The 67,684-nt window shown below is 30.7% G+C and overlaps 1 protein-coding gene across 1 annotated transcript; it reads left to right on the top strand.

The window, feature by feature from the left end:
- Positions 1-15,648: 15,648 nt before the first annotated feature.
- Positions 15,649-17,304, top strand: LOC132721460 (uncharacterized). The gene has a single exon (XM_060705767.1). The coding sequence runs from the start codon at positions 15,649-15,651 to the stop codon at positions 17,302-17,304; it is 1,656 nt and encodes a 551-aa protein (XP_060561750.1).
- Positions 17,305-67,684: the final 50,380 nt, after the last annotated feature.

Here is a 67,684-nt window from a genome sequence, read left to right as displayed (position 1 = left end):
TGCATTTTGATATTTCTATTTTGATTCGTCCGTACAAGTTCTATTAGTAAGGTAGGTCATGTTGACTCCAAAACTGAAACACAAGAAACAGTTAAAAGCCAGTTTGATCTAACCATAATATAGCAATTCTAGAACAAACAAGAAATTGGTGTGCCCTGACAGAGTAAACAGGATGATTAAATGTGTATTTGTTCCGGTTGTCTGTCAATAATTTCCTACATATCTTCTTTATTGTAATTTATACCAGATGATGTTAATAATATCCGTAAAGCAGAAATACATATAGAGCATTATCATGACATGGTTGAAACAAAAATCAAACATAACTTTTAGGATTGATGACTTTCGTTGTAAAAACGTAATTCTTACTGGAATACAATAAAAAGAATTCTATGAGCGCTACAGTTTCTGTCCAGGACAAGATGTGTGGTTTTGTCAAACATGTGTGATAATATTAAAGGTATCAAATTCGTTCCAACAAAAAAAGAAAATATAGAAAATTAGTTATAAAAAGGAAATAAAACGTATCTAGACTATTGTTAGTAAATAATTAAGTAATCATACAGCATTCGAAGTTAGTACCTACGCACCAAATTTAAATGTTCTGAAATAATTATTTATTTACTAGCCTCTTTTGATTTGCAAATATATTTTCCTTTTTTTAAAATGAAATCAAATTTTCTCAAAAGGTTCTATTCTCTATCTTTTTAATCTTGAATGCGTAGATATGACAAGCATATTTAAGTGAAAACGACACCGTGCTTAATTTCATATTGATTGTGTGTCGTTCTATTGTAATCTTGTTGAATTATACTTAATCGACCTTGTGTTTTTGTAAAACATTTCGCAAATACAGCACATATAATTATATATAACATTTGATTTTAAGGTTTGTTTCAGATTTGTTAATTCCATATTGTTTCACTTTCAATATAACTATCTTAAAAAAAATCTGACAATATCATGATAAAGAAACTTCTTTTACGATTTCATGATATACTTAAAATAAAATCTGTTAAATTATATTGGATTCCAAGTCATGTAGGTATACGAGGAAATGAAAAAGTAGATGCTTTAGCTAAACAATCATTAAATTTTCAAAAAACTGAGTAATTCTTACCTGTTTGTGATTTTAGAACGGCTATAAATAAACTCGTTTCATCTGAATGGAAAGCAAATTGGGACGATGCCGTCTTTAATAAACTTCATGATATAAACCCATCTCTTGATGCGTCACCATCTCTGTCTTTGTCAAACCGCCATGATAAAACAGTTCTTCTTCGATGCCGAATTGGACACACTAAAGTTACCCACTCTTATCTCCTCTAGAATGACAATGCCCCTTTCTGCGTAGCTTGCAATGAAAATTTTACTGTCAAGCATTTTCTTCTGGAATGTCATGATTTTTCACAGGCCCGTAATAGATTTTATAATGTAAATTCACTCAAAGAACTCTTTAATACAATTCCATCAAAAAACATCATCGATTATTTGAAAGAGATGAACTTGTATTCAATGATCTAATTGGCTCTTTTTTGTTGTCATTTGCAGAGTTTTACATAATATTTTAAGCCTATTATAGCATTCGGCACGATATGGCCATTTATGTGTTGACGTGCCGTAAAATGCAAACAAACAAACATCTTAAAGTTTATCACTGAGTATGATTCAAATTATTGCAGAAGGAAGCAGTCTTATCGGTGGCTAACAATTACATATTATCTACTGGATTGATCATGCTTTAGCTCAACAACACAAAAAGACTACATAACATCTTAGCTTCATTAAGCCTTAATTTCCTTTTTCAAATTGATCAAGTGCTTGTTTTTGTGTACTTTAAGGAAAGATGAACTATGCATGAATAATGTAATAGTTAGCTTAGGCATATAATTATAATATTAATAATTAACTGCCTACATAATGGCCTTGTTATTGGGCTATAGACTGTCATATTAGCCTGAGGTCATTATGAAAACACTTAATTATTGATAATTTCATTAATTAACTACACATAATCTAAGTAAGTTAAGTACTTAGTGAACAAGAATAACATACATGTAATGATAAATGTGAAATTCCGTTGTTGTGAGGTATTGCAAATGAGATTTTTGATCCGAATCGGAAACCTTCTTTGCAGATATTCAAAATGGCGACTTTTTTCGATGAAAAAGCAGATTCATAATTGCAGAGCTGGGGAGCCAATCAAAATTCTTAAATTTCATAATAGTCGAGTTTTCTCATAAAGGCCGTACGGTTTGCATAATGACCTTGTTTTATGTTCATAATGCCGTGGTGATCTTCATAGTAGCCTTACATTTGAAGGGAAAATGTGCCTTATATTGAAAAAGTAATAAAGCATGATAAAACTCCGTTTATTAACTTAACGTATGTCAATGACATGCAAAACGTTTTGTCATTGGACATTAGAAAATCGTTGTACTATCAAACCATATTCTTTGCCCCTTAACAGAAACACATATATTTGTAACTTGTATACAAATATCAGATAAGTAGTATTCATCTTTGTCTAATGTGGACAGTGACTGACTACTATAAGAGAATATGAAAAGAAAGATCAACAAAGGAGAGCAACATTTGCTAAATAACGCCCTGACATACCCTTGATTTATTTCTTTTTACTAAATGTTTTAATTTGTTCACACTAGCATGAGAAGAAGAATGTGTAGTTTTTAGACATAATCTATCTTTAAAATTAATAAACTAAAGTTAAAATTTGAAAATTGACAACCATAAAAAAATTGGAGCACGAAAGTAAGGCTTTGAAATGTTAAGTCTTCTAACTTAATTATTGAATGACAAAATTAATATGTTTTTTTTTAATCTGAATAAGATTTGAATAAAAAAGTAAGGTCTTTATACATATTTGATAAAAGAAGAATTGTCAGAGCATTGCCCTACACATATTTACATATTCGGCATAAAGCTAAGAGCATTACATTAAGAAAATGCGTAAGATTCAAATATACATTTGCAAGGCAGACTAATAAATAATTGGGTTTCACTGATGGAGAAAAGAAGATGCTTAATAGGCGTTTTTGTTTCGGCTGTCTATCACAAATCATTCACATCCTGCTTATTGCGGATTAGTCTGGCTGCAATAATTTATATTAGTATAGTAGAACATATATAAATCTATACTAAGGATTTTTCAATGCATTAGATGCAACGTTAGAAGCTTATGATAAATTTATTTCTTGCAGTAAATGCATGTTATGTAAGCACACTTAAGTCTTTTACTATGCAATTGGTTATAAAACAGAATGTTAAAAGAACAGTTAAAACGACAAAAACTGAAACTGCGACAAGCTCGTTTCGATTAAGCCTGTTCTAGTCCGCGTGCCTTGGACCAGGTTTAATTGGAATCTTGCATTAAACATACTGCATTTAGAAACATCAATAGAGTTACTTATACTTTGGTGATATTGGAATCTTAAATCTGACAGATTCTTGAATTCTTCAATTGAAGGAAAGCCAATGTGTATTTATTATTTGAAAGTATATAACAGTAAAACGTAAGCTATGTACAGCTTTTGAGCGAACATTTGCCACATTGGTCAATCCATAGAAAAAACAGTTTCTGATTGTTGCCTCAGGACATTGGTTCTTTTACTTCTTTTCAAAAGACTACAGCCGCGAGATCGGATTCTTGGCAGGGAATTATGTTTTTCAAGATGCATTTGCATCGTTGAACAACGCGTTTGAATACTGGCCACTTTTTCATGGCCTGGTTTAATTGAGATATATACACTTCCTGATTAACGGATACAATAAGGCACACAAAGACGCGCTTTAAAACTAGATTTGTAAGGCTTAGAAATTTTCTTTCAAATGGAAGAGAGTTTCTCATGTTAGAAATAAAATAATTATTTTTACCGTTAACTATGAAAATATAAGATATAACAAAGAAGACGGTTGATGAAAACCATCGGTTCAGTTGAAGAATGTTAAGAAGAGCAAATGCTGTTGTTTCATTTAATAAAAAAAATGGACCATCTGTTTGATTTTGAACCTGTTTGATCATAATTTGCTTACATGGCTTGCATTTTAACATTATCTGATCCCTTTAAAAAAATGTTGTTTTACGATGTTTCTTCCAATTTTAAAGAGTGGTGCTGTATTAGAGCATCTGATGCTTCAATAAAACAATACCTTATAAAGATCATCTTAAGGTAGACCATGGGTAATGGGCACTATAAGGAACTGTAAAATTGACAACATAGGACAGTTATATACCTTAAATGTCACCTGTATGCAAAATTTGAATGAAATTTACCGTGTGGTTTATGAGTTATGGATATATTTCTGAACTAAAACTTTGCTATTAGATGGGGTTTTTTTTTCCAGAAATTAGGAAACTTTAAATAATCTACAATATCATCATTATGAAAAATGTTTTCCTATTGCTCTTTGTTAAGAAACAAATAATGACATTCAGGTAACAAATTACACAAGCAAAATGATTGTTTCTAAACAAAATGTTTTTCATATGTATAAAAATGTTGCCCTACCCCATCCACTTTAAACACTTATTTGACCATTTCCCTTTATAAAAGCCTTATTCAAAATATCCCTAAAATTTACCAAAATAAGGGACTGTTTTCAAAGTTTGCCTAAATTTTCTTAAATGCATATTGGTTGATCACGCGAAATATAAAATACTTTTACTATGTAGTTTTTATTTTATTAAACTTTGAAAATATCTGGTATCATATTTGCTATAAAATTTGGCATTATTCAGCAAATAAATACCTAAATTAATTATATAATTCAAATGAAACACTTTTTTCTTCCATAAGGGATCTGAGAGATACATAAAAAATGTGAAAAAGGAAAAAAAGAAAGAAAAAAAGTTGCCCCTTCTGGGGTTTGAACCCACGCCCTTCAATTTCATTGTAGTTGACAAGTGATTTTAGTCTTTTTTTATGAATACTCTTCAAAGTGGAGGTAATGCATTACCCATGGTCTACCTTAAGGTGAAAGTAACTTTAACATCAAACCAATGTAATGAAAATAACTGATATAACTAAATAGTTGTGTAAGATATAAACAGCAAATATACAGTGCAAAAAAAATCATAATTATACTATTGTCATATGATACAATTAATTTCTAGTGAAACAGTAAATAATATAGATATAATTGAAAAAAAAATTTTACAGCCAAATTATTTGTTTATACTGACCAAAAACGCGTAGCATCAAATTTAGTGAAAAAGTTTTTTAATTTATGATGAAACGGTGATTGCCTTACGATTATGATAAGGAAATCAAAACAGAAAAATAAGAAACAGATGGCAATACAATGAAAAATCTTTGTTGTTAATCTATAAATAAATTGTTTGTTTATTGTTATTGTTTTCTTTGATTAAAATGCTTTTTGATGTATTTCCATTTAAGTTCTCGCAATTCTAAGCGATAATATTCATCTTTTTTAGTATATCATAATCTGAGGTTGTTGATATATCAATAAGAATTAAGAATGATATAATCTGCAAATCTTGTAACCGTGGTAAACATATTTCAGATATGAGATGAAATAATAGTCAGATAATCTGACACAACTAACTTTACAAAATAAGTGATTTCAATCATCGATAGGTCCCTACTCTGACCATTTAATTGAATAACAATACATTTCATCACAAACATTGATATATACTCTTGTGTTATAAATGCGTGTGTGGAAATTCTAATAGTATCCACTAATCTGATGATTTTAATTAAACAGGTCAGGGATCTATGCATTATCAGCAGAAATGGACGTAATTCTTATTTAATTAACACAGAAAAACACAACGACAGGACACCAGAATAATTCTCAACATTTGTTTATGATAATATATTAAGGTTTAAACAAAAATTCTTTCGATTGATTTTCCATGTTTAATTCACCACAGAGTTATCTGTAATTGTGAACAGTTGATCATACAATATATCATTATTAATTTCTTGTCTGTATCAGCTGATAAAGTTACATATTCTTATGAAAAGGGAGTAGATGTGACTGTTATGTACATTTGTAAGCACTTCCATATTGTTATATCACACACATATTCTTTGTAAGAAATAAGTATAAAATTGACCGACTTTATCACTAGAAACCAGACATAAGACAAGGACGATAAGACATTTACTCCGTGCTGATGCATTCAATTTTTATTTGTCATAATGTATCCGGTTGCGTGATAATGGTGCATTTCATATCGTCCTTATAGTCTTTCAATATGTTACTGATACATATTATCCTCGGAAAACAGACATATGCTATGTGATATATGAGAATTATAGCAGCAGAGTTATTTCAAGGAATACATTACTCCTTGTATGTAATTATCAGACATTTAAGTACAATACTACCTACGTTTTACTTGATACGTTTAAATTATGTGCTCTTAAACAAATCTTGGCTTATGTGTATGTCTATAGTGCATATAACGCTCCAAGGCTTACTTATATGCTTGGCAAACTTTTGTGACCAAGAAGGGAACATCCAACAAAAATACGCATACTTTACACTCTTACACTCATACATATAAAAGAAAGACAAAATAACATATTAACATAAAAAAGAGACAACTCATAAAAGTAAGCAAAGAGAAACAGATGTCAAGAACAAAAAAATACAAAAATATCAGAACAAAATCAAAAAGATATAACAACATCAACATAAAAGAAACATAAAAAACACTGAGAAAAATATTCCAAATTTTTTTTAGGATAATGAAGAAAAATCCGATCTTTGCAAAAAGCATGACAAGGAAAATTATTCCTAACTTACTCTAGCTCAAAATTTATTTCATGTGCATGATATTTAAAAGTATCAACCTTTATGTTATAGAAAAACAAAAACAATTCTCAACAGCTATATTCAAAGGGATAAATGAGAAATATCTTAAAAAAAAAGAATTACAACTTTGAAAACATTTGCGTCTGCTTGTAATTCATATGCTTAAAACATGATATTTACGTAAACGCATACCTCAAGATTGATGCTAATTTTCATAAAACTTTTGAAAATGAATTCAAAATTAAAATATTATTAAATGATCGCAGAAATTAATTTACACATAATTGTAATCGACACTCTTAATCCACATAAATTTTAAAAACGAATATGTCTAAAAAAGGGAAATTTTTTTTTGGGTTTTAGTCCCCGTGATAGAAATATGATAATGGGGAGTGGGTTTTGTTTTCTGAGTAAACGGCCCTAAATTTTTTTGACAATTTTTACTGTTTAGTATAACATTTTTTCTGTTTGCAAAGGGGACTCTTTTTTCATGTTTAAATGTTGAATTTCCCGCTTTTAAACCAGTGCTAGGGGGGTGGGCGGGGGAGTTTTCCAAATTTTACAGTTTCAACCCTGAACAAAACTAATAAACCCGAGCCTGCCCACATTTTCAAAAAGGGGGCCCGTTTTGGGCTTTTTTTAGCGAAATTGTAAATTTTTTCTGTTTACAAAAAATTTTTTTCTTCCAAAAACGAAAAGGAAAGTGAAAATATTGCTTTTTTAAATTTTTTTTTTTTTTTAAAGAAAAAAAAAAAGGGTTAGGAAGGGAAAGGGGGAAGGGCGTTTAATGAAAAATCGTTTAATTTTTTGTAAGATATTTTAAGGAAAGACAAGGGGCGAATTCACAGGTTTTTCCTTGGGGGGAAATTTTCGTTAAATGAAAAAAAAAAAAAAAAAGGAGTATGTTATTGTAATTTAAAACAGTGGGAAAAAAATTAAAAATTTTTCGCCGGAAGGGTTTTTTAGTTTAAACAATGTTTAACTATTTAAAATTAAAACCCTTTTTGTTTTTTGGGGGAAAAAAAAGTTTTTTTTTAAGGGAAACATTTTTGAAATTATTTTTGGGGTAAAGGGTTTGGGGTTTTAACCTATATAAAATCAATTTGAAAAAAAACGAAAATTTTAGCAAACGAAACCGCAAAATTATTAAAAAATTGTGAAAAAATTTTTTTAAAATGGGTTTTTGACAAAATTAATTTCAGAAGGATTTGCCGGGGGGCATGGTTTAAAAATTTAAATAAAAAATAAGATTTGATAATTTTTTAAAAAATTTAATTAAAGAAAACCAAAAAACTTAAGAAAAAAAATGTTTTCTTTTTTTTAAATTAAAATTTAAGGGGGATTTGCAAAATTCCCTTTAAAAAACCCAAAATCTTAATTTAATTAAACAAAATTTTTGCTTTTACCTCATTTTAAACTTCCCCTTAAAATAAAATTTTTTGCCAAAAAGCATTGAAAAATTTTAAAAATTCCGGGAAAGGGAGGCTTTTTTGAATTTTTATACTTTTCTTTAATAGTTCTGTTAGAGATTGTCTAGAACCAATATATTTAAAAATGAAATTACAAGCAAATAAAAAACTGCTGTGCATGCATTTTTAATATCAGATGAAGCAACAGCGAATACAACAAAAATGCATATGTTAATTAATTTGTTGAATTTTTCTGAATGTGTATAAATGATTCTCATCTAATATTATATTTTATTTTTAATGTAACTATATCTTCTTGTGTTTCTGGAGTAGAAAAAAAGATTGACTTTGTCAAAAAAGAAAGATTGATGTGATTAAAGGAAGTTGTATCATTTCTGTATTCAGTGATACCAAATATGGTTAAAGGAGAACAATGTTGCTACTGACATATTGCCTACTATATAAGAAGTCAGTTTAATTGTTACTAGTATAAGCTTAAACTATGATTTAAGAAAAAGAACTGCCAATACTGAAAGTGCTCACGTGCTATATAAGATAACCAAATGTGATCCTAACACAAGTGAAGTGTGAGATACACGTATGCATGCAGCGACAATGATGTACAAGAATTGTTTTGATTCTATATTGAATTACCGATAGCTAAAAGTAAACAATATTGTACATAGATTCTAAATGCAATTCACATATTTATATGAACCCTTAGAAGATTAAATTATATATCGTTTTGTATTAAATCATTTCAAAGAGACAGTTCTGAGAAAGATCATTGGAAGGGGACATAACATAACTTATATAAAAAAGTAACAGCATCATTTTATCTCTAAGGAAACGTACGACTTTAGTTGAATAATAGGTCAAGACAATACTTGACGTTTTAATCCTTATACACTTATTCTTTTACCAGACACATTGAATTATGAAATATTGGTAATTGAATATACTTCGACCGTGTTTCGAAATCTTTTTTTTTTCCCCTTTCTTTTTCTTTTCCTTTTTTCGTATTCTCCATTAAACAAGTATGTTTGAAACGTTTGATTTAACAAGTTTGAAACACGTTTCATGTGGCAACTATTACTCTGTATTTTTTATGCTCCCCGAAAAAATTTCGGGGGAGCATATAGTCGTCGGGTTGTCCGTCCGTCCGTCCATCCGTCCAGTCCGTACGTACGTCCCGAATTCGTGTCCGGCCCATAACTTTGTTATTTGAAGTCAGATTTTAAAATTATTTCACAGAAATGATCACCATATTGAGACGACGTGACGCGCGCAACATTTGGGTCGCTACCTTGAAGGTCAAGGTCACAGCATGACCTTGCAGCAAAATCGTGTCCGGTCCATAACTTCATTATTTGAAGTTGGATTTTAAAAATATTTCACAGAAATGATCACCATATTGAGACGACGTGTCGCGCGCAACATTTGGGTCGCTACCTTGAAGGTCAAGGTCACAGCATGACCTTGCAGCAAAATCGTGTCCGGTCCATAACTTCATTATTTGAAGTCGGATTTTAAAAATATTTCACAGAAATGATCACCATATTGAGACGACGTGTCGCGCGCAACATTTGGGTCGCTACCTTGAAGGTCAAGGTCACAGCATGACCTTGCAGCAAAATTGTGTCCGGTCTATAACTTTGTTATTTGAAGTTGGATTTTAAAAATATTTCACAGAAATGATCACCATATTGAGGCGACATGTCGCGCGCAACATTTGGGTCGCTACCTTGAAGGTCAAGGTCACAGCATGACCTTGCAGCAAAATCGTGTCCGGTCCATAACTTTGTTATTTGAAGTCGGATTTAAAAAATATTCCACAGAAATGATCACCATATTGAGACGATGTGTCGCGTGCAACATGTGGGTCGCTTCCTTGAAGGTCAAGGTCACAGCATGACCTTGCAGCAAAATCGTGTCCGGCCCATAACTTCCTTATTTGAAGTCAGATTTTTAAACTATTTCACAGAAATGATGACCATATTAAAATGGCGTGTCATGCGCAACATTTGGCTCGCTACCTTGAAGGTCAAGGTCACAGCATGACCTTGAAGCAAAATTGTGTCCGGCACATAACTTCATTACTTGAAGTCGGATTTTACAACTATTTCACAGAAATGATCACCACAATGAGACATTGTGTCGCGCGCAACATTAGGGTCGCTACCTTGAAGGTCAAGGTCACGGTATGACCTTGCAGCAAAATCGTGTCCGGCCCATAACTTTGTTACTGGAAGTCGGATTTAACAACTATTTCACAGAAATGATCACCATATTGAATCGACGTGTCGCATGCAACATTTAGGTCACTACGTTGAAGGTCAAGGTGACAGCATGACCTTGCAGCAAAATAATGTCAGGCGCATAACTTTGTTATTTGAAATCGGATTTTACAACTATTTCACAAAAATGATCACCATATTTAGACAATGTGTCGTGCACAATATTTGGGTTGTTTTTACCCTTTGAACTTTGTCTGTGACATAACTCTGACACAACAGAGGTATACCTTCCTGTGTCCAAAACCTATTCGGGGAGCATCACCCGGTTCAACCGGCTCTTGTTTTTCAACTCTATCCTGTACTTTTGTCACATTTATTTGTTAGTGTAGCAATCTTACATTACCTTATATTTCATGTTTAATCATTGAAGAAATAAATAAACGTTGCTACCTTGTCTTACAATGAATTTTGTTTAGTAAGCTGTCAATGTTGTGAAAGAATATTCGTATGTTATTAAAAGTAAAAAAAACATAAACGAAACTGAGCATATCACTTCTTATTGTAATAATATGTTTTAAAAAATATATATTAAATAGATAGGATGATACTGCGCCTTTTAATAGCGACATGATGCTCATCTAATGATATATAGTTAGCGAACGACAAAATAAGTTGTTGTTTTTGTTGTTTTTGTTTTGTTGTTGTTTTTTGTTGTTATTTTCTGCCTTCGGTTTAAAATTAACTTCGCATGAACAGTAAATATATATCGTAGCACAGTGACATTTTTTTTAAATAAGATTTAGAATTTATTTGTAACGTTCAATTTATATAAAAAGAGTTGAGGCAGTCTTTGCAATATTTAAGGCAAATTTAAATTTCATTCTTAACATTAAGTATAAACTTTTGACTATACTAATAAGTTGTTTATTTTTTCTTCTGGTAGGGGATATCATGGCAATATAATTGTATTCCTTACAGTACTGTATGTTATCATCATGTATTGGGGAGAAAAAATACAATTTCATTCGAAAAATGAAATTCATATTGAGGCAATAACATGCTTAATCATCAAAATAAACAACATTAAAAGATCGTTTTATTTATTTTTATTGCCGTGACAATTTGAAGAAATTCAAATTGTAGGATAGATCTTTATCAGTGAAAATAAGTGCTAAAGCTGTAGTAATACAAATGAAAATAAACCACTTGTTAGTCCTTAGAAACTTCTTAAAAGGAAATTTACAACAATTTGATGAATAAGCAGCCATTGATGATGGAAGTGATATTAAACATTATCTAATAACGAATGCATATTTTTATACCAAAGCAATAACTGCAGAACTGAATAAAAAAAACATAAAAGGCCACTGCGATGTATCTTCTTCTGAGCAAGGAGAACAATGTACTGTGTCATTACTTAATTTGTTTACTAAACAAATACGCCCTACACTGAGTCTTCCACATATTAAAGGCGGATAAACGCTATAATAACCCATTTTGTTCGTGTTTGCATTTTGCAAATAAAACATAATAAAGATCATTATCAGTTACATATAACATAAGTCTTTTAGACGTCTTTCTAAAAATAATGCTGGTTAAATTCCGTTTAAATTCGTTCGTTTTCAACATGTGGACATGACCTTTGGGAAACACATTATGGTATTTCTGAAAACTGCGGAATTTGCATATTTCCTTAGTTAAAGAAATGTGTGTTAGCAAAATTAATTTTATGTTCAGTTAACTGTTTTGCATGTTAGCCGATGATAGCTCTTAAGTATCATAATTGTGGAACCTGTAATTAACTGACTTGGTGTAGACCCAATATTGTTGAATTTGTCTGTGTAAGTTGAATTGAAACTAGTTTTCAGCAAACTTAATCATTTTGAGGTTGCTTACCTACATAAATGACATTGTCTAAACGTGTTGGATTTATACCATTGTAACATGCTTCAGAATATTGTAATTTAATATGCACTGTATATTTCTGGGCAAAGGTCTGAATACCGTTTAAAGCTTTTCCGTTATGACACAACTTCACTCAGAAAGTATATACATATATCATAAATTTCCCATTTTAATTCATGTTTCACCAAACGACAATTGACAATAGACAGATATCCTTTGCATTCACCTGTTTCAACACGTACCTTTGTCAATTCTTGAAGACTATCAAATTGGAAAACAGAACAAGCCCTCAAATGAAAATGAAACATGACAAACTAGGAGATAGGAGACGGATACAAAATAGTTATTTGCTTTTTCCATTTCACAGTTTATTATTTTCCATTTATATCTAACATTATGTATAGACCGGATACTGATTCACCCAGAAATATTGTTAAGCTCTTTTTTCACTCAGTCTGATATATTTAGACTCAGCAATCTTTATTGTTATCATAAAACATTTTTATTGAGGATATATCGGACAATTAAGTTCCTTTCTCACAATACCGTCTTACAATATGTTTCCGCCATGTCTGAGTGGAAAACTCATTTGCACTGCATTATGAGAATAAAATTAAAATGAAGTTTATGAGCTGATACTCCCACGATATTTTAAAAGGAAGGCATTGAATCTATTGACAGATATCTGTTTGGATGCATATAGAATTACTGTGAAATTTGTTTGGATATATTGTAATGTCTCGTGTTTGTAGCGTCTTAATGTTAATGGGTTCTATGGTGTGTTTATTTGATATAAATTAATGGCAGTTAACATTTTGTTAACTTCTGTACAATATAACAGCACAGTAGCATTCTATTTATTTATTTTTGTCAATATTATAAAAGTGACATTATGCTCACTTTTTCATTATCAAGACGAGCTTAATTATTTTCTTAAGATTGATTATAATAATTATAATGGTAATTGACCAGACATTTAAAATTAAAAATTGCACTGATAAAAATACAGAACAAAACAAAAGAATAACAATAGATGACTGTCCCCTTCTGTTTTTAATCAATTGAACGTTACAGATACATGATGACGGATATCTATAGAATAGTTCATGAGAAATTTGATTTTATGTGAAATATAATACTCAATTAAAAACAATTATGGCAAAAGATTCATTATCTTTTTAATTCATTTTACTGTACATTCACCATATGTATTAAGTTAGGCATCATGTCTCTTCGATACCTGTTCAATTCTTTAGTAAACGGTCCTGAAAAAGTAAACACTCATTTTACAAAGTGGAAAGGTATAAAACCTACTACTATCATACTATCTGGTCATATTTCAAAAATTAAAATGATACTTTTTATATAGACTGTCGTTTTCTCCAGATATTTCATTTTATATGCAGACGATATTAAGGCTGATGTGCAAAGTAATTAACGGTCATGAACATTTTCAATAAAAAAGGATCTGCAATATTTCATTTGAATTCGTCTTGTATAACGATCATTAGGTTTCTAATTTCTCTATAAAATTATTCAACATTTGATTCCTGTTAAACTTAAATAGAAGAATTTCATTACTAATTGTCTATTTCAACGGAACAAATTTAATTTCTTAACATGTAGAAAGTATCAAGAGTAGTTCATTAGATAATGTGTTTATCGTGTCAGTTCTTTGAAGAATGTTGTTTTTAGGAAGGAATTATTTTAACAATTTATAAAATATTTAAAGAGCAACAATTGCTGTTTTGGAGCCGCTGTAGAATAATTAAGCAAGTTATAAGTTCATTATAGCTACATTTTAAAAATCTTATACGTCAAAAAGATTTCGTCCAATACATTATACATTAGATAAAATATGCAGTTTTTCTCTTCCAGCTTACATTAGATAAATCAAATTATAATAATGAAATTTTAAACTAAACCTTGTGTTTGTTTCTTATCTTTATAATTCAACCAAGCATTTCAAAAATTATCTAATATATCTTCATTTTATGGTTTAGCTATCATTATAACTTTGCGTATTTATTTAACATAAGACAGTAGTGCCCCTTTGTAGAGTGGCGTGTTCCGACATCGGCGAAGGAAAATAATTCTTTTCATCTATTCAGGCCTAAAAGCGTTTGTATTATTAGACCCTACAGCCCCCAGAAGAAACATAGGAACGAGGGAAACCAGTAATTCATCGCAAGAGTCCATATCTTTGGAGAACTTCCACGTGAACTTTTGAACAGCGGTACCCCACCCACCGCCATTACAATGACCGTCTGCGCACGAAGTCAGCGCAGGGCGGATGTTTGCACCTGTAAAAATATTCACATGTTTTCTTGTGCTGTAATTCTAACAATCTTGACGATTTTTGGTTGTTACGGTGTGAAAGAACATCCCTCACCACAAACTTTAAATGATGAAACAATATTTGCAAAACTTTTTACAGACGGTGATGATTTTCCGTCAAGCGTAGCCATAAATTTTGCTATAAATAAAAAGTCACACAAACTTTCCTGTTACAATTTAAAGGCTAATATATTCATGTATCTTATTATTATACAATGTGGAGACATAGAAATTCAACCCGGTCCGGGAAACTACCCATGCGGTGTGTGTCACAAAAGAGTCACCTGGAATGCAAAAGCCGTTCAGTGTGAAGACTGTGAAGTCTGGTTTCACAGTGCTTGCTTAAACATTGGCCCAAAAACATACCGTGACTAAGGTAGAGACAGTGTAGTATGGCTATGTAACACATGTGGACTACCAAATGTTGCTACATTCACATTTATAGATTTAGACTCTTATCATTCAACAAACCCATTTGATGAATTATCAAACTTAAGCATTGAATGTACTGGAATTGGTGAAAATGCATATACATCTCCTTCATAAAGAAATACAAACTCTAGAAATAAATCTACAAATTTAAATCTTACTGATATATTTAAGAATGGTAGTGTTTCATCTCATGAAAACAGTATTATGTCAGACCCAGAATCAAGTTTACAATCATCTCAGTGCATTTCTACTGATAAATCTACGACATCTTCTAGTGGTAGTTCATTATTGGTACGCAGGGGCGACACCCTATCATTTTGTGTCATAAACTTTCAAAGTATTAGGAATAAAAAAACTGATTTACATAACCTTATAGTTAGTATTGAGCCCGATATTATCCTCGGAAATGAAACTCATTTAGATCCAGCCGTTCTCGATGCTGAAATTCTACCTTACAATATACCACCTGAACACTCTTATAGAATTTTTCGAAAAGACCGCAAAGAACTTATTGAAAAGTCATGGTTTTAGTTAAACCGGGTTTAGACTGTGAAGACTGTCCAGATTTAGATAGTAACTGTGAAATTAAATGGGTGAAAGTCACAACTTCAAAACAATGTAATATACTAGTCGGTGCATTTTATCGTGAACCCAAGTCTCAAATCGAAACACTGAACGAACTTGATATCTCGCTTGGAAAAATAGGAAATAGTGAAAAATATCGGAACTGTAAAATTTTCCTTGGTGGGGATTTTAATTTAGGAGATATTGACTGGGAGTATGGTAATCCTACGTCGGGTGCTAAAGATAAAGCACATTGTGAAAAATTATGCTCAATATTAAATTTGCACTTTATAGAACAGGTAAACTTGCTACCTACGAGAATGAATAGAACTCTAGATCTTTTTATAACATCACACCCAACTTTGATTGAAAAATGTTCCACAGGACCTCCACTCGGTTTAAGTGATCATGATTGCCTGTTTGTTACATCAAAATTACGTGCAGTTACCAACAAGAAACAAGATCGAACTGTTTATAATTATAAAAAGGCAGATTGGCAAAAACTTAAAGATCTGACAAATGAATTTAAATCTGACTATCTAGCTAAATACCAGAATAACAGTGTAGATACAAACTGGGTCAACTTTAAAGATACACTTTTCAGAAACATGGACAAATGTATTCCAACTAAAAAACTGAAAAATAAACAAGATATACCATGGTTGCATAAAGATACAAAAAGAATGCTTCGTAAAAAAAAGCGTCTGTACAAACGCGCGAGGAAAACTAAATCGAGTGAAGATTATGAGGAATTCAAACTTTTCCGAGTGAAAGCAAGGAATAAACTGCATAGTGACTATCATAAATATTTGAACAACCTATTAGACCCGGAACAAGATTCAACATCAAAGAAATTTTGGAAATATATAAAAGCCCGGAAACAAGATTCAGTCAGTATAGGTACATTGAAATCCCAGGGTGTTATAGCAGATAGTGCAGAATCGAAAGCCAACCTTTTAAACAGTCAATTTAGTTCGGTATTCACAAATGAAAACTTAAAAAACATTCCAGATAAGGGACAGTCCCCATACATACCTATGAATGATATTATCATCAGCGAAAATGGAGTAAAGAAATGTATTGAACGACTAAATGAGCAAAAAGCAAGTGGTCCGGACAAAATTCCCATTAAAGTGTTAAAAACATTAGCATTTGAACTGGCGCCCATTATGACTAGTATTTTTCAGCAATCATTGTTAACTGGTGAAATTCCTCTGGACTGGAAACAAGCTAATGTAGTTCCTATCTTCAAGAAAGGTGATAGATCAAAACCTGAAAACTACCGCCCAGTCTCTTTGACAGTCGTTGTATCAACAATTCTTGAACATATAGTTGTGTCACAAATTATGAATCATCTTGATTCTCAAAGTATTCTACATGAAAATCAGCACGGATTCCGCTCGAAAAGATCTTGTGAATCTCAACTATTAATGACAAATGATGACATTGCAAAATCACTTAATTCCGGTACACAAGTGGATATGGCAATCTTAGACTTTTCATTTGATAAAGTTTCTCATAGACGTTTATCACACAAACTAGAGTATTATGTATTTCCGGTAATACTAGGCGTTGGATTGATTCCTTTTTATCTAATAGAACACAACAAGTAGTAGTGGACAACGCATCATCTGATATAGCCTCAGTAACATCTGGTGTACCGCAAGGAACAGTCCTCGGACCAACACTCTTTTTAATCTACATAAATGACATCGCAGATAATATTACATCAGGTATACGTTTATTCGCTGACGATTGTGTGTTATACCGGCCAATAAGTAACCAAAGTGACAACATAGCTCTCCAGGAAGATCTTAGTAAACTTGAAAATTGGTCGGACATTTGGCAAATGGAATTTAATGTTAAAAAATGCACCATTATGCAATTTTCATCTTCTCCACACAGAAAGAAATATGACTACAAAATGAAAGGCGAAAGCTTGGAAATAGTCAACCGGCATCCATACTTAGGGGTTGAATTCAGTGATAATTTGAAATTCAACGACCATATTAACAACATCACAAAAAAGGCAGCAAGTACACTTGGTTTTCTAAAGAGGAACTTAAGATACTGTCCTCCCAAAGTAAAAGAAAAGGCTTACATTAGCTTGGTCAGACCTAAACTGGAATACGCTTCTCCAATATGGAATCCTTTACAAAAGACTTAAGTTAAGCAGATAGAACAGATACAAAGAAACGCAGCAAGATGGGTATTGAATAGACCGTATAACCCACACAATCCTTCTAGTGTAACTGAACTAATAAATAAATTACAATGGCCCAGTCTTCAACAACGTAGAGTTTGGGCAGATGTGACTCTCATGTATAAAGTAGTTAACTACTTAATAGCTGTACCAGTATCGTACCACCCCACTATTGCCACAGTTCGTTCAACCCGAAGAAGTCACAGTATGAAATTCATCCCAATCCAATCTAGAATCAACGTTTATCAACACTCATTTTTCCCAAGAACTGTTAATACCTGGAATATTATACCGGATTCTTGTGTTACTTCTAAGAGCCTGGAGGCGTTTAAATCTTCCATCCAGCTCGTTCCAGTCGAACCATCATATGTTTAAATGGTCAACATCTTGAAAAGTGTAAATACATGTTGGTCAACTGACTTTTTAAGGGTGTAGTGTGGAACATCAGTTTGTCAATGGGACAGTTGTGATACAATTGTGTAAAATAGTTTTAAAAATTTATGTCGGAACACGCCACTCTACACCGATGTACAGTCTTCACCTCCTCGACGTCGATGTCTACTTCGTGGATTTTGTCGAGAAACCCCGTTGAAGTTGAAGTTGAAGTATCATTTTGATTCGAAAGGATAAGTCACTTGGCTTAATAAATACATTTAATTTAGATATTAATTTAAATTTATCTTCCGCTGTATTATGCTTGATGGTAAGGAAAAGATGGCCAATTTATTAGAACGCAGTTCACTTAATCAAAAGTATTGTTCGTAAATGTCATAATACAAAAGTTTTTTTTACACGTATTGAATGTTCCATGCAACGCAATGTGAAAAAACATCGAATGTTTCAAAATTCAAAATTTTGAATGATGGTACTTTTTCAATATTGCCGTTTTGGACGATCTTTAGAGAATCTTACTTTCTCTATAATATTAGGATATCTTATGGTCCAAACACTGGAAGTTTATAACATTTTATAATAGGTGAAGTACAGTAATTAATGTCATACGTACATTTATATATTCATTTCTCAAATAAATTCTTTGATGATGATGAGAATACATGTTTGGTTCTCAAAGTACGCTTTGCTGCAAACTATATATAAGTTTTTTTTTACGTTTCATTCTAACAGTGATTGGTATTGGAAATAAAAATGGTCTCAAATTATTTATATATTATTCAAATATATAAACATTTATATCAGTATAGCCATGTTACGTTTCTCAATATATTCAAGCAACGATTCAGGGCGTTTTTAGGGGTTCCTATTTTATCCTTTTATAGCACTACCTTAAGAAATCGTCTGCCAATATTTTTGAATTTTTTGGATGAAACAAAAAGTGATCAAATGTGTCGCCTTTATCTAGGCCATAACTTGACCAAAAAGCATTTAACTCGTCACGCATTTTATTTTTTAGAAAACAAAAACAACCAGTTTTTCATGGCAATATTCAGATTCAGAATTTCACTGAGTTGGACAGTTCCTTAATTCGTGATAAGTTTTGCAGTATTATGCTAGTAGTAAGATAATAAAGTTTTACATTTACGACTATCATTGACTTTTTGACTCATAATAATAACATTTTGTTTCTTTTAAACAGGTATTTTAATCCCTAAGTCTTATCTAACAGACTGCGTGATTTTTGTTTGTTCGGATTTAACAAAATGCAATAATGACGTGAGGTAAGAACATGTAATGAGTTTAAAGCTAAAATAGTTTGTATATAGTACATTCATTTTTATAGTATATTTCTAAATGACACTTAATGATTGATGTTTTTATTTCAGAGGTTTTTTTTGTTTTTAGCGGGAGGATAAACTGTGATTACCACTCGTGCATTTCATTATTTTCTTTATAAACTTCAACAGATGAAGAAAATATTTATATCTATATACTTTAAACTATGTGGTATATATGTTAGGAAAATAAAACAGATCTAAGTATCTAAACAAATGCATTACTGTATGGAGTTAAACAAATATAACGCAAGTTGCAGAATTGCAGCCCAGACAAACAGACAGAAAAATCATATCCAAAACATTATCTCAATGTTTACAATCAGCACATAGAGAAGGGGATTCATATTTCAATACATATTCGTCATTTTCTTAAAACAAAAAGAAGCGCAAAATGTAACCACTGCCTTGATTTAAAATAGTTTTGCTTATGAAAGTTTTCTCCAACAAAATGATAAATAATTTAATGGTAAAAATAGTAGACATATATAAAAATTCTTAAGCTTATTACTGATGCTCTGCAGAAAAAAAAACATACATAAGTACAAATTACAAATATGTTAAATAATTTCTTTTCCACAAATATGACGCTGTGATTAAGCCTTAACCTGCTGAAACAAAAAAATAAGACTTTGCCACCAATAGAAAGCCGGTCAAGCATACAAGACCCTATACTATTGTAAGTTTGATATTGAAATCCAAAGTTCCAAATAGGCATTTCCAAATTTAATTCAGTTAAAATCCATGCAAGAAATGCAATAGATGTTTTTACTATTGCACTGTCTTAAGATATTGGTAAAATTTGAAAATATAGTAGAAGTGTTTATGAAAACGGCACACCTATAGACTGACATCAAAAATTGTTGCAGGCTGATTTAATTGATCTTCTTCGTGGACGGTGTATGAAAGTGCAAGCTTCCATTGCTCCGGCTTAAACAGAATTCAGCAATTTACATGAATCGATGAAAGTTTAAATCATACTCATGTGCGGTTTTGATTGATTATTTATTTATTATCTCTTATTTAATTTTAGAGTGTTTGACTTGATACTGGTCTTTTTAACCACTGCAACAGTACTTCGTAGATAAAGAAATATCAACCAGAAAAAGGTATCAACAACAACAATTAAAAACAACACATAGAGGATATTTGTTTAGTTCCGTGTAAGATAGGAATATATTTCACCGAGTGAGCACCAAAAGGTTTATTTCACGAGTGGCGCAGCCACGAGTGAAATATGAACTTTTGGTGTTCACAAGGTGAAATATATTTCGATCTTACACTAAACTAAACAAATTTTCTTTTTATTATATGCAAAGAAACGTTTTAAAAATACATTAAACCTAAAACTGAATGAAAAGCGCGCCAAATAATAATACAACGTGACGTCATTTACGACGTCACGTCATTAAGTTGGTACCCAGTACTGTGCACGCTGGTATTTCACTAAAACAACGTAAGGGGCTTAAATTCAAAACAGTGAAATTATCAAAGTGGTAATTTCACTGTTTCAAACAGTGAAATTACCAGTTTTAAATCACTGATATATTTCTATAAACCACCGAAAAGCATGTAATAAAAGTTAAAAATCCTCAATCGCCTGGTAATGTTATTAAGCAAATCATGTAATAATTTTGATTTTATGACATTTTCTTTCTATTTTTTTAACGCTGCATTTCTCTAAAATGGTTTCATTTAATGTTCATATTTTACGGATAGTGTTTGACATTAATCACACAAATCATTAAGGTTGTAAAAGCTAAAATTATAGTAACGATGGAACCGAAATATCATCAATGCTTCTTTTGGGGTGTTTGATTATTGTCAATAGTAGTGCAAATTTCATTTTTCAAACATTTTCTGAAGTAACTATAGCAAGGAAAGAGTAAAAAAAAATATGTCCTTAATGTCGACGATGCTCCTAACTAAGAATCATGTAAGTGTTTCACATTGCTAAAAATAAAACAAAATCGGAAGCTTTATTTATTATTCTTGGAATACAAACAGTATTTAAACCTGAATACCCTGCTAATTATATTTAATTTATACTAGGTATATATACCATATATAGGATATATACTCGGGTATGTCAGCAAATATAGAACGTCATTACTGTCAAAACTAACCAACTAATAAAGGTATCTAGGATTCAAATTACCAAATATGCCATATAAACATAAATAGTTCATGCTTGCTATATAGCCAGGATTTATATGTTGAAAACACTTTCACAACACTCGATGTATACATGCTTTCGCAATTGTATTTTTTAATATTTGCCCTTATTATCTCAATAAAATGAAATATGTCCACTCTCTTTGAAACAAAGACAAATGTTACTGATGAGAGTTTATCTTATGTTTAAACGATTAAACCAATCATTGAAAGATGATAACGCCAAAATGAATTCCGTTATATAAACGTATCTGGTCTTTCTCATATCAGAGATGGCATGATTGCCAGTTTGTTTTTGTTTTAGCAACAGTAAATATGCATTAGTTTTGCAATCATTTACAATACATTTACAATGCTTATAAATCAAATCATGTTATCAGCATGTCGACAATACAAATCGTTATGGAAATAAATCGCGGTATATCTTATTGCGATATATCTTAACAGTTTAAAACCTAAACAATGTGCTCATAAATGCTGTTTTTTCTACGGATGATGTTCAAATGAATATAAATATTTAAAATAATATCTGATTCACAGAAAGGTCGGAGAGAAGACGATAAGCTTTTAAAACTCGTAAATGTAAAATGTAAAATGTAAAAACGATGATCAGAAATATTTTTACAGACCGTTTGATCAATTGTCTTTCGGTATCTTGCAAAAGTTTGACCCGTTTGCGTGATCTTATGTCAGATACATCGCTACTTAAGTATAAGCAATAGACAGAAATTGCACTTTCAAGTGCATTAGGAAAAAACAGATGTATTTATCAAAGCGTTATTTTCATAATCACTTACCTCTGAAAGATATATCACTATGCATTGCTTATCAAATTTTTCTGATATTGCGTTAAAGAATTTTTCTTTGATCATGTATCTTATTTTTATGAACAAACAACTTTAAATTAGATAAGCAAGGAACTATAGTTTTTCACCCATAAAGTTCTTTCTGGAACAGTAAACAAGTATCAAAATTGTAAAATACCTGTAAAATGGAGTATCCTGTATAATAAATAAGTAAATGATTCCATGCTGATAAGACCTGGAAATTATTTGAAATTTAATATAATTATATATATATTATTTTGAAGTGAATAAAAAATAGAAGTATCAGACACAGCATAAGAAACCATCAAATTAATTGTAGATTGTATACATTTCATTCCATTTCCTCGTTATTGTTTGTTATTTTCAAAACAACTGATTATTAGACAACGATAGCTATGTCACTTCAAGATTAATTTGATAGAATTACCAGTACTTTGGATCAGTTCTTTTGTACAGTTGAAAGTTTTTAAACACACAAATCGAAGAGTGGTTGCATATCAAAAGGGGGCCAAATTTTTGGTTTTCATTTTTTTTGATTAAAACCCCAAAATATTTTTTTTTTTTGGGGGGGGAAATACCATTATCGGTGTCTTACATACAGGCATAGCATTTTTATATAAACTATAGATTTCTACCTTGAGATCTTAGTTAACATTATGCTAGAGCTGCAACAAACACTTTATATAATTTCGCTAATAACATGAAAAGAATGACTTTAAACATATGTCAGATTTTAATTCATTCCTTTGATACTCTTAGAAAGGCTTCATTTCGGACAATTTATTTTCATATCATATCCGAACTTAAATGATAAAATATAAAATTAAGCCTAAATGAGTTTCATTATTTAAAATATCAAATGATGTGTAATGTATATAATTTCCTCATGTTTTCTGTGAATATTTTATAAAATCTAAGGTAGCACAAACACACATTGCACGTTACTATCGGACATTTTTTCTCGCTTCTTAGAGCTAACAAAATATTAACATAGTATCTAATAATGCTTATTATACATCGCACGGTCGTTCTGATGGTCGTCTTGTAATCTACATTGATCCTTTTTGATTTACATTACTTGTGTCTTTCTAGTCGGCTCCTTGCAATTAGACAAAGTTGGTAGATACTTCATTGAATGCCGATCTTCTTTGATAATCTTTTTTTATATTTTAAGCATCATGTTTACAAGTAAGACATTAATATCAAAACAATTGAGTTAATTAACTACAATCCAATGCTTCTATTCTTTTCCTGAACAATCTAGCAAGTCTATGTTACTTGTGTGCATTTGTTTAAACAAATTATTTGTTATGTTATAAAACACCACTTTATAGCATAATGTGTTGTTGATCCTTACACACGGAGTGTCATTTAAATACATTTCAAAAGTATCATATGTCGTATTATTCGTCTTTAATATAAACCAAAGGTACTCTTCTGTCAGTCACATACACGACATATTAATGTTTAATAATTTTATTTTTTAAGTACAGTAAGTGTTAAGAATATTGGCAATATATAGAATATTTGATATTCGATATACTTCGAATATAATTATCATCTGTAAATGTATGTGAAAGTTGGATTATAAACAATAGATTACGTTTTTAAAAGATGACTTACAAATCAATAATTTATCTTTAAACCAATAATACATTGTTTCAAAGTCGAAATAGACTTTTAAAACAAGTAGATACACTTATTTATTACAGAAATGTTTATATAAAAGTATGCATGTATTTTAGTTACATCGAATTTGTAATTATTATAGTTACCTTATGTTAAAAATAGAATATAGTAAAACTCAATTCTAGTTGTCATTTAACTTTTCATTAACGTAAAGGCTGCAAACAAAATACACAAAATACAAAATCAGTTTAAAGATTACTTTCTGCCAGTGATATGACACTTACGATCCATCAAATAACTGATCGTTATCAATAAAGGTCTTTATCAGCTTTTATCAGCTATTATACCTGCATAACGTCTGCACATCTTCAGTTTTATTAATAAAATTGATCAATATACATCAAATGTATTCAAGGACATCTTAAATAAACTACTTATGATGAGACCACCCGACTGCAAATGTTAATCAACGAAAATTAATGTTCTGTCAAAACGCATGTATTGCTAAATAGCTTGTTAGAACAGCACGATTGTATGATGTAAATTGGTCTCCGTGCATTTGGTCAATGGTGTTATGTTTTCGATCCTTGGGGATCGTTCGGCGCGACATTGTTGTTGTGTGTGCATGTTATGTGGTACTTTTAGTTTCTTCTGTTTGGCCATTTTCAACTTGGGTGGTTCCAGTATTCCTGCTTGGGTACTGTGTGATCACCGTAAGGATATGTTGCCTGCTTTTGGGGTTTGTCCTTTGACGTCTTGTCTGTGGTGTGCGGGCTTCATGGCCTCGGATCCCCTTTCAATGTTCCGTTTTGTTTGGTTCCGCCCGTTGTTTTTTCGTTAAGGGTAAAAGCATTCTTTTACTTGGGGACCATGCGCCGCTTTTCATGGAAGTGCACTACTGTGTCACATTGAAGGTTCCATGATGACCGCCATATGGGCGCATCTACGGATGTTTCTGAGTTCGAGATTTCGCCATTTTCGTGCGGAGTGTTGGGTTCTGCTTGGGCCGGTGCTGGGGGGCGTGGTGGACGGCGACTTGCACTTTCCAGTACCGTCCATGAACAGGCTCAATCAAGCCGAGCCTGTAACATTTTCAATTTTGTCGTGTTGGACATTCTTTGGGGATTCTGTTTATCTCTATTTTATTGTCACATCCGTGTTATTTGTGCCGTATGGCGGCTGTAAAAGTCTCCCCGTGCATTTAATCAATGATGTTATGTTTTCGATCCTTGGGGATCGTTCGGCGCGACATTGTTGTTGTGTGTGCATGTTATGTGGTACTTTTTGTTTTTTCTATTTGGCCTTTTTCAACTTGGGTGGTTCCAGTATTCCTACTTGAATACTGTATAATCACCCTTAGGATATGTTGCCTGCTTTTTAAATTTGTCCTTTGACGTCTTATCTGTGATATGCTGGCTTCATAACCTCAGATCCCCTTTCAATATTCCGTTTTATTTAGTTCCGCCCATTGTTTTCTCGTTAAGGGTAAAAGCATTCTTTTACTTGGGGACCATACGCCGCTTTTCATAGAAGTGCACTACTGTGTCACATTGAAGGTTCCATGATAACCGCCGTATGAACACATCTGCGGATGTTTCTAAATTCAAAATTTCACCATTTTCGTGTTAAATGTTGAATTCTGCTTAAGCCGGTGCTAGGGGGCGTGGACGGCAACTTGCACTTTCAAGTACCGTCCATGAACAGGCTCAATCAAACCGAGCCTGCAACATTTTCAATTTTGTCGTGTTGGACATTCTTTAGGGATTCTGTTATCTCTATTTTAAGATAAATGTAAGCTTGGCAGCGCCATTAACCAAGTATGTAATATGAACTTTTGTAATTTTGCAACAGAATCAGCTTATAATATGTAAGCCATAATAATGAATAAAGCGTGTGGAAAAAATAGCGAATTAGCGCAAACTCTTGTTATTACACTAAAACTTGTTTGAATCTCAGCATATGATGCCTACTGGTAATCAGTTAAAACAATATTCAGTTTACATGTACAACTTGAAAGCTTGAACTATTTATGAACTCTTATTTACTTACTTTTATGGATTCTTGTCTGAAAATATAATTCGACAAACATATTTGGCACTCAAGCGAACATTTCTGATTTTACGTCAAATTTGTTCTTCATATAAAGAAATCGATCAAAACCTTTAATATGTATGTATAGATATCATTCAAACCATTTCAGGCGTCTTTTACGGTTACGCAGGGATAATGGTGGCTGCAATTCTGAAGCATTAAAGGGGAGCCATATCAGGGTCTACATTGCTTGTGGTCTGGACTTTTCTTTGTAAGTGAGTACATAATTTGAATACTTTTATAAACATGCTTTATGTTTGATCCAAATTAAAAGATAGAAAAGTCCATTTAAAATGCTTGATATCTTTATTCTTATACTTCTGTTACGTAATTTGTAATTTTTAGCTCTCTGGCACTCAAGATACTTTGAAATGTTATCTTATCCTGAAGTAAGTTTATGTAGTTATTTTGCTTTGACCTATATATAGAAAATTATATTTGCATCTTTAAAAGATGCATAATTAGATAATAAAAATCCATTTATAGTGAAATGAATTAACGGTAATTCCAAAAAATAGATAAATATAGAATCCCTAAAGAAAGCCCAACACGGCAAAATTGAAAATGTTGCAGGCTCGGTTTGATTGAGCCTGTTCATGGAAACCCGAATGATAGGAATTATATATCAGAACAATAATATTCTTTTATTCCTAAATATCTTCGCGAATATAACAGGATATGACCGCAATTATACGAAATTTAACAATATGTAAATAATGCCGAGTTAAAAGTTACCGGTGAAAATAACGCTTACGCGGTTAACTGTTATGTTACAGGTCGTCTGCTGTAAAGAAGGCATAGACCGGATATAATAGGTAATCATAGCAGACGCCCTTGTTAAATCATCAGAGAATACAAAAACGCGCTGAGTATATCAATTAAATAAGAAGCAGTCTCAATCATTTAAAAAACATCGATTTAAGTTCACTTAATATTGTACTACTTTGCATATTGCATATCCGTCACCAAGCAATGAATTTTTGTTGTTATCTTATATCAACACATTTTATGCATTACCGAATAATAAATTAATGGAAAAATCAAAATTCTGGAAACAAAGTGATCCCTCGGAAGCATTAATCACAACAAAATAACATAAGAATTGCAGACTCGGTTTGATTGAGTCTGTACATGAGTGATAATGAATAAGTGCAACATCACTCACGCCCCCTAGCACCGGCTTGAGCGGTACTCAATTCTCAACACTTTATAGTGTTGGCATCAATGATCCCGAAGGACCAGAAAATATAACAACACTGAAGTGAAGTACGGGGCAACTTTTAACGGCTGCCACACGGCACTTGACACCTGCTGTTGTGAAGTACAAAATTCTGGAAACAAAGTGATCCCTCGGAAGCATTAATCACAACAAAATAACATAAGAATTGCAGACTCGGTTTGATTGAGTTTGTACATAAGGGATTATGAATAAGTGCAACATCACTCACGCCCCATAGCACCGGATTCAGCGGTACTCTATTTTCAACACTTTATAGTGTTGGCATCAATGATCCCGAAGGACCAGAAAATATAACAACACTGAAGTGCAGTACGGGGAACTTTTTACGGCTGCCACACGGCACTTGACACCTGCTGTTGTGAAGTACAAAATTCTGGAAACAAAGTGATCCCTCGGAAGCATTAATCACAACAAAATAACATAAGAATTGCAGACTCGGTTTGATTGAGTCTGTTCATGAGTGATAATGAATAAGTGCAACATCACTCACGCCCCCTATCACCGGCTTGAGCGGTACTCAATTCTCAACACTTTATAGTGTTGGCATCAATGATCCCGAAGGACCAGAAAATATAACAACACTGAAGTGAAGTACGGGGCAACTTTTTACGGCTGCCACACGGCACTTGACACCTGCTGTTGTGAAGTACAAAATTCTGGAAACAAAGTGATCCCTCGGAAGCATTAATCACAACAAAATAACATAAGAATTGCAGACTCGGTTTGATTGAGTCTGTACATGAGTGATAATGAATAAGTGCAACATCACTCACGCCCCCTAGCACCGGCTTGAGCGGTACTCAATTCTCAACACTTTATAGTGTTGGCATCAATGATCCCGAAGGACCAGAAAATATAACAACACCCTCAAATCAATGGTATATCAATGGGATACTTTTTATTGCATGTTTTAAAGAAAAAGAGTTTTTTCTACAGGCCGATTGATAACTTCTTAACAAAGATTTAAATTATGCATTTACAATCAAGTCTGTAAAACATCGCTATAAGCTGCTTTAACAATACTATCGCGAAAGTAATTTCTTAAAATTCGATTTAAAAGTTTCAATGATTCAGCCACATTTAAAACTGAAAACCTAATAAACAATAACCCAGGATAGTCTTATATTAACTGTTATCTTTTCTAATAACTAAAACACACGCTAATCCCTATGTAAAAAAATATTTCTTTCTCACAACACGTGAAAGAAGTAATGAAATTGTTTGTTTAAAGTTTACATTAAAGAGCGCCGAATCTGCTGTTTTTAGATCCGTCCACACCATGTAAGCCATGTTTTCTCGTCTTAAAATATCCTTTAAATTTTATCTTATAACTTAAAGGATAAATGTCAATATGTCTAGTTTATAGATTATTGTTGGTGTAAAAGCATCATCTGCAGTCTCAAGATAGGTTTTGCAAAACTAACTTAAAGGCCCATTATGCCCAAAAAAGGAAATCTTTTTTTTTGTTTTTGGTATCTGAATTCAGTTTCCGAAAAATTCAAGTTTAAAATACACATAAATATGTTTTGCTAAATTTTTTCTGCTGGCAATTGGTATATTTGCAGCGATTTAGTATTTTACGGCCTTTGATTAAATGAAAGACCCTCCTGAACTCCTTGCCCATTGTTCTTGTTGCTAAGTCGTGTGAGAGTTGCGTCTTTCCTTTTCTATTTTGTTTATAATTCTTTATATTGTCTCTATAAAGGGATCGTAAGAGTTACTGCCCTTCATAGATACTTGCTTGACCAGAATAAACCTATTATTTAACTCGCTTACGTGGGGGATATCCACTTACTATAACAGTAAATTATGCCTTAATATGATGAATAGAGCACATATGAAGATCGGCTGGAATTTTGACCGGCAATTCATTCATTATTATTTTATTTTGTGAAAACCCGCGACATTTTCTTCATACGCGGGGTATAAGGGAGTAGAATCACATTTCGATTTCATCTATAGCTGCTAAATATTAAAGTAGTAGTTGATTGACACAATTCACAAGGCGTCTCATTATGTGTTTGAAGATTTTTTCTTACTTTCAACATAGTAGACAGAAGTCCTAACTGAAGCCTTTGGGTTCGATTTCAATTAAGTTATGTTTCTAAATTTTAAATCTTTAACTCTTATTTATATTTTGAAATTATAATTTTACAAAAACTAGGGACGCAAATCTACATTAACGTAGAATAAAAAAATGCATTAAAGGATCGACTCTCGTGACTTTCGCCGTTGTTGTTGCACGTTGTTTTAACAGACTCAATCCGACTCACAGACTAAATCAAACCGAGTCTGCAATTCTCTTGTGGTTTTGTTGTGATCAATGCTTCCGAAAGGATCATTTTGTTTCCAGATTTTTATTCTTCATAACATCAGGTGTCAAGTGCTGTGTGGCAACTGTGGAAGGTTGCCCCGTGCTTCACTTCAGTGTTGTTATATTTTTCTGGTCCTTCGGGATCATTGATGCCAGCACTATTGGGTGTTGAGAATTGAGTACCGCTTAGGCCGGTGCTCTGGGGCGAAAAGGATGTTGCGCGTATTCATTATTCCTCATGTACAGACTCAATCAAACAAAGTCTGCAATTCTTATGTTATTTTGTTGTGATTAATGCTTCCGAGGGATCACTTTGTTTCCAGAATTTTATACTTCACAACAGCAGGTGTCAAGTGCTGTGCGGCAGCTTTGGAAGGTTGCCTCGTGCTGCACTTCAATGTTGTTATATTTTTTTGGTCTTTCAGGATCATTATTGCCAGCACTATTGGGTGTTGAGAATTGAGTACCGCTCAGGCCGGTGCTGGTGGGTGTGAGGGATGTTGCACGTATTCATTATTCCTCATGTACTGACTCAATCAAACCAAGTCTGCAATTCTCTTGTGGTTTTGTTGTTATTAATGCTTCCGAGGGATTATTTTGTTTCCAGATTTTTATTAATATGCGCAAGATAAAAACAGCTGAAGGCAATGACAGTCTCGATAGTTTTATTAATATCAAAATAGAACTGTCAATTGACATCCCACTAGCATATGGAAAGCATGGCAGGCAACTATGTATTGGTAATAATTTTGATTGCAATTTTCTTTTCTTTTTATGAATGTGAATTTCATGATTTATCTTATAAAAAAAATTAAAGATAATCTGCAAGTCTGCTATAAATTTGAATTTATTCTATAACTCCAAATACCCAAAGATCAACCAATGTTTGAATTATTAACAAATATAGCTTGATTTGTAATATATTAAACTAGAACTATCACTGAATGTGACCAATACCCACACTTCCTCCAGTTCCTAAAGCAGGAACTATCACAAACATGGATCAAACCTTACTTATTTTTATAAAATATCAAATTACTAATAGAAGCCTGATATGATTAAAATATATCAATTTGGTTCTTAATGGTGGTTTGCCCCAGTATTAATCAAACACACTGATTCATTTTATAATAAATACCTGCTATAGATATCATTTTAAGTTCAGGTTAGGCAGTATGATGATGTTGTCTAACATGTCAACTGGTCCAAATGCTTATATTATTTGTGCATAACTTTTACATAAATCGAATTATTTTTCATATTTGCCATTGAGGTTAAGGATGATTAAAGGTCAAGTTCATACTTTAATCACATCATATGATGGTATTGTCCAAAATGTTTTGTCCAAATTTGAATCTAGTTCATTTTTTAATAAGAGTGATTTGGCCAATTTAATGAAACTTCAGTATCTTGACTTTAAAAGTCAAAATTCAAGTTTAGATACAAAACATCATTTCTAACAACATTTAAGCAATTGACCTTAAAGGCCAGAATCATTTAAGGGTCAAGGTTAAATTTCATACATTATTGGCAAGTAGACATCATTGCAATTATTTCTGTTACGTTTCATTGTATTTGGCAAATGAAGAGCGTGCATAGACAGCCAGATAAGCGGACAGTCAGACTGAATGACATACTCAAACCAGTATACCCCCCCCCCCCCCATTCCGACAGCTATAGTTGTGCGGGGAATGGCCAGCAAGGTATAGAAAGAAACATGTATGTTCAAGTATACTCAATATGAATGTCAAGTCTTTATGATTACGGCATGTTTCAACTGATTCTACGATTTTTGTATGTGTCCGGTCTTGATTTCCGATGTCTGGTCTCTTAAATTAAGTAATAATAACAGAGTAGAGTGATTTTCATAGTGTTCAATGAAACTAACAAGGTCTATAGAATCATGAAATCATCTATAGAGTAATCATGGTTTAATTCTACAATCAATGCATAATGAATGCTATGATATATCAGGAATGTGAATAATAATTTTTCCATAAATTGTCTGTTAAAAAAAATAAACAGCGTACATTCCAAGCGTCGGAAATGCAATTATCCGGGATTTTTAGATGAAGTCTATGCAACTCTCAATATATTTTGGAAGTGTGAAGGCTTTCATGTCAAATATGCAATATGATCTATACATTACTAAAATGTTTATGTTACCTACAAACACGTAAATGTGTTGATGCAGACAACATGTATAAGGTTGCTCTGGCTGAAATAAATGCTGTTAATTAAAGAGTAATCAAAGCAGAAAGTTATACCTCATAAGTTATTATATTTACGGCTAAAGAAAAATGTTTGTCTTATTGAATACAGAAAAAATGATAAATAAGTTTTTAGTTTTGGCTATTCTATATTTTTACCCACTAAAATGGTTAGATATATTCCTGATAAACATTGCTTAAATGTAAATTAAATTTTGGCAACATTACATATTGTGGTCTGTACGCGACAGTATGATGGACATCAGGATATTGCAAAAACACACACATCTATCTCAGTATTGAATAATTCTAGTATCTTTTACAAACATTACATTATTGCAATATTGACTATACTGTTCTAAGAAATCTTCAAGTGACATTTTGCTGATATAAAATAGTTTGAATAGGAAGAAACACAAATTATACAACTAAATGTCATTTCGAACCATGTGCTATTTTCATTAAGAGATTTTTTATTATGTTCCAGATGAGTGTCTAGCGATATTGTGCTCAGATACAGGTCAATTTAAAACAATAAAAGAAAGATCACTTTAAATCGAAACTTAACTTGTCGTTGGTGACGTTATTGTTGCTTATTGTTCAATATATTTTCTTTTAATCTTTTTCTCTTCTTTCCATGTTTTATTTTTTCTCTTTTTCCTTAGTTCAGATACTAGGTAAACAGAATTATGTAGCAATTTATCATAGCTAACGGTTGCAGTTCATAATTTATGATACCATTTTATGGGATTTTGCAAAATATTTTCCGCGTTCATTAATGTGTACGTAAAAAGGAAAATTGAGAATCTTTAGTAAATAAAGGTTCATGAATAGTTCAAGCCACTTAAAACACTAAATGAGACTTGTCAAATATGTCTTACATACAAAAGATAAGACATATATGTATATTGATCTTTCTAAGACAAACAGTTAATAGTTTATCAACGAACAAAAAAACACATAAAAACTAACGTCTGGTATTTAGATCCACGGTCATGTAAAAATGACGCACATATATGAAAATACTATACATAAGTTACAGATTGTTAGACTTGGTATCCAGTAACAAAAGGTATAGTATTAAAGTAATATTATCTTGAGTGCATGATATACATTAAACTGTCAATACAATATTTTTACAGGGTAAGTTACATTAAAAGTGAAATTGCAAGGCGATGAAACATTCTCTGCCTCGAAAAATGGAATATTCTTCGTTAATAATGTTCCATAAAATGTGTTCTTATTATGATTATTCCAAAACATATTCATTTATAGACACTATCAATGGATAAATCTTTTAAAGTGAATTCTTATCTTTGAAGTATACGAAACTGAGGCCTCACAACATGACCAAGATACAATCACAAATAGTCTGACATGGTTGAGATAGTGTTTATGCTTTCCCGAAATAGTCTGTTTAAAAAGTCAACTTTTGGTGCAGAAAAGATTTCTTTCTAAAGATGCATTGGCATATGAAACAAAATAGTCTGGCTTCTGTAAATGAGGTTCGTCAAAAGGAAATAACTTTGCCAAAGACATCTATGAAAATAATAAATAATCAATGTAAAGACTTTCTAAAGAATACCGGCGGCTTTAATACACAATATTCTTTAGTATAATTTTAAAAGTCGTGGTTTTAAATGTTGTCAGTAAGACACAGATAGGGTTGCATGTAATATTAGATATATTTTGTCCGCTTTCAGTCTGAACTAGGTTCAGTTTTAAATTAGCAATTTATCAGTTCAAGTGATTGGTAATTTTCGCGGAAGTTCTCCAGACGTGTAAAGAGACACACAATACTGCTGTCAAATGTCTGATTAATTAATACAGTATGGGATATATATCAGACCATGCAATATATTATATAAATAATACGATAATCTCCGTTAAAAATATAAGAAATTGCAAATGACACATTTTAGTAACCGGATTTGTTTAATCTTAGAAACCCATTTACATTGCCAAAGCCTATATCAAATTCTGTCTAAAAACCTGAAGAATTTATATATACTTTTATTTTTGGACTGGCACTTTAATATCTACTTCAATTTGTAAATAAGAGTATTGAGAATTATTTATATATCTCATGGTCTATATTTTGTAATCAATCTCAAAATTTGCTTTACCAAATTTAATGAAAGGTGCAGTATCCCTTTTGTCGGCTGGCATGGGGTTTATAAGTATCATTTTCATATACACTCAAATTATCAATGTATTTGTAATTCTTTCCATATAAAATCACATTACGAAGGTCATGTATATACGTATAGTCATAAATCTGTTAATAAAGCGTGTTCTACTGATTTTATGAATTTCACAAGTTTACTTAGATAATGACTACAATGAAACGTTATATGAATAGAAATATATTTACTTGCGTCAGCCTACTGTTCTATATTTGATAAAGTTCACTGGACTAGAAACAAAGTACAAGTTGTATATAAGAATTGCTACATACAGCAGAAAAGCACGTATCTTGTTTTGTTCTTCAAATTTTCTATTCAGATACTCAATTTTTTCACTTGCAAAATTTCAAAACTGAAAAATACTTTTAAAATGTCAGATATTTTGAGCATCACTTTACCTTACTGTTAAAAATTGTGAAAAAAGACGATGTTAAGCAGCATGTCTAGACGCTAGAAAATATTGTATTATAAATTGTTTTAAAGTCAAATTATGTAGAAATCCGGAAAATAAATATTTTCATGAAAAAAAAAATATTCATTCTGTTGGTTTTGTTTGGTTTTACGTCGCAGCAACACAGTAGTTATGATGTGGCAATTGTCTAGATTCACTGGCTGAAAAAAACGTGTAGTGCCCCTTCGCGCATTACTTTAGACTCGAGTGGTCAGCTGAGTTGAACCATCGACGTTCTGTAAGCTAGCTGGATAGCTTCCTCACATGAGAGTTTCAGAAAACCCCAGGCGGTGAGAGGCAAGTAGTTTGAAGTCCGAGTCCTTTACAAATTGAACATGAAATCAAATAAAAAATACGATTTGAATATTTCGTTTATTGAATTCGACCAAACCATTGGAAGAAGTTTTACTTTGTTTTTTTTGCAGAAACATAGGTAATGAAAATGGACCGATGGATTAAACAAAATACTACATGTTCCTTCATTGTTCGGTTAACTGGAATAAATAGTTTTTATTATGAATATACCAGATTATGTATTTCGGAGTCATGACCAGAAATGTCTGACAAAATATGCAAAATGTATTGATATTGGGCAAGGTGAATTATTTGATTAGAAACATTTGTATAAAGGCGATGTTCACGCGTCATCTCTATGTTAGTTTAACAACATCAGCCTGCATTTTGATATTTCTGTATTTCATTTTGATTTGTCCGTTCAAGTTCTATTAGCAGTGTTGATAGAATACTTTCAAAAATATAACAATTTAATACACACAATTTAACAGTTCATTTGAATATTCAGAAGACAAAAGTTGAAAAATTAAACAAATTTGATTTTGACACAGGTTTTTGCTTAACAGTTTTTATTCAATGATTAGCATTTTCTTTATATCCCAATACTTAAATGGAATTTCGTTTAAGATCTTTGGGTAATGTAGGTCATGTTGGCACCAAAACTGAAAGCGAAGAAAAGGTAAAAAAAACCAGTTTGATCTAACCATAATATCACAATTCTAGAACAAACAAGACGTTAGTGTGCTCTGGCAGAGTAAACAAGATACTTTAACGTGTATTTGTTCCGGTTGCCTGTCAATAATTTCCTACACATTGTTTTATTGTAATTTATACCAGATGATGTTAAAAATATCCGTAAAGTAGAAATAAGTATAGACCATTATCATGACATGTTTGAAACAATTATCAGTGTTTTTAAACGTATCTTTAAGAGTGGTAACTGTCACTGTTGAAACGTTATTCTCAGTTATTCTCACTGGAGTATAATAATAAGGATTTGATAAGTGTTACAATTTATGTTCAGGATAAAATATGTTGTTTTGTCAAACATGTGTGATAATATTAAAAGTATCAAATGCATGCCAACAAAAGAACAAAAATAAAGAAAATAATTGATAAGAATGAAACAAAACGTATCGAGCACAATTGGTAGTTAACATTTTAAAAATAATACGGCACTAGTGGTCAGTTCCTACGGATAAAAAAATCAAACCAGTGTTACATTTTTCTATTTGAAATTATGTTTCATCTTTAAATGTTCTGAATTATATTCTTATTAGTAAGCCTTTTCTGACAAATATATTTGCCTTTTTAAATGACATAAATTAAATCAAAAGGTTTCTATGCGTTGTCTATGCGTTGTCTCTTTCAAAATTAATGCGTACACTTTGAAGTGCAAAGCGACACCATGTTTAAATTTCATATTGATAGTGCGTTCGATTGCATTTTGTTGAATAATACATGAACTTGATCGACCTTTTGCTTTTGATAAGAACCTTTTTCAAAACCAATACATGTAATTATACATAACATTTGATTTTAAGGTTGTTTTTTTACAGAGTTGTTAATTACACATTGTTTGAAACTTAACAATAAACGATGTGATATTGAGAAAAAAGTTATCAAATTTTATCGATATATCTTACATAGGAGATTCAATTACAATACAGCTAACTAAAGTATGAGTATGATTTGATTTTTTCCAGAAGGAAGCATTCTTACTAAAAAACAATAAACATTATGTACTGTACTAATCATGTATTAGCTCAACAATACAAAAACAATACAGTAACAACCTAGCTCCATTAAGCACTAATTTCCTTTTTCAAATTGATCAAGTCCTTGTTTTGTGTACGTTTAGGGAAAATGAATAATGCATGAATAATGTTAAAATTTCTGCATGCCAAAACTTCGTTTGCTAAATTAACGTAAGTCATGCAAAACGATTTGAAATTGGACATTTGAAAACTTGCACTTTCAAACCATATTTGTTGTCCTTTAAAGAAACAAATATTTGTAACTTTTATCCAAATAGCAGATAAATAGTATTCGTTTTATGTCTAATGTGGACAACGACTGACACAACTGTTAGAGAATATGAATAGAAAGATCAACAAAGGAGAGCAACATTTAAGGAATTCCGCCCCGACGATACCCTTGATCAACTTGATCAAGAAGAATGAGTAGGTCCTAAGCATAATCTTTAAATTGTGGTAAAATGTAGTTAAAATTTGTAAATTGACAACCACAAAGACAGCTTGGGGAAGGAAAATGACATCAATAAGTTACGTCTTCTTACAAAGTTATTATAAAATTATGGCAAATAATTTTTTAATCAAATAAAAAATAAATCTAATTCTAAAATGAAATAAGGTCTTTTTAATTATATATTTTATAAGAATAAATTTGACTTTCGTTGTCAGTGCATTGTCATTTCCCTTCACATATTTACATATTCAGTATAAAACTAAAAGCATTATATTAAGAAAATGCGTTAGATGCAAAATATAAAACTGCAAGGCAGACTCATAAATAATTGTGTTTCACTGGTGGATAAAACAAGATGCTTAATAGGCGTTTTGTTCCGACTGTCTGTCACAAATCATTCACATCCTGCTTAATGTAAGATCTGTCTTGCTTCAGTAATTAATATTCGTATAATAGAAATGAAATATTAATAGTCTAATGTATGAAGTGTTTACTAAGGATCGTTCAGTGCATTAGATGAAAAGTTAGAAGCTAATGGTAAATTGTTATCTTGCAAAAGTTCGTGAAAAAATATGATTGTTGCGTCAGGGCTCACGGTCAAGAGATTGAATACTTGGCGTGGAGCTGTGCTATTCAAGATACATTAGCATCTTAGTATAAACAATCAATATAAGCCAATTTTTCCTTGCAAAGTTAGACATAAACACTATAACATAAATCATAATAACCTAACAATAAGTACTATGCCAATAAGTACTATGCCACATTTGTAAGACTTAAAATCTTTCTTTCAAATGGAAGGGAGTTCTCATATATGAAGTATAATAATAATTTTTTTAAACTGTCAACTATGGAAATATAGATTAACAAGAAGTTGTGTTCATTGAAACCATCACTTGAGTTGAAGAGGGTCAAGTTGAGCAAATGCCGTAGAATATTTAGTTCACCAGTTATGTTATTATGTCATTTCGCAAAACAATGGTGAAATTTTGTCATCCTGTTTGATAATGACTTACATTCTTGACTCTTATTTCAACACTATCTCATTTCTGTAAATATGCGTTTTTCCTTTTACGATGTTTCTTGAAATTTATTTTGTTATCACAAGTCCCGTAGCATTAGAGCATCCATCTCATGCTTTAATGAAATAATACCTTAAATAGAGGATATTGAATGAGTGTAAGTTCAATACTGAATTTTTTGCACGAGTTGAATAAAATTATATTATGCGAGCCTCTGGCGAGCATAATATTATTTTATTCAACGAGTGCAATAAATTCAGTAATGAACTTACACGAATTTAATATTCTATTTATCACATACCCAAAATAAATTTTAAAGTGAAATAAGAGTCATTTTTCATTGCCGCGCCTATAGTATAACGCTAACATTTAGCGCGTCTTTACACTATGTTTGTATAACGCTAATGACGTCACGTCAAAATATATGGACGACCGTGCAATACCATATTTACGGAGTCGCAAAATCGGCACGGGTGTGTGATAAACAGATTTAAGAAGTCTTTGTCACATAATTGTGAAAGATCAAACCAGTAGAGTAAATAAATCTGGAAAAAAAACAAGAACACAAGTTGTGTTAGACTTTTTACAGCAAATATTTAGCACAACAATCATTATACCATTGTTATATTATAAAATTAATTTCGAGTAAAACAATACATATTATAAATATAATGGAAAAACATTTTTACATCCAAATTATTATTTGATACTGACCAAAAAAAGCGTAGAGTTAAAGTAAGTCAAAAGAGTGAAAGAAAGATGATACGTCTGATGATTTACAATTATAATTTAAAATCAAAACAAAATATCAGATATATATGGCAATACAATAAAAACAATTTTGTTGTTCAATAAATAAATTGTTTGTTTATTGTTGTTACTTTTAAGAGTTATGTTAAATGTATAGAGTTGGACAGACAATATTAAATTATTAATGTAATTAAAGTCTATAACAGCTGGCAATGTTTTATATACGTGTAATTATGAAAAGGAAATAGATGTCAGTTATGTATATTTTTAAGCATTTTCATATTATAGTATCACACAAACACACTTACGATATATAATTGACCGACCTTATTACTGAAAACCAGACAATAAGACAAGGACGATAAGACATTTACTCCGTATTGATGCATAAATTTGTTATTTGTCATAATAAATCCGGTTGCGTGATAATTGTGCATTTTACATCGTCTTTATAGTCTTTCAATATATTGCTGATACATATTCTCCTCGGAAATAGACATATGTCATGTGATATATGAGAGTCATAGCAGCAAAGTTATTTCAACGAATACATTTCTCCTTGTTTGTGATTATCAGACATTTAAGTACAGTACGTTTTACTTGACAAGTTTAACTTTTATGTGCTCTTAAACAAAGCTTTGGCTTATGTTTTGTATGATAGTTTACATATTATTGTTCAAGGCTTTCTTATAAAATTGGCAAATTTTTGTGAACAAGAAGGGTAAATGCAAGATAAACATACTTTACACATTATACATATTAAAGTAAGAAAACATAACAAAACATAAAAAGAGACAACACAAAAAGTAAATATAGAAAAACACGTCAAGAACAAGACCAAAAAAAAAAGACATATACACATGTATAACGAAATCAACATCAAAACGAACAACACTGAAATGGTGCATGCATGCATAATAAAAAACATTATCCGATCTTTTACAAAAGCATGACAAGGTAAATCATTCTTTACTTAATCTAGCGCATTTTGAATTTCATGTATATGTATAATATATTTTAAAGGACCAACCTTTAAGTTATAGAGAAACAGAAACAATACGTAATGAATTTATATCAAGGGGTGAATGAGAATTATCGTAAAAGCGATTGCAACTTTAAATACGGTTGCGTCCGTTTGTAATTCAGATGTTTAAAAACCTAAAAACAAAACAGCATACCACGAAATTCTTGCTTTTTCTCATTAAACCTTCGAAAATGAAATGAAAAGTAATATATCATTAAGCAATCAAAGAAAATAATTAACACATTGAAAACAGCACTTTGAATCCACATAAATTACCAATAAATGTCGAAGTATGTTCAAAAGGTCTTTCAAAGCTTTCGGCAGTTACGTAGTAGAAACATGGTAAGGTTTTCTGCAGGTCATTTTCAAATGTTCATTAATTAAACAATGCAATTTCACTGTGCGCTATAACACTTATTCTGGAAAGGTGATTATATCTCAAGAAAGTATAAAAACATCACAGTGAAAATATTGTTCATTTAATTTTAAAGAAAGAAAGATAGGATTTTAGTCTATGACGTCGTCAATGAAGAATCGTTTATGCTGTAGACATTTTAGTGAGAGACAAGGGCGAGTCCAGTGCTGGTAATTTCGTTAATGTAAAAAGAGAATGTTATTGTATTGTTAGCAGTGCGATACCCAAGTTGTTTAGTCTACAAACATACTGTTAACTATTGAATAAACCATTCTGTTGAAAACAAAAAAAAAAGGTTTTTGGTATTTGTGAATACGGTGGTATGTTGGATTGGACACTAGATAAAATCAATAGTACAAATACAGTTTACAGCAGCGACCGCAGTCATAAGAATTCGTGGTCCGTTTTACTCAATTTGACGTTAGTTCATTATGCAATATGCCTGGTAACATGGTTAACACTTTAGCACATAGATCAATAATATAAACGCCATCGCTTAAATCTGCACGATTTAAGATGAGTAAATTTAACGTAAAAAATAGAATTTAAGAAAAACATATATCTTCTATCAATTAATGTTTTGTTAGAGATTGTGTAAAACCGATATTATAATTATTTAAAAATATTAAGCAATCAAATAATACAAGCCTTGCATATATTTATAACTTTGTTGATTTATCTGAATGTGTAAATTATATACATCTGACACTGACAAAATGAATATCATCCAATGTTATTTTTATTCATATTCTAACAATATATTCCTGCCTTCTCGGACTAGAAAATAATTTGACTTTGTCAAACAAGAAAGATTGATGTGATGAATGAAAGTTGTATCATTGCTGATACAAAATATCTATAAAGTAGAACAATGTACTTATTGACAAATTGCCAACTATATAAAATGCCAGTTTAATTGTTACTAAGTATAAGCCTAAAATATCCTGTATGTTGTAATTGATGTTGTATACCACACTTATAATAATTAAGTGGCGGCGTGGCCGAGTGGTTAACGCGTCGGACTAATAATCTAAGGATTGCTGACCGCGTGGGTTCAAATCCTGTCAGGGGCAAGCCGTTGTTTCCTTGAGCAGGAAACTTTACATTCATTGCTTAGTACTGTTTGGTTCCAGGAACGGATTCGAGAGTGTTTCAATAAGCTTATAGCTTCCAACACAATCGAACTAAAATACATTTGTATAAACCAAAGAGGCCAATAAAAAATACCATCATCATTTAATGTGTATGCGTGACCGTATTTGACTGATATTTCATATTACAACTTGACGTTTTAAACCTTTATATATTTGTTCTATTACCAGACGTAGATATGAAAAACTGTAATTGAATTTACTTTGACCGATTGTTTTGTCTTTTGTTGTTTTTTTTGTTTTGTTTTTTTTTTGGGGGGGGTGAGGTTTTTTTTTTTGGGGGGGGGATTCTTTTTTCGTCCTTTTTATCAAACGATTGAAACGTTTCATTAAACATGCTGGAAACACTTTACATGCAGCAACTATTATGTTACTATCTATACTATATATATATACTATATATGTTACTTATTTTTGCAACCAAAACAAGTGTTCACATTTACTTGTCAGTGTAGCCATCTCAAATTACCTCATATTTCAAGTTTAACCGTTGAAAGGAAAAATAAACTGTTAATGTTGTAACCTTGTCTTACAATGAATTTTGTGCAGAAGGCTGTCAATTTTGTAAAAGAATATTCGTAAGTTATTAAAAGTTAAAACATGAACGAAAATAAGCATATAACTTCTTATTTTAATATGTTTTAAAACATATATTTATAGATAGGATGTTACTGCGCTTATTTTTAAAGCGACAGGATGCCTATCTTATGATATATAGTGAGAGAAAGTCTCAATAGATTATGCTTTCAGTTTAAAATTAACTTCGCATGAACGATAGATAACTGATCCAACAGCCCAATGACATTTTTGTAAATATACATCGGAATTTACGTGTAATGTTCAATTTATATTAAAAAGAGTTATGCAGTCTTTTTTATATTTTAGGCAAATTTATATTTCATTCTTACCATTTGGTATACACTTTGAATATACTAATTAGTCATTTACTTTTTTCTTCTGGAAGCGCCTATGACAATGTTGTCTTTCTTACTGTTTGTTATCATCATGAGAATAAATACCTTTTTTGAAAAATAAAATTCAAATTGTTCCGCTTGGTATATTACGTTATAAGAGACTTGCAGTAGGATTTCTTCTAAAAACAAAATATAAAACTGCGCATGTTAACGTTCTACAGATGTTTGAAATACATTTATTGACAATAATGACTTCTCTCATGTCAAACCGATGTTGCACAACCAGCCAAAACAGCTTACATTGGTTTGGTAGGAGATAAGGAGTTTCTATTGGATATTGGGCAATAACATGCCTGGTGATAAGGAAAAAAACATTTTAAGATCTTTTTTATATTTATTTCTACTCCCGAGAAAATTTGCAGATAAAACTCAAATTTTAAGATAGATCTTTATCAGTAATAAATAAATGCTAAAGCTGTCGTAATAAAAATGAAATAAACTTTTAATTGGTGCTAAAAACACTACTTAAATTGACATACAATTTGATGAATGAGCAACCATTGATCAGGCTATATAAGTGATGTCAAATATAATCTAATAACGAATACATGTTGAAATATCCAAGAAATAACCGCATAAAAGGTCATTGCAATGCTGCAGCTTCTAAGCAAGGAGAAAAAATTATCACGAAATGTGTCTTGACTTATCCTTGGATCCTTGGTGTGGTTTCATTTGTTTTTTATTTATTTATTGTTGTTGTTGTTTTTGGGGGATGTTTTTGTTGTTGTTGTTGCTGTATGTTTTTTTATTATTATTTTCTTTGCATTTTGCAAAAAAATAAATTGTGTTAGCAAAGTTATTATGTTCAAATAATTGTCTTCGATGTTGGCCGTTTATAATGCTTTAACATCATAATTGTGCTACCTGCAATTGACTGACTTGGTATTGACCCAATGTTGTTTATACTACATGCTTCAGATAGTATAGTTAAATATACACTGTATATTTCTGGGAAGAGGATTGAATTTCATTTAAAGGTGTTCCGTTATAAGATACAACTTCACTCAGAAAGTATATACATATCTCATGAGTTTCTCATCTTAATTTACATTTTACCAAAGGACAATTTATAATAGCCAGATAACTTTTGCATCCGCCTGTTCCAACAGGTACCTATGACAATACTTGAAGACTATCAAATTGGTAAACACAACAAGCCCTAAAATTAAAATGAAAAATGACAAACTACCAATGATTTTACAAAACAATTAAGGAGATAGAGGACGGAAACAAAATAAGTTATTTGCTTTTTCGATTTCATTGTTTATCATTTTCCCTTTATATCTAAAATTGTGTATAGACCAGATACTGGTTAACCCACGAAACATTGTTTAGATCTTTTGCACTCAATCTGATGTATTAAGACTCAGCAATCTTTATTGTCATCATAAAAAATTTTAATTGAGGATATATCGGACAATTAACTTTCTTTATCACAATATCGTTTTACAATATGTTTCCGCCATGTCTGAGTGGAAAAACCATTAGCACTGTATTATGAGAATAAAATTAAAATGAAGTTTATGAGCTGATACTTTCATAAGACTTTGAAAGGAAAACATTGAATCTTTTGACAGATATCTGTTTGGATGCATCTAGATTTACAGCGAAATTTGTTTGTATATATTATAATGTTTCTTTTATATAGCATATTTTTAAATGGTTTTCTTGGTAGGTATATTTGATTAATGTTTAATGACACGGTACCTTAAATGCTGAAGCACATTTCTTTTTAAAATTATATACAAAGTTTATTCAAGTACGGCATTTTTTAAATTATATTGAAATTATGCACACTTTTTCGTTTTTTTATAGAATTTTCTTTAAGACAGTGGGTAATTGATTATACACATGAACCAAAATATATAATAAAAGTATTAACGGCGAAATCTACAGTTAATTTGACCTGAACACCCACCATTTAATCTAAAGTAGGCATAATATCGTTTTAACTGAGCTCAATCTTTCACTATTTCAAATGATACTTTTATAAAGACTGTAGTTTTCTCTAGATATTTCATCTTAAAATCAGGCCATAAGTAATGGTGATGTGCAAATTACTGTAATAAACGGTCATGAATATTTCAATAAAATAGCAACTGTAAAACTTTATTTTTCTTATTTAAATTTGTCGTCTTTACCGACCTTTAACTGTGACATCTCACTATAAGATTATCAAAAGATTTGGTTTCAAGAAGTTGATTCTTGTTAAACTAAAATAGAAGAATTCCATAACTGATTGTCTTTTTCCAAAGAGCACTAAATTAAAAACAATATTTACTTTTAAAAAAGTGGTCTAACAAACAAATCCTACAAAACATATAGAAAGTATCGGGAATATTTGATTAGAATAATGTGTTTATCGTGTCAGTTCTTTGAATAATGTTGTTTTTAGAAGGTAATTATTTTAACAATTTGTAAAACATTTTAAGAGGAACCAGTGCCGTCTTTGTGGCGGCTATTCCATTTTGAAACACTTTTAGTTTGTATTGCAATATTTCAATCGAAAATGTCAAAAGATATTATCAAATATTATACACTACTTTTAATAAATTTTCTTTTTCTCTTCCAGCTTACATTAGATAAACAAGATAATCATGAGATTTTAAAATTAAACTTTTGTTTGTTTCATACATTTATAATTTACATTAAGCTTTTCAACAATATCAAACAGAACTTTATTTCTTGGTTTAGCTATTATTATTTTTGGCGTACATATTAAACATTAGAAAACATTAATTTGAGACGAAAAGTTAAGACACTTGGCTGAACAACTTTAATTAATTTAAATATTTTAAACAAATTCTTCCGCTGTTTTATGACTGATGGTAAGTAAAAGATGGTCCATTAATTCGAATACTATCCAGTTAATCAAAAATATTGTTCATAAATGTCATAATAAAAAGTGTTTTACCCATTGTGAAGGTGCTATGATGTGGAATCAGCAATGTAAAAAAGTCTCCGGATGATTCTAAATTCATTTTTTTACAATTCATATTTGAATGATGATTTATGCTTAGGGACGTGGACAGAAGCTTACATTTTCCAGTTCCGTTGATGAAGAGGCTCAAATGAACGGAGTCTGCAACATTTTCAAGATTTCTATCAGATATTATACGTGCATAACGTCTGCACATCTTCAGTTTTATTAATAAAACTGATCAATATATCTCAAGTGTATTCACAGACATCTTAAATAAACTACTAATGATGAGACAACTACAGCTGCAAATCTCAATCAACGAAGTCAAAACTGAAGTATTGTATTGCTAAATAGTTAAAGATAGTAAAAATGAGACACCCCAACTTCGATAAACAATTTCGAGACAAACTTTGAACAACAAAATAAGTATTTATATGTCCTTAACACACATCGACCGAAATTTGGTGTTAATCAAGTGTTAACTTGTTTGATTATTAATTTTAAGGATTTTCAAAAAAATGTGTATATCCAAAATGGCATTTTACAATTTCATGAAAAATTCATAATTTTGAATGCGATACCTGTTTGAAATTAAGTCATTGCCAAAATCACATATATATCTAACGTGTGGTTATTCTGCTTCATATGTTACTCAAACGTTGTATGACGTGATAACTTATTCAACATTAACACATACACCAGTATACAGCTTTCTGCCGATGAGGATATTGTAATGGAAATGTTAGATTGTAATACTATTATTTCAGCACAAACAATGCAGTTAACTAGTTATAGGTCGACATGTTTGTAAACGTATTTTGTCTTTACCTCAGGCTAAATCTACATACTAATAAAAATTACTGTTTTATCCTTTTTTTACAATGAGATATCTAATAGGTTTTTTTTCAGAGCTTAATGTTATTTCTATATTGAACCTCATTTGTGGCAGAAAAGGTTTGGCATTTCTTAAATTATTATCAAAAGTGATTGATGCATTCAGTGAACATTTACTTGACTTCGTTATGTATAACGTATCTGTGAAAACGAATTATTATAGTTTTTATTTTCTACATCGACTACCATGTAATTTTGTTGTATGATATAAGTTACAAACATGATGGAACGGTTAATGTCTAATGTACACCAGTTTTTCTACGCAATGATTATGCCATCGTTTTTTCTAAATGATGATAAATTGAGACAGAATCTGTTTTGTTTATTTTTAAGTCGGCCACCATGAGAACTTATTTTGAAAATATGATAAAAGGTTGTCTGTTTTAGGTGTCATGATATAAAGAAAGAATAAGAATAAAAGTACAATGACCGTGAATGAACAATGATGCATGTAAACCATAGACAATTTGGCAATCATGCCAACACAAATTGAGAAAGAACAGATACATTTATACAACGCATTACGAACAAAAATTGTCTCATTATTACAATCAATTTGCCTTTTTCAGACTAATTACTATTATCTGCCTTGAAGCGTAGAAGCCTGAAACTTCTTCGCAGTTTTTAAGAGGCACTAAAGACGACTTCGTTAATTCTAAACTTTGAAACAGCTCGAGTTTTTCGCGATGTTTTTGCAGTCTTATTATAAATGAAACATGTATTACTTTTCATCATTCTTTTGTCTTTTGTACTAACTATCTTTGAAATATACTTTGCTTTAAGCAGACTCATTAATCATATCTGCAGAAAACAATAATGCGTATTTTCTGTATTGTTAAAACATGATTTTGTCTTAATGAGGACGCTTAAAGGGTAATGGTTCGTGTGTTATCTTGTAATGCTTGAGGTAATCAGAAGTTACTGGGGGTGATATAACGATATAAGACAAGAATAAAAAAAATGCTAAAATATAAAATAAACGATAGAGAAACATTGTTATTGTAAAAGAAAAGACGCTGATGTCTGCAGCATGATATTAAAATATAGCATTAGTAATTATATGCATATATTGATGTATTTTTAGTTATACGAACTTATGTCATCTATAAAAGGACAATTTGTAGGAAGCTATTTTAAGAATTTTTTAATTTTTAATTCTTTTACTGAGTTCTGTAAATTCGGCAATCATTTTTATGTAAAAACGTTTTTTTGTTCTTTATGATATATTTCTCGATTAATGTCATTAATTGAAAAAAAAAAGTTACACCGCAATAATGACTTTATATTTGGTAAGATTTTATTGCGCAGCGTTACAGCAACCGTTGAGTAAGTGCGGTTTTTTTCTGCACTGCTTTGAAAACAGTTGAAAATTGCCATTCAAGTTTGCTTCATTCAATATACAAGTCGTCTCGGGTCATATTTATCTCATTTAGGTAATATTCGCCCGTATCGTAACTCTCTTTAGCAACTTCTATAACGAGTAATATATCCATATTTTACACCACACAGTCATGGAAGAATGCTTAAACATGAGGAAACAGAGTAAAATGTTACGGTGCAGCTGTCGACAGTACAAGGTCAATGCGATTTTGTTTAACAAATAGGCGTAGAATCAGCAAACGAAGGTTTAAGGAGACTCATTAATCATATCTGCAGAAAACAATAATGCGTATTTTCTGTATTGTTAAAACATGGTTTTGTCTTTGCAAGCGTGATTAATGAGGAAGCTTAAAGGGTAATGGTTCGTGTGTTATCTTGTAATGCGTGTGGTAATCAGAAGTTACTGGGGATAATATAACGATATAAGACAAGAATAAAAATAATACTCAAATATGAAATTAACTACAGAGAAACATTGTTATTATAAAGGTGATGTCGCTGATGCCTGCAGCATGATATCTAACTATCGCATTAGAAAGTACATGCATATATTGATGTATTCTTAGTTACACGAACTTATGTCATTTAAAAAATGATAATTTTGTAGGTTGCTATTTTCCGAATTCTTGTGATTTAATTTAGTATTGAGAATTCAGCAATCATTTTGATTTACAGACATTTCTTTGTTATTTATGACATATTTCTCGATTCATGTCATTACTCAAAAACATAGTTAAAACCACAGCCGTTCGGCACATTTGCCATGTCAGTAATGGTCAAATTATCATTAAATAATCACCCATTGATCATCAAGAATAAAACTACTATCCAGCACCCGTTTATGAACTAGAATAATAATTAACGCGTGTGGAAAAAGCAAATTAGCAAAAATTGCCGAATTTGTCAGATAACTTTAATCCTTAATCAAAATACTAAAACTGTATGAATCTCAGAATATGATGCCTACTGGTAATCTGTTAAAACAATATTCAGTTTACATTTACAACGCTTGAACTATTTATGAACTCTTCTTTACTTAGTTTTATGGATTCTTGTCTGAAAAAAAATTCGACAAACATGTTTGGCACTCAAGCAAACATTTCTGATTTTACGTCAAATTTGTTCTACAAATAAGGAAAAAAGAACAAAACCTTTAATATTAATGTATAAATATCATTGCTTTCAGGCGTCTTTTACGATTACGCAGGGATAATGGTGGCTGTAATTCTGAACCGTTAAAGGGGAGCCAGGTCATGGTCTACATTGCTTGTGATCTGGACTTTTCTTTGTAACTGAGTACATAATTTGAATACTTTTATAAGCATGCTTTATGGTTAATCCAAATTAAAAAGATAAAAAAGTCCGATTTAAATGCTTGATATCGTTATGTTTATACTCCTGTTACGTAATTTTTATTTCTATCTCTCTGTCACTCAAAATACTTTGAAATATTATTCTGAAATCAGCTTTTTGTAATTATTTTGCCTTGACATATATTCAAGTATTCAAATTATATTTGCATCTTTAAAAGATGCATGTTAAAATGATAGTGAAATGAATGAACGGTGATTCCATAACCTTGGGATATATATTATATATAAAAACAATTATACTCTTTATTCCTAAATATCTCCGCGGATGTAACAGGATATAACCGCAATCACTTAACATTTCTGTATACGAAATTTAACAATATGTAAATAATGCCGAGTTAATAGTAACCGGTGAAAATACCGCTCATGTTTATGTTACAGGTCGTCTGCTGTAAAGAAGGCATAGACCGGTTATAATAGGTTATCATAGCAAAAGCCCTTGTTAAATCATTAGAGAATTCGAAAACTCGCTGAACATATCAATGACGATTTATTTAAAAAATCACATCTTGAATAAAAAAACGTATATTTTATTTCACTTTATATTTTACTACTTTGCATTTTGCACATCCGTTACCAAGCAATGTAATTTACAAACAATAGAAAAGAATCACCACTGTGCATTTTGTTGTTATCTTATATAAACACATTTTCTGCATTACTGAATAATAAATTAATGGAATAAAATCAAATTGCTGAATGGTGGTATATAAATGCAGTACTTTTTTTTGCATTTTTAAAGAACAAAATCTCTTTCTTATACAGGCTGATTGATTACTTCTTAACAAAGATTTTAAGTATTCATTTATAACCCAGTCTGTACAACAACGCTTAAAGCTGCTTAGTATAGGTCATATGGCGACTGGTGAAGGAAGACCCCAGGTGCCCTTTCGTGCATTATTTTAAGCATGAACTGGCACCTCAGTAGAACTCGACGTTCCCTAAGCAAGCTGGACAGCTTCCTCACAATACTATCGCGAAAGTAATTTCCTAAACTTTGTTTTTTAAATTTCAATGAACAGTCACATTTAAGACTGAAATCAAAGTTTACAATAACCCAAGATAATCTATTATTAACTGTTTTCTTCTAATGTTCAAGCTGATTCCGATGTTATATTTTGTGTAAATATGCGTGAAATAAGTAATGAAATAGTTTGTTTAAGTTCTATATTAATGAACACCGTAGCTTCTGTTTCTGGATCCGTCCACACCATGTAAGCCATTTTTTCTCCTCTAAAAGAATCCTTTAAACTCTATTTTATAAGGATTAATGTCAATATGTCTAGCTGATATATAGTTTGTTGGTGTAAAAACATCATCTGCAGTCTGGAGATACATTTTGCAAAATTTAAAGGCCCATTATGCTAAACAGTTTATATCTCAAGTTTGCAATATACATAAGCATGTTTTGCAACAATCTTTCTGTTGGCAATTTGCATTTTGCTACCTTTCATGTTTTATGATTTTGATTTTTCTTCCGTTAAACGAATCATTACTTTACTCTTTTTTTTTAAATTTCTTCTATTTTTTTTTCTTTTGATTTTTTGTTTATGTTTTGTTGTAATTAATATAATGTATCTTTTTTCTGTTTTTCTTTTCTTTAGTATATGGTTAACTATTGTGTCTATGATATACAAAGTTTTTATCATCTTATAACTAAAAATATCAAAACATTGAGGCAATTAGTATTGTTAATTCTTTTTCAACAATAAATGTCTGAGGCAAAGTATGCCTTTAATGGAAACTAACAATTTATGTTTTCAGGTTTCTTCTAAGATTCTCAATTGCCTTGTACTCATGTAAATGGTTTATCTTTTATCTTGAGAAGGCAATTCCAGACGTTCACTGTTATCTCAATTGCTTTGACATTGCAATTATGGTTTTTAAATGATTTTGAACTAGACCGGAGATTTCTGATCCTCTCCGCATGAGGAAGCAATAAGAATCTCTTACACAAGATTCATTGTCAAGATGAAATCCCGATTTTTAGAGAAGAAAAAACTTCATAAGATATAATTTTTGAAATCAGATTAAGTTACAATCGAAAATATTAAAATCCTAACAATATGGGTGCTTTTGCCCATTAAATGTAAGTTGGGGGTTTTTAGCAAATTTTTAAAGAAAATATTCAGTACAGTCAACAGAAATTAATTTTGTTAGTATTTACTGTATTGCAGTCAGCAATGGAAATGTATCATTAGTTTATGTTTATTATTATTGGGAAACATTTGCAAAGATATCATTTTAAAAAAATGTTGACCGCTGTTTTGTTCCGTAAAGAAATCCTATTCGACATGTCTAAATAATTGAACACGGCAAGTTTATAATATTATAAGCTTTTAAGAAATCAGTTATATACAAAAGCGTCCTAATAAAAACACATTTAAGCTTTCATTTTATTCTTCCTCTTAACCAAAGGTTTAAATCTTATATTTAGCAAATGCTACATAAAGAACAATTTGGGTTCATTGCATAAATTAAGAAGATCAAACAGTTATATGTCATACGTGGTACATTTTACTTTTGACTGCACCTTTAGTGAATTAATTTGTATTCCAAACAGTTATTGCATTTTATCAAACCGTTGATTTTCTTATGAATAAACAGCAGGATTTTTGTTTTGATTCATATGTTAATTTATATGATCTATAAACAGAAACGTTACTCATATATCATTTATTAATAATGTGAATAATTAGAAAATGTAATTATCAGACATAAAATTGTGCCCTGTCTATTATTATTGTTACAAGTCTGCAGTTATTCCTTTATATTTTTCAGGGCAGACTTATAAATAATGTCTACCGAAAGAAAAATATAATATGATTTTGAAATATAAAAATCTTGTGCTAGTCTGCATTGACTTTAAAAAGGGGGAAACATTTTCAACTCGTTTGTTTTGAAATATTTAATTGTTCAATTCTGTAAAATAAGGAAATGGTCCCCCACCGAAGACCCGAGGTCTTGGGCTTTATATACATTTTGTTATCTAAATAAATTATTAATTCATGAAAATTCTAAGCAAATGATAAAAAATTTGAAAGATAATCTGCAAATCTGTTAGAAATTTGAATTCATCCGATTACCCAAATACACAAACATCAGCCAATGAATTAACATAAATTTTATTATATAGATTGAAAATTAACAGAATAGACTATAACTATCACTAAATGTGACTAATACTAACAATTTCTCCAGAAAAAGTTTAATTCCTAAAGCAAAAATCCTCACAAAAAGACTCGAACCATACTAATTTATTTAATCACTGATAGAGGCCTGATATGCGTGAAGGAGCTCTAAAGGGGAAGTATTCATATTTTGAATAACCCAATTTGGTTCTTAATGGTGGTTTGCCCCTGTATTAACCAAACACACAAATTCATTTCACAATAAATAAATGCCTTTACGATCATTTTAAGTCTTTAATTCGTATTCAGTGAAGGCAGTATGATGATCTTGTCTCGCTTGTCAATTGGTCCAAATACGAATCATATTCGTGCATAAAATACTTTGTTTTACATAAATCGAATAAATGTTCATATTTGTCATTGAGGGTCAATGATGATTAAAGGACAAGTTTATACTTTATCAAATCATATGATGATATTGTCCAAAATGTTTGGTCCAAAAATGAATCTTCTTCATTTTTAATAACAGTGATTTCGCCAATTTTTATGAAACATCAATACTTTGACTTAAAAAAATGTCAAGATTCAAGTTTAAATATAAAACATCCTTTCAAAACAACATTTAGGCAATTGACCTTCAAGGCCAGAATCATTTATGGGTCAAGGTCAAATTCCATACAATATGCGTAAGTAGACATCACGGCAATTATTTCTGTTACGTTTCATTGTATTTTGCAAATGAAGAGCGTGCACAGACGGCCAAATAAGCGAACAGCCAGACTGATGGAAAGCCTCAAACCAGTATACCCCTGACAACTAGAGTTGTGAGGGGAAGGCGTGCAGGGTATAAAAAGAAACACGTATCTTCAAGTATACACAATATGAATGTCAAGTCTTTATGGTTATGACATGTTTCAACTGATTCTACGCTTTTTGTATGTGTCCGACCTTTATTTCCTATGTCTGGCCTCCTGTGTTAAGTAATAATAACATAATATAGTGATTTGCATAGTGTTCAGTGAAACTAACAAGGTCTATAGAATCATGACATCACTGTATTCTATAGAGTAATCATGGTTTGATTCTTTAATCATTGCATAACGAATAATCTATGCAATATGACATAAGCATGATTAAAATGTTTATATTACTTACAATCACGATACTGTTTTGATGAAGACATCATTTATATGGTTGCTCTGAATGAAATGACTGCTTTAAATAATTTGCATTTATATAAAAGATTTATCAAAGCGGAAATTTCGTCATATGTTATTATATTTACGGCTAAAGACAAATTTTTGTTATGTTCTTCTTTTTAAATGAATATAGAAATAATGATAAATAAGTTTTTAATTTTAGCTATTCCATATTTTTTGTTGTTTTTTGCACTCAAAATCCTTATAAACATTGTTTAAATGTGAATTAAAATTTCGGCAACATTACATATTGTGGACTTTACTCGGCAATATGCTGGACATCAGGATATGGCAAAAAATACACAAGATCTATCTAAGTATTAGATAATTCGAGTATCTGTTACAAACATGACATTATTGCAATATTGACTTTACTGTTCTTAAAAAAATGCTGATAAAAATATATTTCATAGACAGAAACACAAATTTTGCAAGCTAATGTCATTGCAATCCATGTGATATTTTCATTAAGAGATATTTTTGTGCTATGTCTAGCGATACATGACAAATTGAAACAATAAAACAAATATTATATTTAATTTGTTTGTTGCTGTTGTTGTTTATTTTTCAATATATTTTCTTTTAATTGTTTTCGATTTCTTTTATTTATTTATTTATTTATATTTTTATTGATTTTCACTACTTGTTTATTTTTAAACAAATTAAGTTGTCATTTATCATAGTAAACTATTGCAATGCCGAATGAACATTGATATTTTGTACTTGCAAAGGATATTAGAGATACCTTAGTAAATAAAGGTTCATAAATAGTTCAAGGCACTTAAAACACTAATGAGACTTGTCAAATATGTCTTACATACAAAAGATTAGATATACATGTATATTGATCTTTTTTCTAAGACAAATAATTAACACTATATCAACGAAGAAAAACCTAACATGAGAACAAACGTCTGGTATTCTGATCCACGGTCATGAAAAAATGACACAGTTATGTGACAATATTTAACATTAATAACTAAGAGTTGGACTTTGTGTGAAGTAAAACTAAAACTGTAATATTATCTTACGTACATGTTTTACTTTAATCTGTCAGGATAATAATTTTACAGGGTAAGTTGAATTAACGGAATCACCCCTCGTATTGAAATGGAAAATGAAAAACTTTCTCTGCCTCGAATTTTGCATTCCAAAAAGTAACAAAAATGACTAATAGCATGTACTGAGGACTAATGATAAAAATATTATATGCTTATTATTAAAAAAAACGTTTGAATGTGTTAGCTTATTTGTAATGTACTTAAAAATATCTTAAACGTTATGAATTGTGAAGAATATAGAACATATTTGCGCTCTTATATTGCGGTTGTTACTTCAAATTGTGACGCTGATTTCAAAGTGAACAATGTCCCGTAAAAGTTGTTCTTATAATGATTATTCCAAAACCTATTTATTTATATCAATGGATAAATTTTTAAAGTGCGTTTTGTTCATTTAAGTAATAAATATGTTTAAGTGATTTATATACGAAACTGAGGTCTCACAACATGACCAAAATTTAATCACAAACTGTCTGACATGTTTGACATATTGTTTATTACTTTTCTGAAATAGTCTGTTTGAAACGACAACATTTGGTGCAAAAAAGATTTTATTTCTAAAGGTGCATTAGCATATGAACAGAAAACTGTCTGGGATCTATAAATGAGGTTTGACAAACGGACGTAAGTACTTCAATAGTGCAATGCCCAATGGCATCTTCAACCTTAATGATTACATGCATGATCTTTATCACTTTTAAAAAATTAACAAATTGTCAGATTCATACCAGATAATGTTTGATTTGTGCATTGTTGTACCTCGCCAATACATTTCAAGTCAACATCACTGTTTAAATTTGCACATAGAAGGAGAGGCATATAGTTCAATTTGATTACTGAACTAAACAAATATAATTCAGTATTATATTAGAACTACATTTTATATGCATTAAATATTGATGTTATTACTCGCATATTACTCTATCAAACCTTGAGATTGATATGTCATCATTGATTGTTACAAATGTGTGTGTAACGTCAGAATACTAATTGAAAATCAACTATATACTTTTTTCCAAAAATAAATTTAGATTAATATTAAACGACATATCAAGAATTGAACGCTATTGAGAAAATAAATATCAATTCGGAATCATTTGATCTTACTTCGGGAACTTTTGAATGCTTTTATTAGTTTGCTGCCCGTCTTTTACCATCAATGCCACGTACTTTATGACGTATCTATGAGACATCACTTCATAACTTCTGTAAAATGCATTCAATCAAGTAAGAATAAGTTGTTTATTATAAACCTAAACTAGTAATAATATAAATATTTTAATACAATATAAATGGTTATATTGTACCATTAACAAACAGATAAGATATGATATCGATTGTTTGATATTACGAGTATGCCTTCAGCGTATTGTCTGGCATTTGGAACTCGGGTTCGTAAAATATAACCAAATAATGAAAACGAAATGCGCAATTCCAAACACAATATTGACAAAATTATTATGATTTGCATGATCTTTGCAGAGAAGATGCTTCTCTCGTGAATAGAAAAATACATAATACTTTTAAATGTTAAGGTGCTTATTTTTGAAATCAATGCATATATTGCTTAAATACTTAAAAAGGTTCTTAGTATACAGGGTCTATTTTCTAGACTTTCTGTCAAGTTTATTCTCTTTTGGGACTAAAGATCATCATTTCTTGTAAACGACACGTGATTTAACATAAAGAGCCGGTTAAAATTTATAACTAAACACAAGCTTAACTTCTATATTTAGATTTTTACATGTTTTACTCCTCTTAAATCATCTTTTAATCTCTATATTCAAAGGATCATTGTCAATCTGTCTAGCTGACTTATCATCGTTTGGTTCCATTTTTAGCCAAAATAAAGATATATTTAACGAAAATAGACAGACACAAAGCCCCCTTATTATTAATATTTTACTAGATTCAAAAGGCCCATTTATCATATCCTTACCTGACTATTATCTTTTGCACTCATTTCCTGCTAGGTCATTTAAAACATTTGAGGGTATCTATTTCGTTTAGACAGCCATGTTCGTCAGACAAAAGTTAATTATATCATCTTCAAAATGTATAAAATAGTACTTTTGAAAAGAAAAACATTGTGTATGTCAAGATAATTGACTACAAAGCAATCATAGTCCCTTAGTGAGACAATGATTTTAATATTTCTGAGACAAATAGTACAGATTTGTAAATGTTCATAAAAAACGTACAATAGTGCCTTTTTTTTGTTTTTCATATTTGTCAGAAAAAGTGATGTATATACCGATGATGTATACAAGGTTTTCAATACTTTAACTTTTGATTTAGAAGTTTACAAAAAGCTTTTTTTCATTAAACATTTGCCCTTCAATTTTGAAATGGACTGGGTGTTTTAATAATTCAGTTGACGACCAGACAAAACTATCCAAGTATGTTCCTAGTTATTTAAAACGAAAACAATGTCTTCTCCCAATATATACCGCATTATACAATTTTTAAGCAATTCTAAATTTGAAAAATACAAGATGCTTCATTATGTTTTTATCACCACATTACTCATAGGACATATGTAAGACAGACGTTTTTACAGTAAAACAAGAAGTATTTTTACCTAGTTAATAAAATGAAATGACTCCATTAGTATATTGTCCTGTATCGATGTTAACTACGTTCTACATAATGGTTTTCATGAAAAGAAATTCAACACTGTCTTATAATCTAATTCTTGATATTATTGAGGCGTTTATTATGATTTTGTTTAACCGTTAAGTAATGACTTTGTACATGCGCCATTAGCTCAAAAAGAAATACACCAGCATATTTCTTTCAAACAAACATATAAGAATATATGTTTCAAAAACAAAAAGAAACATGTAGGCAGCAGAGATATAGCTTTATACACGTACGTAATTCTTTATCAACTTAGAAACAGTTACATGTATTCATCCAGGATTTTGAAACGTAAATTATAACATTTTGAAGCAAAACTTGTTTTTATGATAACTTATCAGATGAAAAGCTTAAGTAAAATAATAAAAATATGAATCGTGAAATTTTTATATTGCAATAAAAAGATTGAATAGTGATAATGACCCTTGTTATGATATGATGTTGGACAGATATAGATTGTGAAAATAGCGCTTTACAATTTATATTTTATAGTTATTTGCCAATTTCAGCAAATTCAACAAGATACCTTCTATGTCAGTCATTAAAGGTAAAGATCAAACTTGAGATGCTGAACTGGACTGTTAATTAACAAGTGTTTTTTTTATTTTTTGGGTTTTTTTGTTCTGTGTATGATTTTTTTTTACATATAAATTACAAAATTATAACCAATTTAAGCAAAAGTAAATTATTTGATATGCAATGTCAAGGTCATGTGAATAATCATGGTCCTATTCTTTAGCTTACTTATTCAATTTGATAAAAGAGTATGTACAGGCATAAATACAAAACACAACATCCTTCAAAACAAAATTCAAGCAATTAACATTGAAGGCTTATGTTAGTTATGCGTCAAGGTCAAATTCCTTTTTGTCGATATGCGTAAGTAGACATGATTATTATTCCTGTTAAGCTTCATTAAAATTTGTTATGAAGAGCATACACAGATAGCTAGCGTTGTTCGGGGGAGTATAAGGATGGTAACACAAGATATAAGTATCTTCAAGAATATTTGATATGGATGTCAAATCTTTATGATTGTGACATGTTTCCGCTGATTTAACGACTTTTGCATGTATGCAGTAGTGATTCCGAACATGTCTGGTCTCTTATATCAAGTAATAATAACAGAACTTTGTGATTTGCATAATGTTCAATGTAACTAACAAGTTCTATAGACCTGTTACGTCACTGGCTTCTATAGAGTAATCACGGTTTGATTCTTTAATCAATGCACAACGAATACTCTGATATAATTATATGAAACGTGAATAATATTTTTTCCATAAATTGTCTGCCTTTTTGATTACAAATTTAAAGAAAATCGTACATTACATTTTAATGGCATCGGAAATACAATTGTCTAGAATTTATAGATGAAAAATAGATCACTAAATACATTTAGGAAGTTTACTGTCCGACTGAAGCCTAACATGTTAAATGTTTTATTTATGATCACTCATTATGCCTAATTGGTTCCATAAACAGTTTTCTTACATACCATATACATTGTTTTTCACACGATAGGTGTCACAAGGTTTTTTTAAAAAAAAACAATTCTAAGGTGTATAAGTCCATAATTTCTTTTAAATACAACCGAGTGATATTGTTAAGTCGTGTTGTAATTAGGACACGGAAATCAGACAATTCATTTAACGATATAGTGTTTAGTGCTTCTTTCTGCTGACATTTTTACCTGTTTTACGTGATAGTTGGATAAATCAATAAGATAGTATTCAACAATATAGAACTCTTGTTAAGTAAGCAATAATGTTAATATATGTCTAAAATATATATTGTATGATACTATCATTTAATCTTGAACATTTGTTTTGTTTGGATTTTTACGGCACGTCAACACATAACTGGCCATATCGTGCCGAATGCTATAATAGGCTTAAAATATTATGTAAATGACAATAAAAATGAGCCAATTAGATCCTAGAATACAAGTTTATCTCTTTTAAATAATCAATTATGTTTTTTGATGGAATTGTATTAAAAAACTCTTTGAGTGAATTTACAGAATAAAATCTATTACGGGCCTGTGAAAAATCATGACATTCAAGAAGAAAATGCTTGACGGTAAAATTTTCATTACAACCTACACAGAAAGGGGCATTGTCATTTGTGAGGAGACAAGAGTGGGTAATTTTAGTGTGTCCGATTCGGCATCGAAGAAGAACTGTTTGATCACGGCGGTTTGACAGAGATAGAGATGGTGACATATCAAGAGATGGGTTTATATCGTGAAGTTTATTAAAAACGGCATTGTCCCAATTTGCTTTCCATTCAGATGATACGAGTTTATTTATAGCCGGTCTAAAATCACAAGCAGGTAACAATAAGTTAGTTTTTTGAAAATTTAATGATTGTTTAGCTAAAGCATCTACTTTTTCACTTCCTCGTATTCCCACATGGCTTGGAATCCAATATAATTTAACATATTTTGTTTTAAGTATATCATGAAATCGCAAAAGAAGTTTCTTTACCATGATATTGTCAGATTTTTTATTTTTAATGGATATTAAAACAGAAAGCGAGTCAGAAAATATCACAAATTTATCGTGGGTATGCTGTGCTATGTATGACAATGCTAAATCGATAGCTTTTGCTTCAGCAGTAAAAATTGATGCATTATCTGGTAACCTCATACTAGATGTAAAATTATTTTCAAACACAGCCGCACCTACTTTGCAACCTTCTTTTGAACCGTCCGTATAAATAATCTTGAACATACCACAAACGTCACATACATGTATAAATGAAATTAACAAATGATCCATTCACTGAGATATGCATATTGCAATTAAAAGGCTTCATATCAAGTCGTTCATTTACAATAATCAATGAATTAAGATAAACACATAGTATATCGAATGTCCTTAAGTCTAAGATATGGATCGTCCGTGGACGAGTGTTTAAGGTCGTTTACTTTAGACCACTTGCCCCTCATTGCTGTGGTTTCTTTCATGTGCAGAATCTATCTAACTAGCCCCCGGAACGTCGGTGGTTCTCCTTATGTGCCTTTTCATGCCTGAAATAATGCACAGAAGGGTAACTAAGGTCCTCTTCTACCAGTAAAGCTAGAAAGTCGCCATATGACCTTTACTGTGTTGGGGCGACTTAACCCCCCCCCCCCCTTCTTCCCCGCGCTAAAAAAGACAAACAAACAAAATGACTAAAATGAATATGTTACTTACGAACACGATAACCATTTTTGCAGACATCAATTACATGGATGCTCTGAATGAATTAAACATTATGAACATATGTTATTACATTTTCGCCTAAATTTAAATATTACTTATGTTAAGTTTTTCATTCGTAATGAATGCAGGACAATGACAATTCCAAATAAATTTATATTATTGGCTTTTTTACTTCTAAAATAAGGTCAGATATATTCCTTATAAACATTGTTTAAATATTAATTGAAATGTTGCCAACCTTACATATTGGGGAGAATATAATGCGTCATAGTATAATTAACTGTACGTGGCAGTATGATTGACAGAAGGATATTGCAAAACCTCACTAGATCTATCTCAGTATTAGATAATTCGAGTATATGTTAAAACATCGCATTATTAGGATATTGATGTAATTATTCATAGAAAGAAATTTTCAAAGGAAATTTTGCTGTTATATAAAGAAACCCATTGCACAAGTGTTACAAGTAAATGCCATTGCAACCCGATATGCTATTTCTAATAATCTGTTTCTGATGAGTGTCTAGCGAATATTTTGCTCAGAAACATGATAATGTGAAACAATAAAAGAAAGATAAAAAAATATCTTCTTAATTTATTTGTTGTTGTTGTTGTTTTGTTTTTTTCTTTTTGATGTTTTTAAATTAAATCTTATTATCATTTCTTTCTTTCTCTTTTTCTTTCTATATTTTGTATTTATTTTCTTATTGTCAATAACTCATTCAAAGGATATATGTTGTTATATATCGTTGTAAACGGTTGCAATGTCTGATAACAATTAATATTCTGCGATACTTTGCAAAACTATTAGCCGTGTACAAACAAAGACAAACAAACAAACAGACAAACAAACAATTGATATTCTTCGATACACGTAAATGACAATTGAGATACCTTTTTAAATTAAGGTTCATAAATAGTTCAAACCACGTAAAACACTAATGAGACTAGTCAAATATGTCTTACATACAAAAAATTAGATATACATGTACGTTTATAGTTATTTTCTAAGACAAACAATCAACATCTTGTCAATGAACAAAAAAGGCGCAAAACACATGAGAACTAACTTAACTTCTGGACTACTGTCATGTAAAATGACGCACTTATGTGAAATTACAATACACATTAGTAACAAAGGGTAAGACGTTGTATCCAGTAAAAAGATATGCATTATCTTCCGCAAAAGCTATGCTTTAAAAGATTATAATTTTAAAGGGTAAGTTGCATAAAATAAATCCACCCTTATATTAAAATGGGAAGGCGAAAAAGCATTCTCTGTCTCGGATTCCAAAAAGTCTAAAATGATTGGTAGCATGTAATACAAATGATAAAAAAGTTTCTATGCTAAATTAAGAAAACGTTCAGATGTGTTAGCTTATCTGCACATACCTTGAGTGTTACAAATCGTGAAGAACATAGGACATATCTGCGCTCTTAAATTGCGATGGTTACTTCAATATTTATCGTGAACAGCTTTGTTATTATGATGATTATTCAAAACCATATTTATTTACACACACGTCATAAGATAAATATTTTAAAGTGCATTCCGTTCATAGAAGTACGAAACATATTCAAGTGATTTATATACGAAACTGAGGCCAAAATTACATAACAAATTGTCTGACTTGTTTGACATATTGTTTATTACTTTTCTGAAACAGTCTGTTTAAAACGTCAACTTTTTGTGCAGAAAAGATTTTATTTCTAAAGGTACATTATCATATGAAACAAAATTGTCTGGGATCTGTAAAAGAGGTTCGTCAAAAGGAAATAAATATTTCAAAAGTACAATGGTCAATGACATCTTCCAACTTATAATATTACATGCATGAGCTACGCCAGTCAAAACATTTCTTTTACAACTATGAATGAATTCGTTTTCAGATTCATTACATTCATGTTTTATGTGTTTTGTGTGCTATTCGTTTATCTTGGCCTAAAATTCAGTATTGATTTCATCTATTATATTAAAACAATGTGCGTTACTGACATCTTACAAGATATTATTTACACTTTATATGCATTTTATTAAATTTTTATGCATTAAATGATAATTATTTCTTGCATTTTTCTGTATCAACCTTGATATTATTGCATATGTTTGTGTACCATCAGAATATTAATTCGAAATCAACCAATCAACACTTTTCCTAAAAATGAATTTAAACTTGTGTTAACATATACTCGAATTATCCAATACCGAGATAGTTCTGCTGTGGTTTTGCAATATCCTTATATCAATCATACTGTCACGTACAGTTAGTTACACTTAGACGCATTATATTCTGCCCAATATGTAAGGTTGGCAACATTTCAATTAATATTTAAACAATGTTTATAAGGAATATATCTAACGTTATTTCAGTGGAAAAAAAGCCAAAATCATACATATTTTTTTATTGTCATTTTTCTGTATTATTTGTTAATTTCATTTATACATTTATGTGCCGTTTGTGGTAGGTTCAAGATTAAATGATAGTATCATAAAATATATTTTAGATGTATTATGTATGCTGCTCTTTAAATGTGTCATTAGAAAGGCAGACAAATTATGGAAAATTATTATTCACGTTTCATATAATTATATCAGAGTTTTTGTTGTGCATTGATTAAAGAATCAAACCCTGATTACTCTATAGAAGTCAGTGACGTTACAGATCTAAAGAACTCGTTAGTTACATTGAACACTAAGCAAATCACAAAGTTCTGTTATTATTACTTGAAATAAGAGACTAGACATGTTCGGAAATCACCGCAGGACACATACAGAAATCGTTAAATCAGCGGGAACATGTCACAATCATAAAGCTTTGACATCCATTGTAAGAATCGTTTATTACCGATTCTAATTAAAATATTTTTTTACGTTCAACGTTGTTTGGCGCCAATTTATTTAACGTTACGCGCTGAACAGTTTAGCGCGTCATTTTGACGTAATTGTTTGTCATGAATTTAAAAGGTTACTTCCGTTATATGTAGCGGCGTAAAACGTTAAAGCTGAAACTGTTTTTTAAAGGTTTCGATGTGAAAGACATTATAGTCGGTATGATAGCTGCTTAAATTATTTTGATTTATTTATTTATTTGTTTACGGATAAAAAAGAATTTTCTAATGAAGTATTTATTAATTTAAATCAATTTTTTACGATTATTTATTTTATGGATTTTAACTGTACTTATGTTTATTAAGATTCTTCGTCATAGGAAATAATTATTTAATTATTTTATTCTATTATTTATTTGTTAAGTTTATATCAGAAATGAATGTATAAGTTAATTACTTTATCATTTGTTTCAGAGAATCGCTTTGTTTTATGCTGATGTGTAAAAATAAAAGATATACAGAAGCGCATACTCGAAAAGTCTAGTTGTTATCCGAAATTCTTTACATCCATATTGAATATTCTTGAAGATAGTAAATCCAAATCCTCTCCACCGCACATCACAAGCTATCTGAGTCACTCTTCTCTTCACAAATTTTTAATGAAACCTAAGAAGAAGAATAATCGTGATGTCTACTTACGCATATCGAAAGGAATGTTTGATCGGTATTCGGAATTGCAAGCTTCCGTCCATTTGGTTAATAGGTATAACCATCCCTCAACCATGACAGTTTATTGACGCTTTTATGTTAGGGATATATTTAATCAATTGCAGATAAAAATAACTCAAAATATAAATTGTAAATTGTCAAGCGCTATTTTCACACTCTATATCTGTCCAATAACATATCGTAACAAGGATCATTAGTTTTAGTCGATCTTTTCATTGTAATATAATAATTTCACGATTTATATTTTTATTATTTTACTTATATTTTTCACCTGATAAGTTATCATAAAAATCAAGTTCTGCTCCAAAATATTATAGTTTACGTTTCAAAATTCTGGATGAATATCTGATTAAGAATAACTTACGTGTATCAAGCTATAACTCTGCAGCCTACATTTTTCTTTTTGTTTGAATTTTGAAAACAAATAATCTTATATGCTTGTATTGAAGAAATATATTTTCTTTTGAGCATGCATTGGGTCATTACACATCATTATATTTTACGTACCGGTTTTATGTGTGTTAAATGACAGAAATAATCTTTCGAGAAATGGAGAAATGTCCAACATTAGTTTAAATAAACGACATATCAAGAATTGAATGCTTTGTTTCATATTTTGCGATTTTTTAAATCTTAAACTCAATTTAATAAAGTAAATTATGTTGTTTTTTGTTGATGACATATATATAAAGACATTAATTCCTGTAAAAATGCATTCGATCAAGCTAGAATAAGTAGGTTATTTCATTGATATTACTTCTATACTTTAGAATTATATTAATATTTTATTATAACAAAAATGATACATTTTATGCTATAAAAGTCAAATATGATACCAAACTCTGACCATTTCCGACCGATGGCCGTCTAAAATCGGTTTGACTTCCTGTAAAATTTACAGGGAAAAAATAAATTATAAGAAGATTTTTCATACGTCATTTTAAAAATTTACAAACTGAACTCTCGGAATCTTATTTGCTATTCTATCATAAAATGTAAAAGATAGTGCTTGCCATTCTAAATGACATTTAAGGATTAGTCCAAACTAAAATGTAAAGGACAGTTTTTGTCATTGTGAAAATGTAAGGGATGTTCTAAGATTGAATATACAGAATAGTTCTTCAATTTTCTAGTTAAATTGCTAAGATATTCAAGTTTGCCCATACTCCCTCTCACAAAACATTTTAAACTACGGTAAAATCTCATTATAATTTCACGGTTTATTTTACATGAGAACTTACTGAGTTTATTTCACGCAAGAACTTGACAAGTAATAAAATAGTTCCAATATAAGGAGACCAAAAGTGACGTGCACGATCCTGTAACTGTACCAATGCATGGTTACAGTTACAGGATCGTGCACGTTATTTTTGGTCTCGTTCTTTTGGAACTATATATTCAGTATATATAAAAATGTACGAAAATTAGTGAGTACAAAATAAATTATTGCATTTGTATGTGCAGTTTAAATTTGACTTCACGCGCCAAAACTTTCACACAATTCAAATATTAAATGTGGTGGGGGCTTAACCACGTTTTGGTCTATTTCAAGTTTTTGTTTGTTTGTTTGGATTTTACGGCATGTCAACACATAAATGGCCATATCGTGCCGAATGCTATAATAGGCTTAAAATATTATGTAAAACTTTGTAAATGATAATAAAAAAGAGCCAATCAGATCCTTGAATACAAGTTTATCTCTTTCAAATAATCGATGATGTTTTTTGATGGAATTGTATTAAAGAGTTCTTTGAGTGAGTTTACATTATAAAATCTGTTACGGGTCTGTGAAAAATCATGACATTCCAGAAGAAAATGCTTGACAGTAAAATTTTCATTACAACCTACACAGAAAGGGGCATTGTCATTCGTGAGGAGATAAGAATGGGTAACTTTAGTGTGTCCAATTCGGCATCGAAGAAGAACTGTTTGATCATGGCGGTTTGACAAAGACAGAGATGGTGACACATCAAGAGATGGGTTTATATCATGAAGTTTATTAAAGACTGCATTGTCTCAATTTGCTTTCCATTCAGACGAAACGAGTTTATTTATAACCGTTCTTAAATCACAAGCAGGTAACAATAAGTCAGTTTTTATGATTGTTTAGCTAAAGCATCTACTTTTTCATTTCCTCGTATACCTACATGACTTGGAATCCAATATAATTTAACATATTTGGTTTTTAGTATATCATGCAATCGTAAAAGAAGTTTCTTTATCATGATATTGTCAGATTTTTATTTTTAATGGATATAAAAACAGAAAGCGAGTCAGAAAATATCACAAATTTATCATGGGAATGCTGTTCTATGTATATGACAATGCTAAATCTATAGCTTTTGCTTCAGCAGTAAAAATTGATGCATTATCTGGTAACCTCATACTTGATGTAAAATCATTTTCATACACAGCCGCACCTACTTTGCAACCTTCCTTTGAACCGTCCGTATAAATATGTATAAAATTTTCATGTTCTTCCTTAATTGCTAGAAACTTCTCTTTGAAATGTTCATGTGAATTTGATGACTTTTTTATATTTGAAAGGTTAATATTTATTTCAGGGGAATTGTAAGTCCAAGGTGGAACATCCTCATCGTCATTTTGAAGGATACTGACAGGATTAATTTTAAGTTTATCTAAATCATCTTTTAAACGAAGGCCTAATGGTTTAATTTCCTTTGGTTTGTTAACAAATTTTTCAATAAAACGTGGTTTGAAAATAATATTTTTGGCTGGATTTTTGCTTTTGATGAAATTCTAGTTGCGTATTGAAGTGATAGCTTTTTTCGACGAAGATGAAGCGATGGCTCCCCAGCTTCCGCATATAGACTTTCTTCAGGTGAGGTGCGAAATGCACCTAAAGCTAACCGTAAACCTTGGTGATGTATGGTATCTAGCATTTGAAGATATGATTTTCTTGCAGACCCATATACAACAGAACCATAATCTAAATTTGATCGGATAAGACTTCTGTATAATTTCAGTAATGTGGAAGAATTTGAACCCAAATTTGTACTTGATAAAACCTTAAGTAAATTCAATGTTTAATATGTGGTATAAAAGAAAGTTTTTTGTCAAATATAATTCCTAAAAACTTAGCTTCATCAACTACTGGAATTTTAGAACCAGATATGTAAAGTTCAGAGTCATTATGGTGTTTCCGCAATCGACAAAAATGAACACATTGAGTTTTTGACTTTGAAAATTTAAAACCATTTTCTATTGCCCACTTTTGGATTTTATCTAAATTTTGTTGAAGTTGCCGTTCAATTGTTCTCATACTTTTCGATCGATAGCAGATAAGAAAATCATCTACATATAGAGAACAATCTATGCCTGGTGTAAGAGCGCTAGCAATATTGTTTATTTCAAGTTATCACAATTGTTTTTGTTTGTGAAACCAAGGCCGGTTTACAATTTATTTATTTAATTTTTTCGCCATATATGTAAGAAATAGATTCATAATAAAACGTATGTTGATTTTATACTATCCTTTTATGTTGATTTGCAATATTTCATATTTGATTTTTTTAATCATACTGTCAATATTGCAAATAAGTCAGAAGTAAAAAAAAGAGAAATAGGGATATGCAAATTTAAATACTAAGTAGTAGTCTTACTTTGAAATACCTTATTATCAATATGCTTATAATTTGATTCCTATCATAACAAAATGGGTATTTTCTTAGCAACAAAATTGTTAATGTCATTGTTATGCAAGCATTGCT

Source organism: Ruditapes philippinarum, unplaced genomic scaffold (genome assembly GCF_026571515.1).
Source record: "Ruditapes philippinarum isolate M1 unplaced genomic scaffold, ASM2657151v2 ctg3790_1_1_1_1, whole genome shotgun sequence".
Lineage (NCBI taxonomy): Eukaryota > Metazoa > Mollusca > Bivalvia > Venerida > Veneridae > Ruditapes > Ruditapes philippinarum.
This window is presented reverse-complemented; position numbering and strand designations above follow the sequence as displayed.

Coding starts and splice junctions, on each gene's coding strand:
- LOC132721460 (XM_060705767.1), top strand. CDS start 15,649: ATGGTTTTAGTTAAACCGGGTTTAGACTGTGAAGACTGTCCAGATTTA.